This window comes from Bidens hawaiensis, unplaced genomic scaffold (genome assembly GCF_021521415.1).
Source record: "Bidens hawaiensis isolate Kalapana, Puna unplaced genomic scaffold, B.hawaiensis_p1.1 tig00002323_1, whole genome shotgun sequence".
Lineage (NCBI taxonomy): Eukaryota > Viridiplantae > Streptophyta > Magnoliopsida > Asterales > Asteraceae > Bidens > Bidens hawaiensis.
The window spans coordinates 2417792-2489880 of NW_027491125.1; the positions used below are offsets into that span (position 1 = coordinate 2417792).

Genomic DNA, 72089 nt, shown 5'->3' on the forward strand with positions numbered 1-72089 from the left:
TCTTATGAGCTGAAAAAGTTTATTGATCAATAATTGGGTGAACCCCTAAATTATCATCACACCTAAATTCAGAGGAACCCTAAAGCTATAACAAATAGAACCTAAAACCTCAAAGGAGCAAAGATTCGGAGATCACTATAGGGCGTAACAAAACAGAGCTTACATCGCCATAGCCGAGGGCTTGAGCCAAACGAAAAACAACCTAGCATCAGAATGGAATACCCCAAATTCGAAACCCTAAACTCGAAAATAGAAGAAGATGATTCGAATTCAATACCTGAATCTAGAAACCATCTTGCCGATGAGAAGCAAGGGTGGATCTGCGTTGGTGGTCGGCGTGTGGAATTAAGGTTGGCTCAAGTCTTTGGCGGTGGTGGTCTGGTCGTGAAAATAGTGGAGAAGAAAGGGAGGATACATGAAAGGGAGGGTATAGTTGTCTGCTTAACCATTCAGTTATATATTAGAGCTTAACCATTCAGAGGGATATTGAATCATTAAGATGTGGTGTTTAAACAAACCAAAAGCTTTGAATCTGACCGAATCAGATCTTTACCTCTGAATGGTTCCATTCAGCCTTCAAACAAGCATGCCCTTAGTTAAGTTTAATAATACGAGTAAAGAAAGAAAAAGAAAGTATTGGGTATGATAAGATTAATATTAATATTAACTAGGTTTTAGGCCCACGCTTCACGACGGGACCATCAAACCGGAAAAAAAACATACGTAAAAACGTTAAACGACAAACGCATTGCGAGTTAACGCGAATTGATCCTGTATCAAGTTACAACATTGAAACTAAACAAAAGAAATAAACCATTCAATGCCAAAATACAACAAATTATCATATGTAAAGCCAAAATACAACAAATTATCATATGTAAAACCAAAAAACCGGAACGTTATAGTTGTGAACCGATGCAAATTTTGTTAGTATCGGCGACACAAACATAAATTCGTAAACATGAATTTGTAATAAAAAAAACATAATTTGAAGGCACAATCGTCGAAGCGTGGATATAAAAAATGTGATGACGGGAAATTTTTAAATCATGATAAAGCTTTCTATTGTTGTAAGACCAACTATAAAAAATACGAAAGTAAAGTTAAAAAAAATAGTTTAACCAACAAATAAAACATGTAAAACCGACACTTATGCAAGTTTAAAGTTTAAAATTTTTGTTTGTTATTTTTTTAGTTAGCTTAAAAAAAGTAAGTAAAGCTAAAAACCAAGTGATAGTTTTATCGATGAGAAAATTCGGTAACGAATCTGTACCAAAGTTTTGAGTTCTGGTATCGGTACCGATACCGGGATTTCCCGAAAATTTTTTATCTTCAGTACCGGTACTGAACATAATATTTCGGTGGTACCAAAAATTTGCAATTTTCAAGACCGGTCGGTACCGGTACGATACATATCTCATCCCTAATAGTGTATAGATCTCTATGTATTTTTTAAAAGTTAGAAACTTAGAATATATATAACTATAGATAACAAATCTAACTATACTATTAAAGCAATAAGCTTTAAGTCCATATACCCCCTTCCTATTGGTTGATTCTCATAGTTTCCATTTATATCAATGTCTTCTCTAATTTTCAAGTTAATAAAATAAATCAATAATATATTAAATTAAGATTCACCAATGCTATTAAATTATTATCTTTTCTCTTTCCTTTAATCTTTAATTTTTCATTTTGAATACTTAAATAATAAATAATAATGTAATAATGTAATGTTTTAATATTACATTTAGCTAAAAGTGTAAATTTAGATTAATTCAATACGAAATATTATTTAGCTATAGTTTGAATACGAAATATTTAAGTATTCAAAAATGAAAAAAGTCAAGACAATAATACAAAATATTATTTAGCTATAGTTTGAATACCAAATATTCAAAATTTCTTTCTAAAAATTTAATTATTTTTGGTTGATTTCATTCACCACCTTTGTTATTTTTTGCTTGATTTCATTCACCACCTGTGTTAATTTTATAGATAATATATAATAAATAATTTAATTAATTATTTGTTATTTCATCAATAGAAGAGATTACAGATAATATATATATATATATATATATATAGAGAGAGAGAGAGAGAGAGAGATACCGATATAAAATATTATAATTGTGTTACAATATTATATTATTTAAATTTTAAATAAAATAAATTAAATATGTCAAATTCGTAAGGAAATTAGGAAAGGATGACTCATTTTATTAAGGTAAGGTTTAATTACGGATTTGTAAATTTTTAAATTTGATATTCCCTCTTTCCTATTTAAATTAAGTTTTACTATAATATATAATAAATAATTTAATTAATTATTTGTTATTTCATCAATAAAAGAGATTACGGATAATATATATATATATATATATAGAGAGAGAGAGAAAGAGATACCGATATAAAATATTATAATTCTGTTAAAATATTATATTATTTAAATTAAATTTGTCAAATTCGTAAGAAAATTAAGGAAATTAGGAAAGGATGACCCATTTTATTAAGGAAATTAAGGAAATTACGGATTTGTAAATTTTTAAATTTGATATTCCCTCCTTCCTATTTGAATTAATTATTGTCTAAATTTGAATGTAAATTTTATTTAATTAACAATCATTAAATTTTACAATAATTACGTTAGTTTACCCATTGACCCATTAACCCACTAATTTCATTACAGTCATTTACTTTTAAGAATTAAAATACAAATCCATTGACCCTTTCACCCATTCACTTATTATTGTCAATATATTACAACAATTAGTAACTTTTTATTTTCACACCTTATATGAATTACAATACATACTATATAATTAGTAACTTATATTTTTACATTATGTAACATTGCATTTTACTAACTACCATTACATAAAATTAAAAAATTTGTAAATATATTATTTGTATTTCGAATCTAATTATGTAGCATTGCATATTATTTAAAAATCCATTAATTACGATATCAATTCTATTCCTTCTTACTATAATTTTTTTGAAAATTTTTGAATTTTCCTAAATTTATGTTTCTAAGCAAGAACATTTATACCTTCCTTTTATAATTTTCTCTACCCTAATTCATTTGTTATAAATATGTACATTTGATAGGTTAATTCTTACACCATCAAGGTATCTTTAGCAAAAACGAGTTGCTTTGTGCCAAGGTTTTTAGTTTTTGTTGTTTATATATCTTCCATTTTCATATTTCATTTTTGAGGCTTAAAATTGTTATTGTTATTTAATTTTATTTTTTTGTTTTTTTTGTTAAATTTTACTAGCAAGATGGAGCCAACAACTCGATGTTCTTAACAGTGAGTGTATCCTAAAGGTCCGTATTTTGAAACTTTCCCGGCTGAAGGATAACTCAAAGCCCGGGCAAGATTGGTCCATCGAAATGATTGTTCAAGACGAAATAGTATTCTTAACACATTCATTAATTTACTATATTATTCATACAACTATTTAATAATCTTAATAATAATGTGACAAGGCAACAGAATGCAATCATTAAGTTTTAACCATTATACAACGGATTTTGACCCATTAACTTATTCTAAATTAGCAGTTAATTATTTAAATATACAATTTTGACCCATTTTAGTATAATTTCGCAAATTATCATTTAATCACCTTGTTTATTATGGAATTATTTATTTACGGTAATTGTATATTTTAATTAAAAGTTGTATATTTTAATTATAAGTTGTATTTTATTTGAATAATGATTTGAATATTTGATTAAGCATTTAAGTGTTTACTATAAATACAACTGTTGACCCATTTAATGTTTCTAAATTAAGTAAACATTGATATAAATATATTGTTTTGATTTATACTTTTAATATTCAAATTCTAATTCATATTATTCTAATTGATAATACAGTTCAATTCTATTTAAAATGTTTTAATGTTAATAAATCAAAACCATATTAGTTAGTTATTTTTTCACACCTTATATTAAGTTTAGATATATTTAAATGCTGATATATACCGTAATTTTATATTTTATATATAACCTATTACATTATTTTCAATAATTTTATAATTTTCAATTAGGGTATTCGGTATATAAATATATACCGTAAATTTGTATTTTAGATACAACCTATTATATTTGTTCAGTCATTATATTTGATGTCATTCAAATACATATTTTATATAATAGTAAATACATAAAGTTAATTTATATTTTTACGTTAGTAACTTTAGAGACTTTAATTCCCTATTTAAGTATAGTCTAAATTTAAATATAGTATAGAATTATTTTAGGAACATTACATTTAAGGTTTTCACCATTGTTCCCTAATTTATGAACTTTTCATTCAAAATTTAAAAACTTAAAAATTCATTAATCGTAATTACCTTATTTTCGTCCTTATTTTAAGTTAATTGACTTTTCCTAAATTATTCTTTCTAATATAATACGAAATTCGTGTATAAATTCTTAGCATTCATACGCTCATTCATACACTATCCAAACTTCCTTAGCAACAACGATTTACTTTCTTTTTAAGGTTTTTAAATTTTGTTCTTTTTATTCCTCCCATTTTGTAATGTATTTTTCGGCTTAAAATTCATATTGTTCTGAAATCAACTTTGTGTTTTTTATTTTATTTTTTAACCACTAGGAAAATGGAGTCAAAAGACATCACCATCTTGAACCAATTCCGGTAAGAAAGATTAATCATTTTCTAGTGAGGTTTCATTTGATACTTTAATGGCCGATTCTCATATTATTCATTATTTCATTAACAATTCTTTTTCTTTTCCCTTTTTTGTTTGTATTGATTTTAATTATTATATAATTATCTTATAATCTTTTTAGGATCTATATCAAAATCAAAGATTTAATGGAGATGTTGAACTATTACGGGTTTCTCGTAAGGTATTATGGAAAATACTATAATTCCCGATTCTCATATTATTCATTATTTCATTGTTCATTCATTTCTTTGCCATTTAAATTATTGGTTTTATTATTTTTATTATTTACGTTACATCCATTTGGAATTAAATTATTTTTGTTATTGTTAATTATTCAGGTTATAGTCATTGCAATATCAATTTTTCCGGCTATTGGTAATTATTCCGGCTATACATTATAACAACAATTGTACATTTGTTCACATAATTCAAATATTCCATAATTGTTAATTTTTTCTATTTTTTTACATTAATTGTTAATGTATTTAATTATGATTATTCAGGTTAATAACTAAAGTTCCGTTTAGTTAGAAAAATATATTATTTAACATTTATTTAATTTTATCATTTCATCTTATGGCTCCCAACTAGAAATGCTAATGTCATGGATGGAGTATTTGTTGTAAAAATGTCTTACTTTTTGTACAAGATTTGATGTATATATTTTTATTATTCATGTATTTTTGTATTTTTCACAATTCATGTAATTTAATTTATTTTTATAAAATTAATCTTATATTGTTGTTGGTCAAAGTGTATTTAATAAATTTCCATGATTTTGAATCATTTTCAAAATCGTATTAATATATTTCTCTGGTTATCATTATTGATCAAATTCTATTTAATATGTTTCCATATTTTTAATTTAAGTTTAATATCATAGGTAATTAAATCACCAATGTCAACGAAATTTAACAAATTTGTATACTTTCCAATATTATCAAACTTAATATTTTAAAATAATACACATTTATGTGCTTATCTAAACTCATTTCCAAATAATACTATAAAAAGAAAGCTATGTTTCCATTTGAATTAAATTATATTTGTTATTGTTAATTATTCGGGTTATAGTAATTGCAATATCAATTTTTCCGGCTATTAGTAATTATTCCGGCTATACCTTATAACAACAATTTTACATTTGTTCACATAACTCAAATATTCCATAATTGATAATTTTAACTATTATTTTACATTAATTGCTATTGTATTTAATTATGATTATTCCGGTTAATAACTAAAGTTCCGTTTAGTTAGAATAATATATTATTTAACATTTATTTAATTTTATCATTTCATCTTATGGCTCCCAACTAGAAATGCTAATGTCATGGATGGAGTATTTGTTGTAAAAATGTCTTACGTTTTGTACAAGATTAGATGTATATATTTTTATTATTTATGTATTTTTGTATTTTTCACAATTCATGTAATTTAATTTATTTTTATATAATTAATCTTATATTGTTATTGGTCAAAGTGTATTTAATAAATTTCCATGATTTTGAATCATTTTCAAAATCGTTTTAATATATTTCTCTGGTTATCATTATTGGTCAAATTCTATTTAATATGTTTCCATATTTTTAATTTAAATTTAATATCATAGGTAATTAAATCACCAATGTCAACGAAATTTAACAAATTTGTAACTTTCCAATATTATCAAACTTTATATTTTAAAATAATATACATTTATGTGATTATCTAAACTCATTTCTAAAGAATACTGTAAAAAGAAAGCTATGTTTCCATTTGAATTAAATTATATTTGTTATTGTTAATTATTGTCACACCCCATTCTAGGCCTAGGCGTGTGATCAATAGTTGGTACCACATTTGTAAATAAATCAGAGTAGCGGGTTAATGCGGAAGAGTTTATAAAATATAAGTATTAAACTTGTAAATATTTATATTACAAAAATACGAGATGAAAGTCTCGTTTTAAGTTTACTTGTTATAAGTTTTACAAAACCACCATATTTTAATATTTACACAAAATTATCCGAGCCATCGGATTCTTGAGCTTCTTCGTCTTCACAAGCTCTAATCTTGATTACCTGCAAAATGTTATAAAATACGTCAGCAACGAATGCTGGTGATGTAACATCCTAAAATTTCGTATTTAATAAAAGAAAGTCGCGTTAGTTATTGGGCTTAAATAATTAATTAGTATTAATTATAGATCATGGACTTAGACTAATTAAGATGGATCAAGGGTAATGGGCCTTAAGTCCATGGGCTTTAAGGGATATAAATACCCCTTAAACCACCCTTAAACCCTAAACCCTCATTTCTTCCATCTTATTCTCTAACACACACACCTACACACATATGCGCGGCCGTGAGATTGAGCGAAGTTAGGGATCGATTATACGCTAGTTCAAGAAGATCTTTATCACACGAGATAAATACAAGATCGATAGCCCGAGCTCGTAGAGGTATGTCGTTTACCTTTAAATTTTACGTTTTTATAAGCGTTTAGTCTCGAAACTTAGAACAAGAGTGGATCGGTATGAACGAAGCGTAAAGATGTAAACTTGATGATAAAACAAACCTAATGAACCCGTAAACATAAACGACTCGTTTAGGATGAACCGTAGTTATGTTATTAAACGTTTTAAAGCCTAAAGGTCCAAACTTATTGTCTTTCAGGGCCAAGTTTTACCTGAAAATGACCATGGGACTGTTCTCGGGGAGGGTTAACACCATATCGGAGGGTTACCGGCTGAAACGGGGGTGGTTATGGAGGTTAAGGTCAAACAGGGGCTACTGCTGGGCAATTTCGCCTGCAGCTAATCGCTGCATAAGTTCTCCTCGATGAGAACTTCGCTAAGGTGTAAGTTCGCCTAGATGTGAACTTCGCTAAGCTGTAAGTTCGCCTAGATGTGAACTTCGCTAAGTTGTAAGTTCGCCTAGATGAGAAGTTTGCTAGTTATAAGTTCGTCAAGCTATAACTTCGCCTGAGCTAAGTTCGTTGGATGTTTAATTTCACCAAGATTAAGTTCGCTTGTATACAAGTTCGCCACTTTGAACTTCGCCTAATACAAGTTTGCTAATGTTAAATTCGCTTGATATTAAGCTCGCCAAAAAGTTAAGTTCGTTGAGAAATGAATTAAAATCCTAATGGAAAATGCGTTAAGACAGTTAATGTAAATAAATTTTTTTCCAAGCTGACCTGGCAGCTCGACCCCAGCCAGGGGCTCTACCCCTTGGACCCTGCTAGGGGTTGCCGCCCCTAGACCCCGCTGCCAGGGGCGCTGCACCTGGACCCCCTTCGTTGTGGGTTATATAAAGATAGAAATACAACATGAGTAGTAGTAGTTAATTGATACATGCAAATATTATACAGTTAGCCGTGCACAGCTCAAGAAGGGAATAACGATTAACGGAGAGCGTAACAGGATTCAGGTGAGTTTCTAGCCCCATTTCCTTGTTATGTTTTCGGGGCTGTGTGCATACTCGATGTGAATGTTAATACACTTACCTTAAATGGTAAGTGTATGTCTTAATGACGATTGTGATAGTTATGTATGTATGCTTGACAGTACGTGAACTACCTTCGGGTATTGCACGTATTGTTAAGGTAAGTATAGTATAGTATGTATGATATGTGAATGTGAATAAGGAAGTATGTACGATTATGTTGTGTATGGTATTTAATTGTATGGATATGATAACGAAAGGTAAGGTAAGGTTAAAGGGTTGCATACCCTAATAATATATGCGAAGGATAAAGGGTTGCATACCCTAATAATATATGCGAAGGATAAAGGGTTGCATACACTGGTAATTTATGCGAAGGTTAAAGGGTTGCATACCCTAATAATATATGCGAAGGTTAAATGGTTGCATACCCTAATAATTATAACATCCTACTTTCGGTTATATTAATAAAATAAAGTTCGTTTATTTTATAGCGGGTCGTTATCGGTTTAGTTGAATAGAATACGAGATGGACTTGTGTTGGGTAAATGGATATGGGTTATGGACTTGGGTTATGGAGGAATGAAGGAAAGACCATGGGCTTAAGCCCATGATCAAAAATATATATACCCTTAATCCTCCATTTAATTCATTTACACATATCCCTTACACCATCCAAAACACACACTTAAGATTCTCTCTCTAGTTCTCTCTCTCTCTAAACCGATATCAAGAAGGAAACCGAGAACCGACCCGAGGTAATGATAGTATTTTATTGTTTGAGCTTAAAACCGTTAGTTATGAACACGAAACGACGAGCCGACACCATTAAACCGTTTAAGTCACGAGATCCGGGTGGATTCGGGTATAAACCGAACCTATGATGAGCTTAGGGGTCACCCTAGCTCAGATCTGGATCGAACGGGACGAAAAACGAGTTAAAACACGTTTTTCCGGCAAATCCGCGGTTTTCCGGCGGTGGTGCCGGAAAGGCGGCGCCGGAAAAGGTTGGTACGAGGTTAGCGATGTCAGGGAATGTTCTGACATTCCCTGACCTAACCCTAATTCGCTAAGGGTAACTAGCGAAGTAGGTGTGATTCGCCAGCCGATTCGCTAAGGAAAGATTAGCGAACTAGCATGTCATTCGTTAAGGAAATAAGGGCGAACTAGGCAATTCGCTTAGAGAGGGATGAATGAACCGCATTCGTTATAGGGTTCATTCGTTGACCAGATCAGTTCGTTAAGGTCCAATTCGCTATAAGGACCAGTTCGTTAAGATGCCTGATTCGTTACAAAGGCAGATTCGCTATAATGGCTAATTCTTTATGAATTCCCATTCGTTAAGAACTGAGTGACGAATTAGAACTTTGAAAGAATGACATAACAGTCCCTGGACATAGAAAAGAATGATATATTTACAAAGTGACCCTTGGACTTTGATGATTTATGAAAGATGCCTTCAAGGGTTAAAGTGTAGCGATTAACTAATCGGTAATAATCCAATGAAGTAAAACCGGCTTAGATACGTAAGATTAATTAAGTATACGATAGGAAGAGTTAGAGACGTATTTAATATATGTATGATTATACAGTTAGTCGTGCTCAGCTCAGGAAAGGATTAACTATAAACGGTGAACGCAACCGCCTTGAGGTGAGTTTCTAGCCCCACTTCCTTGTTATGTTTTCGGGGCTGTGTGCATACTTGATGTGATAGTTAATACACTTATCTTAAGTGGTAAGTGTATGCCTTGTATGATTTATGTATTATAATTGTTTGACGGTGCGTGAACGATCTTCGGATATTGCATGTACCGTCAGGTGGTAGTTAAGATAGGATTGATAAGTATGATGAAAGATATGATGTATGTATGAATATATGATGTATGCATAATGTATGTATGTTATGATGATGGTACGTGAACGCTCTTCGGAGATTGCACGTATTGTCAAGGAAAGTATGTATGAACATGTACGGTACAGTTACACGAAACAAAGGGACCAGACCCTAATAATATCTGTGATGGTAGGGACCAGACCCTAATAATATATGTGATGGTAGGGACCAGACCCTAATAATATCTGTGATGTTGGGGACCAGACCCTTTATAATATCTGTGATATTAGGGACCAGACCCTTATAATATCTGTGAGGTTATAGAGCGGAAGGCTCTTTAAATAGAACGGATAGTTATGTATGAAAAGTAAGTATGAATAATGTACACCCCTTCGGGCACGTGTGCAAGTGTGAGAACAGATTGTATGTTGTGTGATTAACTAGAACTCACTCAGCATAGCTGACTTTTAGTATGCACGCAGGTGAGTAGATTGAGGCAGCTTGCTTAAGAGGAAGCACATGGCATGGACTTGAAGAAGCTGGCATCTTAAGAAATGTTATGTTATTCTAAAGACAATGTTTTATGTTTTAAATGATTTGAATGCCCGTTAAGACAACAAAGTATGGTTTTGTAATATGATGGTTTGAATGTTTTAAGATTCCGCGAATGTTTTTATTAAGTCTGATATTATGAACTGTGTTTATAAGTAAATCCAACGTCCAAATGTGAGGCACCGGTAACGGGGCATTACAAGTTGGTATCAAAGCAAAGTTCGAGAGATTTAAGCATCTTATATGCTTAGACTCGAACAGAGAATGGGATTAAAGTAAGAAAAGAAAGAAGATGCCAGTTCAAGAATGCCATGTGTCACTCAAGCAAGCTCAGTAACGGTAAAGTGTATGATTAAATATGTATGTTAATGTTAGCTTGATTGCTAAAGAAAGGATATGTGAATGTTAGGGATAGGATTACTTGATTGATTAACTTTTTAGGATAGAACCAGCACAAATAGACTCATAAGGGAAGTGTATAGGACACGGAAAGTAACATGATCAGCTAATCACAATTGGCCACTGTTATTACCTGTTAGCCTTACTATCCTTGTACTAAATGGTTCCATAAGTAATGACGTTTGTGTTTCCTTATAGAATACGATGGCTGGAGTTAAGAAAGTTGCTGGAAAGAAATGACACACGGGACGCCGTGGCAGGCCATGCGTTGTCAGAGAGCCGTCGGTAGCACCAGTTACCAATGTTGAGGGAGAAGGGAGTGCCGCTGGAGGAAACCTGAGTAACAACGAGGGAGTTCAGCTGGATCCCGCTGTTCATGCTGCTATTGCCCAAGCGATAGCAACTGCTATGAAGAACATGAATCCCGATAAGCCTGTTGGAGGCCTAGAAGGAACCGCCGTAAGGGCGGAAGGCGAAGGTAGGAAGGATGATGAAGGGGAGAGGGTAGAATCGAGCGTTGTGAAATCGGTGAAGGTGGATGGTAGAAAAAGGGGCCGAGGTGGATGCAACTATAAGTCTTTCAAAGGTTGTGATCCACCACAGCTAACTGGCTTGGGAGACGCAATCGCTACTCTCCAATGGATAACCACCATGGATAAAATTATCTAAATTAGCGAATGCTGTCCCGACCAAGCTGTGGGATATGCCACCCAATCATTCGGTGAGGAGGCAATGTATTGGTGGGAGTCAGTTGAGCAGAGGAAGAGTCGAGAAGAGATCAAGGCCCAGAGGTGGGACGATCTGAAAGAGTTAGTGATGAAACGATTTTGTGCTGAGGTTGAGGTAGAGAAGGTTGAAATGAAGTTCTTGAGTCTGAAGGCGGGTAAGATGACACACCGCGAATACCTCACTGAATTCAACCGCCTGTCAAGGTTGGTGCCAGATATGGTGGACACCAAGGCCAAGCGGATCAAACGTTACCTTAGGGGACTGCCGCAGAATGTTCGCATATTGGTCAAGACTGGTAGACCGGATACCTTTGACTCTGCTGTGGGACTCGCAGAAACGGTTTATGAGGACTTGATAGATGAAGCTGTTATGGAAGAGAAGAAAGAGAAGAAGTGGATCGCTCCTGCCAATCGACATGGTACTCAGTTATGGAACCCCAAGAACAAGCAACCCAGAGTTTGGGAAAAGAGGTCGTGTAAGACCTGCGGAAAGATGCATGGTGGTGAGTGCAAGTGGGGTAGAAGTTCTGATGTTTGTCTCACATGTGGAAAGGCTCATGGTGGAGAATGCAGAATGGGGTCGAATGCCTGTTATAAGTGCGGGAAGGTAGGGCATTATGCCAATGAGTGCAGTGCGAAGCCAGCATGTTACAAATGTGGCAAGACAGGCCATATGGCAAGAGAGTGCACTGAAGGTGAGGCTGGAGGTAGTGGGAAGAAAGATTCTGATCAAGCAAGGCCGAGGACTAGAGCCTATATGCTGACCCAGGAACAAGCTAGACAGATTCCTGATGTTGTGACCGGTACGTTCTTAGTAAACGGCATTTCTTCTTCCGTATTATTTGATTCTGGTGCGAATAGAAGTTTTGTAGCTACGACATTTAGTAAACTAGCTAAAATGAAAGGCTGTCGGGTGTCTGAAACTTATAGTAGAAACCGCCAGTGACACTTCGGTTAAAATAACAAAAATGGTTAAGGATTGTAAGATAGAGTTAGAGGGACATAAGTTCCCTGTTACTTTGTATGTTATAACCTTAGGAGGGTTCGAAGTAGTCTTGGGAATGGATTGGTTGTCTGAGTTTGAAGCTCAGATAGTATGTAAGAGTAGAATAATAAAGCTAAGGTCTTTAGATGGTAGTGCGGTGACGGTTTACGGTGATAAAGAAAGTTCAGGGTTTAACGTCATTTCGATGATAAAAGCCGAAGGGTTATTATAACGAGGATATGGTGCCTACCTGGCGTATGTTGTCAACGCTACGGCTGAGACGAAAGAAATGAAAGATGTTCCTATCGTGTGTGACTACCCAGAAGTGTTCCCTGAGGATCTTACGGGGTTACCACCGGAGCGAGAGATAGAATTCCAGATAGATTTAATACTAGGAGCCCAGCCCGTCGCGAAAGCACCTTACCGTCTAGCTCCGTCCGAGATGAAAGAATTGATGTCCCAACTGCAAGAACTCCTCGACAAGGGTTTTATTAGACCAAGTGTTTCCCTGTGGGGCGCACCAGTGTTATTCGTAAAGAAGAAGGATGGAAGTATGAGAATGTGCATAGACTATCGTGAGTTGAATAAGCTTACGGTGAAGTATATATATCCTTTTCCAAGGATTGATGATCTATTTGACCAACTGCAAGGTTCAAGTTGGTTCTCACGGATAGATCTCAGATTAGGCTATCATCAACTTAAGGTGAAAGAGGCAGACATCCTTAAAACAGTGTTCCGAACGCGGTATGGGCACTACGAGTTCCTCGTAATGTCATTCGGTCTAACGAATGCTCCCGCAGCATTTATGGATATGATGAATAGGGTTTGTCGGCCGATGTTGGATAAGTCGGTTATCGTCTTCATTGATGATATATTGATTTATTTAAAGAGCGAGTCTGACCATGCTGAGCATCTGAGAGAGGTATTGGAGACTCTGAAGAAAGAGAAGTTGTATGCTAAGTTTTCAAAGTGCGCGTTCTGGTTAAGAGAAGTGCAATTTCTAGGTCACGTGATTAATCCGGAAGGGATTACCGTGGACCCAGCTAAGATTGAAGCGATAACGAATTGGAAGACTCCACAGAATCCGACTGATATACGAAGCTTCCTAGGGTTAGCTGGCTACTATAGGAGATTCATCGAAGGTTTCTCCAAGATAGCCGCACCGCTGACCGGTATGACTCGAAAGTCGATAGTATTCAGTTGGGGAAAGTTTCAAGAAGAAGCCTTTGAGGAATTAAAGAAGAGACTCACGCAAGCTCCAATCCTTGCTCTACTCGATGGTGACGAGGATTTGGTTGTCTGTACTGATGCTTCGCATCGTGGGTTAGGTTGCGTGTTGATGCAACGAGGAAAAGTGATAGCTTACGCGTCTAGATAGTTGAAAGTCCATGAGAGTACTTATCCGACGCATGATTTGGAGCTAGCAGCAGTAGTGCATGCCTTAAAGATATGGAGGCATTATCTGTATGGTACTAAGTGTACCATCTACACAGATCATAAGAGTTTAAAGTACTTCTTCGAGCAAAAAGAATTGAACATTAGACAGAGAAGATGGTTGGAGATGATAAAGGATTACGACTGCGATATTAAGTACTACCCTGGCAAAGCTAACGTGGTCGCTGATGCACTAAGCCGTAAGAATGAGAAAGTCCTTGCAACTGTGAAGTCATACAAATTGATTATGAATTCAAGCCTTTTCGAAGAAATCATCAAGGTGCAGCCAGAGGTGCTAGTAGACGAGAAGTTGGTAAAGAAATAAAGAGTTTACGGCTAACAAGACGAGCTAATGGAAAACACTCATGGTGTTAAGACTAGATTATGTTAGTAAGTGCTTAACTTATTTACAAGTCAAAGCCGAACATCAAAAGCCTTATGGAAAGATGCAACCGCTAGAGATACCAGAATGGAAATGGGAACACATCACCATGGATTTCATAACTAAGCTACCTCGTACAGCTAAGCACCATGATACCATCTGGGTGATTGTGGACCGTTTGACCAAGAGTGCTCACTTTCTGCCTATACGAGAGGCTATCTCATCAGAAACATTAGCAAGCTTGTTCATTAAAGAGGTTGTATCTAAGCATGGATTACCGTTATCAATTGTGTCCGATAGAGATACACGGTTTACTTCGAGATTTTGGAAGAAGTTCCATGAAGCTATGGGAACGAGGTTGAACATTAGTATGGCGTATATTCCCCAAACAGATGGACAGTCTGAAAGGATGATCCAAACCCTTGAGGATATGCTACGTGCTTGTGTTCTAGACTTTGGTGGAGGTTGGGATGATCATCTGCATCTGGCAGAGTTCTCTTATAACAACAGTTACCATTCAAGTATTGGTATGCCACCATTCGAGATGTTGTATGGGAGACGTTGTAGAACTCCCGTATGTTGGGGAGATATTGGTCAGAATGAGATGGGAAGCCTAGAAGTTGTGCAAGAAACCTCTTCGAAGTTTGATCATATCAAGGCAAGAATGAAAGCTGCTCAAGACAGACAGAAGTCGTATGCTGATAAGCGGCGACGACCGATTGAGTTTAACTTTGGTGACAATGTGATGCTCACGGTCTCGCCTTGGAAAGGAATCATTCGTTTCAGGAAGAGGGGAAAGTTGAGTCCAAGGTACATTGGACCGTTCAAGATTTTAGATCGAGTAGGTGAAGTAGCTTACAAGTTAGATTTGCCAGAAGAGTTGGAAGGAATTCATTCAACCTTCCACGTTTCTCATCTGAGAAAATGTCTAGCTGATGACACGTCTCACGTGCCATTGATGGACATCGAGATTGATGAGCAGTTGAACTACATTGAGCAACCGATAGAGATAGTTGACCGCAAGGAGAAGCAACTTCGTCGCAAGGTTATACCTTTAGTGAAAGTGATATGGAAGCATCGCAAAGGTTCAAATGCCACTTGGGAAGCGGAGGATGAGATGCGCAAGTTTTATCCGAATCTGTTTATGTAATAGTTAGGTTTGGGGGACGAAACCTCTTTAAGGAGGGAAGACTTGTAACATCCTACTTTCAGTTATATTAATAAAATAAAGTTCATTTATTTTATAGCGGGTCGTTATCGGTTTAGTTGAATAGAATACGAGATGGACTTGTGTTGGGTAAATGGATATGGGTTATGGACTTGGGTTATGGAGGAATGAAGGAAAGACCATGGGCTTAAGCCCATGATCAAAAATATATATACACTTAATCCTCCATTTAATTCATTTACACATATCCCTTACACCATCCAAAACACACACTTAAGATTCACTCTCTAGTTCTCTCTCACTCTAAACCGATATCAAGAAGGAAAATAGAGAACCGACCCGAGGTAATGATAGTATTTTATTGTTTGAGCTTAAATCCGTTAGTTATGAACACGAAACGACGAGCTGACACCATTAAACCGTTTAAGTCACGAGATCCAGGTGGATTCGGGTATAAACCGAACCTATGATGAGCTTAGGGGTCACCCTAGCTCAGATCTGGATCGAACGGGATGAAAAACGGTGAAAAACGAGTTAAAACACGTTTTTCCGGCGAATCCGCGGTTTTCCGGCTGTGGCACCGGAAAGGCGGCGCCGGAAAAGGTTGGTACGAGGTTAGCGATGTCAGGGAATGTTCTGACATTCCCTGACCTAACCCTAATTCGCAAAGGGTAACTAGCGAAGTAGGTGTGATTCGCCAGCCGATTCGCTAAGAAAAGTTTAGCGAATTAGCATGTCATTCGTTAAGGAAATAAGAGCGAACTAGGCTATTCGCTAAGAGAGGGACGAATGAACCCCCTTCGTTATAGGGTTCATTCGTTGACCATATCAGTTCGTTAAGGTCCAATTAGCTATAAGGACCAGTTCGTTAAGATGCCTGATTCGTTACAAAGGCAGATTCGCTATAATGGCTAATTCGTTATGAATTCCCATTCGTTAAGAAATGAGTGACGAATTAGAACTTTGAAAGAATGACAGAACAGTCCCTGGACTTAGAAAAGAATGATATATTTACAAAGTGACCATTGGACTTTGATGATTTATGAAAGATGCCTTCAAGGGTTAAAGTGTAGCGATTAACTAACCGGTAATAATCCAATGAAGTAAAACCGGCTTAGATACGTAAGATTAATTAAGTATACGATAGGAAGAGTTAGAGCCGTATTTAATATATGTATGATTATACAGTTACTCGTGCTCAGCTCAGGAAAGGATTAACTATAAACGGTGAACGCAACCGCCTTGAGGTGAGTTTCTAACCCCACTTCCTTGTTATGTTTTCGGGGCTGTGTGCATACTCGATGTGATAGTTAATACACTTATCTTAAGTGGTAAGTGTATGCCTTGTATGATTTATGTATGATGATTGTTTGACGGTGCGTGAACGATCTTCGGATATTGCATGTACCGTCAGGTGGTAGTTAAGATATGATTGATAAGTATGATGAAAGATATGATGTATGTTTGAATATATGATGTATGCATAATGTATGTATGTTATGATGATGGTACGTGAACGCTCTTCGGAGATTGCACGTATTGTCAAGGAAAGTATGTATGAACAGGTACGGTACAGTTACACGAAACAAAGGGACCAGACCCTAATAATATCTGTGATGGTAGGGACCAGACCCTAATAATATATGTGATGGTATGGACCAGACCCTAATAATATCTGTGATGTTGGGGACCAGACCCTTTATAATATCTGTGATGTTAGGGACCAGACCCTTATAATATCTGTGAGGTTATAGAGTGGAAGGCTCTTTAAATAGAACGGATAGTTATGTATGAAAAGTAAGTATGAATAATGTACACCCCTTCGGGAACGTGTGCAAGTATGAGAACAGATTGTATGTTGTATGATTAACTATAACTCACTCAACGTAGCTGACTTTTAGTATGCACGCAGGTGAGTAGATTAAGGCAGCTTGCATAAGAGGAAGCACATGGCATGGACTTGAAGAAGCTGGCATCTCAAGAAATGTTATGTTATTCTAAAGACAATGTTTTATGTTTTAAATGATTTGAATGCCCGTTAAGACAACAAAGTATGGTTTTGTAATATGATGGTTTGAATGTTTTAAGATTCCGCGAATGTTTTTATTAACTCTGATATTATGAACTGTGTTTATGAGTAAATCTAACGTCCAAATGTGAGGCACCGGTAACGGGGCCTTACAATAATATATGCGAAGGTTATAGGGCGTAATGCTCTTTAAAACGTAAGGTAAGTATATGAAAGAAAGAAAGTGAGAAGGTAAGTAAGTATATTATAAACTAAAAGTATGAAAGTAGGTAGTTATGAATGTATTATATGTTATGTGATTAACTAGAACTCACTCGGCGTAGCTGACTTTTAGTATTCACGCAGGTGAGTAGGATGAGGCAGCTCGCTTGAGGGGACATGTGGCACTGAATAAGAAGTTGGCATCAGAAGGCTGAAGACGTGCTATGTTTTAATTACTTAGTTTTTTGAAAGACAAGTTGTTTGTTAAAGACAAGTTTTGGATTGTTATGGAATGTTTATGAAAGTTTTTATGTTCCGCGAATGTTTTTAATTAACTCTGATTTTAATACTGCGTTCATGAGTAAATCCAACGTCTAAATGTAAGGCACCGGTAACGGGGCCTTATAGGTGAATATGCTGACGCTAAAAATATTTTCTTTACTTAATCACCCCTCGAGACCACGTAAGCCTCGGCCCATCTTGGCTTAGGAATAATCAAGTTAAACAATCATTATATATTCGAGTCTCAACACTAGATCACCTCAGCAAAACACCGCAGCGTTTCGACGTACTTAGGTACCATAAATATACACAAGGTCATTCTCACTCGAACATACTTTGGTTCGGCCCATCGTGGCTGGAGGTCGTGACCAAGCGTGGTGCGATGTGCCCACCGCATTCCACATATGTAAGGATCCAGACAAACGTATACCACAGCCTGAGGGCTAGGCTCATACTCTTATTTATAATGTTTTTAGAGACACTTAGTCTCATGTAAAGTTTTACACATAACACGTTTGTTTGTTTGAAAACAAGTTTGTAAAAGTGGGGCGTATACACCTTTCAAATGGGATCAGCTTCCAACACCGTCCGCGAGTCTTTCTCTTGCTATTTCGCATCTATAGTACGAGTATAACTTTTGTTAGTCGGATACACGATCCGGCTTAAGACCTTTAGTATTATTTTTCTCGATGAACCTTTAGTTCAATATCTCTTTTTTACTTTAAAAACTTTAGTTAAAAAGTAATCTTTATAAACCTTTAGTTTATTCATAAAACCCTACGTTTCTTCTTCTTTAATAAACATATTCCTTTCTTTATTATTTAAGTATACTCATTATACTTAAATAATATATTTCATAACAAAGAATAATCATATATATATATATATATACTCACATATACATTTCATTTTTCTTTTCTTTATTTTCTTTATTATATATTTCTTTATTTATCGAGAATAACTTCGACTTGGGTATTAAGCCTTTAATATTTTATTATTATTTCAGTCGGTCATTATGCCTACCTTGATTGGCTTAAAGAACCCTATTTACTTGAGCAGCACTTCATCGCCGCTTGATTACTCGCTCTTTCTCCTTTTGGCACGCTTATCGAGACACCAACACTTCTCGGCACGTACTTCGAGATAATCGTCGGGACATCACCTCCTCTTTGTTTGGAATATCGTCAGAAAGTGGCACGAATATCGAGATAATAGTACGGTTATCGAGGAATCGGGGCACGTTTATCGAGGTAGGTTGAGGGCACGCTTTTCGAGGTTTAGAGAGAGACTAGTGAGAGAGTAATGTGTGTGTTTTGGGATGAGATGGATCTGAATTCGTGGCTGCCTATTTATAGGCTGAAATTGGACCCCATCGCGCTACGCGATGGGTCCCTTGGCAAGTCTATCGCCTAGCGCGATACAGGCTTGCTACGTCACAGCGTAGACCTGCCACGTGTCGACACGTGGCAGGCACCGTTCCACGTGGCGACAGACGGTGCCACCGTGTGCCACGTGGCACACGTGTCACAATCTGTCAGACGCCCCATCGCGATACGCGATGGAGGTCTCTTCTGATCCATCGCGTATCGCGATGGGTAAGGAAAACAAATTTTTCACTTTTGACCCTAGAGTTTTGAAATTGTCGAAATTGGTCCCTTGGCTTTGGAAACATGACATTATTGGCCCGATATATTTCGTGATGTTACAATTATTCAGGTTATAGTAATTGCAATATCAATTTTTCCGGCTATTGTTAATTATTCCGGCTATACATTATAACAACAATTTTACATTTGTTCACATAATTCAAATATTCCATAATTGATAATTTTTACTATTATTTTACGTTAATTGTTATTGTATTTAATTATGATTATTCTGGTTAATAACTAAAGTTCCGTTTAGTTAGAATAATATATTATTTAACATTTATTTAATTTTATCATTTCATCTTATGGCTCCCAACTAGAAATGCTAATGTCATTGATGGAGTATTCGTTGTAAAAATGTCTTACTTTTTGTACAAGATTAGATGTATATATTTTTATTATTCATGTATTTTTGTATTTTTCACAATTCATGTAATTTAATTGATTTTTATATAATTAATCTTATATTGTTGTTGGTCAAAGTGTATTTAATAAATTTCCATGATTTTAAATCATTTTCAAAATCGTTTTACTATATTTCTCTGGTTATCATTTGGTCAAATTCTATTTAATATGTTTCCATATTTTTAATCTAAATTTAATATCATAAGTAATTAAATCACCAATGTCAACGAAATTTAACAAATTTGTATACTTTCCAATATTATCAAATTTTATATTTTAAAATAATATACATTTATGTGCTTATCTAAACTCATTTCCAAAGAATACTGTAAAAAGAAAGCTATGTTTCTATAATATATTAAACTATTCTCTAGCCAAGGTCATTGTGTAATTTGATTTTGTATTATCAATATGTCATATGTTGGAGACACTTGTCTTCGTGGATATAAAGATTATTAATATAGATCAATAACTAATACCAATAATTTAAGATTTATACATACTGTTGGGCTCAATGAGAACTACTATATATTTACGAACCACTAAAAATTATTTAGTTCACCTTTTGTATGTATTAAAAGATTAATACATTATTATTATTATCTTACTAATGGAAAATAAAATGCGTCACTATATCAAATGGTTGCCACATCCGGACTGTTATTAGCAGCCATATGGATATGTAGTTAGGCATGCCAAAATGTATTGCTGTGCAAGTTCTTGTCAAGATATAAAACATGTTTGAGCTATTATGGGTTATTAGTATCTTGAGTTCAAGTCATAACAAGTTCAAGTCAAGATTAGAGTGTATACAAGTTATGACTCTATAAATCGTTAACAAGTCATATAAGTCAATTGATGTTTCTAAGTGTTCAACTATTAACTATTAAAAAAACCAATTTATTCCATTTTATATTAATCTTTGGTCGACAACACCGAAATACTACAAATTAAAGTATAAACCTTGTATACAAGGAAGTATTTAGGAAGTTGTAAATACTAAATTTATGATACTTTTGTTAAATAAATAGTTAAATTGTATAGATTTTTGTTCGTGTTTATTTTAAATTACACTTCAAGTAGTTCTTTCTGCATCTTGTCAAAGTGAAACGTACTTAAACTATAAAAAAAAACACGAGGCTCACAGTTGGATGTCAATCCTTACATGTTGAAGAGATAAAATAATTTACGAATTAACTATTGGATATAGGTGAAGGGAATGTTGGGGGGTCCAAATGACGACCAATGAATGTACAAATTCCCGATTATATTTTAATTAACAATCCATTATATCCAGCATATGATTTAATAGACTTTGTATATCATTCGATTTTAGACAAGTTCAATGAACTTACTATCAAGAACGGACAATATTGTCGATTAAAATTATATATGTTTATTAGACGATTTATATATTTTCACCTGTGACGCCCACGTGTTAATAACCTAGTATATAATAAAAGTTGATTAATAAGAAAATAAAATATAACAAAATATAATTAAATTGAATAGTATTTTGTGGGAGAAAAAAATCTCCATTTTAATATATATAATAATAATATTAATGAATGAGTTGGTGAGAGGTGATTGAACGAATGACGAGTGACACCAAAAACACGCTTTCTTTCCTTCCTTTGAAATATAAATCCCCAAATTCATCCTTCGTTCCTAGAAACTTCCGCCCGCCCTTTATTATTATTATTATTATTATTATTATTATAACATCCCTAAATATTTATATAACCCTAAATCACATTCAATTTCTATTCTATCTTATCTTATCGTATGGAAGAAGAAGAAGATCAAATCGACTGGGACACTCTGTTCGATTTCGATCCAACTCCAATCGATTCTAATTCAAACAACAATGACCAATCGCCGTTATCCGTCGACGATATCGAGCAGTTTCTCCTCAACGATGACGATGAGAATGATCCTACCGGTGACTTCTGCCAAGGCTTTGTGAATGAGATTCTGCTTGATTCGCCCTTAGAGAATGTTGATAAGTCCGGTGAAGTTGTCGATGGCTCTGATTCTGCAGAGGAAGTCAAACAGATTAATAATAATAATTCTGATGTTGATGATCCGCTTGATAAGAAGAGGAAAAGGTATATATATTTTTAATTACTTACGAAGGTTAATATTAGATTTTTTTCATTGAATTAGTGTTAATTTCACCTGATATATTAGTCTTCATTTAGGGTTTTAACTCTATTTTATGTTTTCTGATTCAATCATCTGCCTATGAGTTAGATGTTGATATTTCAGTCGTTAGTTTATGCAGTTGCTTTAACTATGTAGTTTTATCAACTTTTAAAATAATTATTAAGTATGTAATATGTTAACAATTTATTTTAATCAACTCATTTAGACGTGTGTGTTTGGATTTTTTTACTTGATATCAATATTTGTGGTTAGTTACGTGTTTTTTTATATTTGGATTTAGACAATTATTCGTGCTCGTTTAAGTTTATTCAGTTATGTTCAATTTGTGTTCACTTATGTTTGTTTACATTTTGTTAATGTTCGTGTTCGGTTAAAGTGTAATGATCAAACACGGACATGCCATTGCTTATGTACGTTCGGTTCATTTACTGGCCTGGTTAGTATGGTACATGAGTTATTATATTACTTTGATGGATTTGAGTTATAAAACCAGTTTGTAATGAAATTGAATGTTGTGAAATTGATGAGTGATTTAAAAGGGTGTTTCTTTGTGCTTGTGTTTAGGCAACTGAGGAATAAAGATGCGGCTTTAAGATCTAGAGAGAGGAAAAAGATGCATGTAAAGGATCTGGAGATGAAAAGCAAGTACTATGAAGCGGAATGCAGGAGACTCGGGTCGTTACTCCAGTGGTATATGGCCGAGAATCAAGCCTTACGGTTTTCATTGCATAGTGGCAGTAGTAGTAGTAGTAATGCTTCTATGACCAGGCAGGAGTCTGCTGTGCTCTTGTTGGGTATGCATCTATCACACATTGTGATCTTTGTTTTTGATTTTAGGGTTGGTTGAACCAGTGTTGTTGAACTCGCTAGTCGGTAATCGAATTGGATATTAAAAAAACGTCATTTTTCAAAAATAAATGTAAGCATAACAAATCAATGACAAAACCAAGCTCCGACTGCCTTTTAAAAAATAAATAAATAAATATTTTTAAAAACGTTTTTTTATGTTTTTTATAAAAAAAGGTTTTTGACCGATTTGGGTGATTTTTTGAATGATTTGACCTACTATTGTTTCTGATTAGCAAATGATTAATCAGTAACCTACTGGATTAGCGAGTACACTGATCCCAGACTAATTCTGATTTTTACAACCCTAGGTTGAATAATGTGAATAATGAGTTGGAGATTTGTGTTTTGTGTAGAATCCCTGCTGTTGGGTTCCCTGCTTTGGTTAATGGCGGCAGTGGTTGTCCTTCCCGGCCTTCTACTACTAGCGCTGCACGAACAAAGTCAAAGTCAACTGGAAACCGTGGTAGAAGGAAAACATCTACCAAATCTGGCACTAAGGAAGGGAGTAAGTAGAAGCATTTCGGTTGGTAAACAGTTCAAAGCCTCTCGCTCAAGGATGAGGCGTTTTCTTCAAAACGTTCTACCAGTTTTTTGATTCGTTTAGTCTGTCTGGGTAATAAGGGAATAGAATATGTCTTTTAACTTTGTGGTTAATCTTATCTTGTTTGTGGATGGTTTTGTTAAATGTTTCGACTTTGTTTATTGACTGATTGGTCTGCGGAAGGTTGTGTGAATGGGGAATGGTGGTTTTATATGATGAACTTTTGAATTATGATGGGTTTATAAATGATATTGGTCTATGATGCCACAGATTCATAGGTATAGATATGCAAGTTAAACAATTTAACTAATCAAACATGTTGTAAATTGGGTGAGTAAAAATAGTAACATGTTTAGCTTGATGTATTAACAAATATAATATTACAATTAAAAATATTTAAGTATTAATAATAACAAAATTTTAAAGTAATGTAATTAATTTTATGTTAATAGACAATAAAGCTTTAAAACAAGTTAATTGTAACCTTAATTTAATTACAAGACCCACCTAGAGATGTTCAACGAAACCGGTTCCTGGAACCGAACCGGACCCGAGCCGGTTCTTACCCGTTTTTTGTAAGAACCGGACCCTATCTGATTCAACCCGATGATCCGTGACCGGTTCTTGCATTTCTGAGTGGGGGCGGGTAGGAACCGGAACCGAACCGGAACCGGTTCGGGAACCGAACCATCCGGTTAGATAGGTTAGGGGTAAGAACCGGCCCTACTTTTTAGAAAAACGGCCCTACTTTTTAGAAAAACGGCCCTACTTATAATGGAAAAAAGTAGGAACCGGGTTAGGAACCGGTAAGAACCGGTTAGATAGGTTAGGGGTCCGAGGGTGGGAGAACCGGTTAGGTTCCCTAACCGGTTCGAGCCTGGAACCGGTTTAAAAGGGGGTTTTGAATATAGGAACCGGTTAGGAACTCCAGTTCCGGTTCCTAGTCCCAAACCGTTTTGAACATGCCTAGACCCACCAATTCATTAACCAATTACTAGTTCATGATACTTCATGTATGTCATCAAGTTATCAAATTGAACTCCAGATGATAACAAAACGAATACACTGGTCAAGACAAAAATATGGTTTGGGTAATGAGGTTTTGCTTTAATATTATTTTACAGTAAATTTACATAAAAAGTAAGTATGGGCGTAAAAGAACGAAATTGCCTTTACACTAACATAAAAAATTAATAGGGTTAGTGGCAAATGATGAGGTTGATTCGTAAATAGTATTGACCTACAAAATATCTCTTTTAGGTAGGTATAAGATCCAAGTTGGTGTAGCGTTTTTCTTCCCTTAACATGTTTGTCTCGGTCAAAATCAAATGGCCGGCCACCTCAAAACTTTAATTCAAAGAGAATAAACGTTTGTTTCGATTTTATAATATCTATGAGATTTATGTCTCAGTCGATCACTTTTTAACTCATAAGTTAAGTCAATTATCTTTAATCTTAGATAAATAATTTGTGTTTAGAATAAAAAAACATAGTTTCGTTATTATGATTAAAATACTTGGCATGTGCGGACTAGTATTATCCTAGTTAATAAGACCCGTGGATGCTACCCATAACCCATGAATTTTTTAGATTTAAATCAATGACAAACCATTAATTTCAAATGAAGCAATCTGGTGACACGAGAGAAGAGAGGGCGTGATGTAAGGGCTTCAAATCAAATGTAGACAGTTATAAATATAAATATATAGATAGATAGTATAAATTAATAATATCCACAAAAAGTTTCACCCGCACCCCTTTGAGCACCCTTTTGACGAGTATGGCCGTTATCAAACTAACTTATCATTAAATTTCATGATCTAGTGATATAGTGTTCTGTTAGAAATGTGAGGTTATGACTTGTACGTGCGTGGGTGGGTTGAATCCTAGCCAGATAAATATGAAATTTTGCTTTATTATTTTCTTTTAAATACATAAAAAAAACCTATACCGTCCATAATTGTTACTTTTATGTAAATTTCTCTTTTAGTACTTTGTATATTTGGCTTCCAGGATAAATAAAAGGAACCTTGGAGAAAAAGATAAGAAATGTATTATTATAAGTTAGAAATAGTCAACATAAACGGTTTTATTGATGATATATATTTTTTAACATAAATGGAAAAGTGAAATAACGAAATCTTACAAATTTTTATTAGTTAATATTCTTACATAAAAGGAAAAGTGATCCTTGGAGAAAAAGATATAAGAAAGTATTATTAGTTATTTGTGGAAAGCTCCTTATAGTTATGTATACAAAATATTAAGCAACTAAATAAATATTTGAATTATTTTCCCAAAGTTGAGATACGCATGGGTCATATATTATATTATTACGTACTGTGAAGTAGTAATGCAATCTTTTATTTATTTATAATTATTCTCATGCACATCTTAAATAAAATAAAAGCCAAAAACATGGTTAGTTGGTTGGTAATGTAATGTCCGCCCCCTCAGACACAGTGTCTATATTTTGACGTTAAAACCAAATCAAATATATATATATAAACAAACACAAACCCATATATAGTGAAGAAACCAGAGCTAGCAACTGTTGTAGAGCTAATGGATTCCGATTACGGCGTGCCGAGAGAGCTTTCTGCTCTTCAAAAGGATCGGCTCATTTACCAGCCGGAGCTGCCTCCTTGTCTTCAGGTATATTTATTATTTTCACTTAATTATGATCATATATATAAATCATGTTGTTCATGTAATGTACGTGTGTATTTTCTTGTCTTTTCATAATTTATGACAAGATGAGTTTTTTTGTTGTGTTTAAAAAGTTACAAATAAGCTAGTATTCGTGGTGAAGAAAGAACGAAAGAAAGAGGTCTTAAATAAAATGTTTATAATTATACTCCTCTCAAATCCCAACAGGATCTTAAAGAAAATGTTTAAAGACTTGCACCCATTGCTTTTAGAAAAAAATTTAAAAATAAAAATAATAAAATCATGATTTTGTCTGTTTTGTGACAATTATGGGATTCAAATGCAACACACTTAGGGGTTTGCACAGTTCGGTTTGGGTCGGTTTTGGGACCAAACATGAATTTTTGAAAGCCGAACAGGTTTCGGTACTTTGGGTTGGTCTAGGGCTAAAAACCAAACGTGAAGTTTTATAACAAGATTCATCGATTAAAAGTTTTGGGCCGAAACAAGATTCATTAATTATTTTGCATTTGGGCTAAAATATTCAATTTGAATATTCGGTTAGGCCTTTTCGGATTTATTACATGCAAAACCAAAAACTTCAAAAATACAAAACTAAACCGTCGGTTTTTATTTCGGTTCTGTTTTTGGTTTCATGCACACCCGTAGTAGTAACAGTTTATGTGTTAGCTGTCGTTGTAGGAAAACATGAACTTTTAGTACCGATTCAGATTGCTTAGTGTTATTATCCCTGACACAAAAGAACATTACACTTGGTAGATATATATGCTAGTCAAATAATTTCTAATAACTAGACATGCTTGATGTTCTTGTCTTTTTAAACATTATATTTAGAACAAAATTTGGAGTATAAACCATTTTTATGAGATTCTGTTCAGGGAACTACTGTTAGAGTGGAATTTGGAGACGCAACTACCTTAGCAGAATCTGCTGGCGCCCATGCTATCAGTCAATCGTTTCCTCACACACACGGTCAGCGTTTAGTTCATTTTCTTAGGGCAACAACCAAAGTCCCAGGCGCTCAGATCATTACCGAGCATACTGCATTGAGGTATGATCACTTTCTCCCTTTACAATACAAATTATTTGTTTCATTTATCATATTATATTATTCATTACAGGGTTGGAGTGGTATTTTGTGGTAGACAGTCTCCTGGAGGTCACAATGTTGTTTGGGGGCTTCATGAAGCTCTCAAAATCCACAATCCTAAAAGTACTTTGCTTGGTTTTCTAGGTATGTTATTGTCCTTAATTTTGACACTTGAGATTTTATTGCATATATATGCTTTGAAAATATGTGTTATGCATATGACCAGGTGGTTCTGAAGGTTTATTTGCTCAGAGAACTCTCGAAATCACAGATGACATTCTTTCAACCTACAAAAATCAAGGTACTTCTAGTTGAAGTAATGTTGTGTTTGGGGGTTTCTTTACTAATAAACTATGAATGTACGTCTTAATTATTTGAAGGCGGTTATGATCTGTTGGGGCGGACAAAGGATCAGATAAGAACAAAAGAACAAGTCAACGCTGCCATGACTGCATGTAACGCTTTGAAGTTGGATGGTCTTGTTATCATTGGAGGTATGTATGAACTATTGCTTGAAAACAATAAATAACATCAACTTTCTAGCTATTTCTTTTTTATTATTGATCCTGTTCCTGATTTATTTTGTTGAAAGGTGTAACATCAAACACTGATGCTGCTCAACTTGCTGAGATTTTCGCTGAAGCAAAATGCGTTACAAAGGTAGTTATTGCTGACATACATCTCTATGTCATTGTATATGTTCTTTTTGATACCGCCTTTTAACTATTAGGTTGTTGGAGTACCTGTTACTTTGAATGGAGATCTCAAGAACCAGTTCGTTGAAGCAAATGTTGGTTTTGATACAATTTGCAAGGTGAATAACATACTCTCACACAACTGAAATAGAGAATGTTCACCAAAACATCATTTTCAGACCGCCTTTAGTCTAACCGAACTTGTATTGTATTTTGTGTAGGTTAACTCTCAGCTCATCAGCAATGTCTGCACAGATGCTCTTTCAGCAGAGAAGGTAATGCATTTGATTATTAGAATAGTGCATATATATCGTTGTATGCATTTTCATGTAATTAGATATCTGTGTAGTATAATGTTCCATCATCTTGTATAATACAATAAGTAAAAATGATTTTGCTTACTTTACTTCCAGTATTACTATTTTATTCGACTCATGGGTCGGAAGGCGTCTCATGTGGCGTTGGAATGCACTCTGCAGTCACACCCAAACATGGTACCACTTACTTTCATAATCTAAAAATATTTTTTAAATAACTCTAGCTTTAAGTTAACCTTCTTTGTAGGTTATTCTAGGTGAAGAAGTTGCGGCTTCAAATCTTACCATCTTCGACTTGACAAAACAGATTTGTGATGCCGTCCAAGAAAGGGCAGAACAAGGTGTGTTTATGTGTACATGTACATGTGCATCCGTATGTAGCGGTCAATATGGTAGCAGTGTTAATTACTAACATCAGGTTATGTTTGTGAATTTTGATTGTTGTGCTAGATAAGTACCATGGTGTTATCTTACTTCCAGAAGGGCTAATAGAAAACATCCCTGAAGTCTATGCACTGTTGCAGGTAACTAAACACCAATGATATTCATATTTCAAGTTTAAAGTTTAGACCTTTTTATTTTTGTACTCTTTAATTCATGTCTAATACGGTTTTAACATCTGGTTACAGGAAATTCATAGTCTTCTACGACACGGTGTTTCTGTTGATAAAATATCATCACAGTTGTCACCATGGGCGTCTGCTTTATTTGAATTTTTACCACCGTTTATTAGAAAACAGGTGTGTAACATTATATATCTACACATGGAATGGGATATATCTTCCAAGTAATAAATTTGTGCATATCGATGACGCTCATGTTATATTATATCTCTGCAGCTTCTCCTGCATCCTGAATCTGATGACTCAGCTCAATTGTCACAGGTACTTGGTTTTCTCTCATAGCATTATATGAATATGTAACAGGCATTGTGTGATTCTAGAATTATGTTTTATGGTCTCAGATTGAAACCGAGAAGCTTCTTGCTGAACTTGTGGAGGAAGAAATGAATAAGCGACAGGTATTATTATATGAGCCATGAACATACTTTCCTTCATGACGTTGTAGTATATGTGATGTACTTTTTTTATACAGAAAGAAGGATCATACAAGGGGAAGAAGTTTAACGCCATCTGCCACTTTTTTGGTTACCAAGCAAGAGGTTCTTTGCCATCCAAATTCGATTGCGACTACGCCTATGTAAGTTTATTACATAACAATTACAGTTAAAGCTCAGCGACCCTTTGAAGGACTGTAACGAAAAGGATTATAATAATGTAGGTACTTGGACAGATTTGTTACCATATTCTGGCAGCTGGCCTGAACGGTTATATGGCCACTGTAACCAACCTCAAAAATCCATCTAACAAGTGGCGTTGTGGTGCTGCACCAATTACGGTAGGAATCTAGTCATGTAGATGCTTCTGTTATGATCTAAATAACATGTGGACTAAATTCGGTTGCAATGAATATAGGCTATGTTGAGCATCAAGCATGACGGTCGTGCAATGACAATTGGAAAACCACTTGTCCATCCTGCTACTGTGGATTTAAGAGGCAAAGTATATGAGTATGTCTTTCACTTCATGCATCTTTATAACTAAAAAAGGTTTATTTCCTATTATATTTTATTATTTGGAATTGCATGGTGTAGGCTGGTGAGACAAAACGCGAGAAAATTGTTGTTGGATGATATTTACAGAAACCCCGGACCCCTCCAGTTTGATGGTCCAAGTGTTGATTCTCGGGTTATCAGCTTGTGTGTGGAAGACCTGGATTATATGGGCCGTATTAAAGAAGTAAACGAATATCTTGACAAGGTTCTTAATTTACTTTACACATAAATCTCGTTCTTAACATATATTATGTTGTTTAAAACTATATGGTAGTTACTTGATTATGTTAATGCATGAGATGCAGGTTCGGAGTATTGTGAAACCGGGATGTTCTCAAGATGTTGTGAAAGCAGCTCTGAGTGCCATGTCTTCTGTCACAAATATTCTCAGTCATGTCTTCTAATGGCACTGCTTAATGTATAAAAGTGGCCGCCTGCTCATCTTTAACTCAATTATGACTCTATTTATCCCCATATTAAACATCTTTCATTCTCCAAAGTTTCTTTACTTGTCTAATGTTTTTGTTTTTAAAGTCGCTTAGGATTTCGTTTGGGAAATAACTGTAGCAGATTTCGGTTCGGCTTTATGAAGTATTATTGTGATTTTTATGCCATCTTGTGACATGATTCAACTGATTGCATTATATATAGAACACGTTTTTATCAATTATCAACACCGGGACCGTACGCGCTAGATGTCACTGAGTTCAGTCATTATTAGACTTCTTTGTCATTGATGTGTATGAAAACCTACACCAACCGTCTAATACATAACTAAACTAAATAGGCACCAAACAAACCACATACGTGACATACCTACGATTAAGATCTGTTTAAATGCTTAAACATAATTATGATTCAACTAAGTGGAATTATAAATTGTTAACTTGATGATTGATACATTGATGATTGATTAATTCAAAACAAGTAAATTCCTACAAATTGTCTTTTTACTAAATACGCTACTTAATGGTGGAATTAACGATTGCGTAATAGATTATAAGCCATCCATGATTTAACACAATCAAATAATAATAGAAAGACATGATTATCATATATGAACCAAATTGTTACAATCCAATACTATTTAAATTAATAACTTGCGGCTATTCTTTGGGCCGATTGCAGCCCACCAAATGAAGATCCAAAATATCAATTTGGGCCCATGATCATATATTTGTTTTCACTAATCACTTTCATATTTAAAAAATAAAAAATATTGTAGGATTGAGTTGGTTTCAGATTTAGAGACTCTTCTGAAATTGATCACATTCTTCTATAATACATTGGATCATTTTGTATTTTATTTTTTGATTAATAGTTTTACTTATTTACAACTTTAACTTTGTAAGAGCATTCACAATTTCAACAAAGAATGCATACGAAAACGATGGAGGTACTTTGAGTAGTGTTTATAATAAATGTATCATCCATGATCTTAAAGTTTACAAACATCTTCCTATTGATAAGGACGGACTAATCCGAATCTCATCTATAATCTTAACTCCACAGTTAAAAGTGGATCGTCGACATTCTGTCACATATAACATTGGCCACACTAGAGCTATAATTAAGCCCACAGAGCCAAACCCAGGCGAGCCCTGGCTCGAGCTCAGCTTGTTAACTTTATCAAGCTGAAAAATCAAGCTCGAACTCGGCTTGTTTATAGCCCAAGCCGAGCTAGGGCTCGTTGAGCTGAGCTTGTTAATTTTTAGTTTTCTAATTGATATTTATTTTTTTCCAGACATTGATATATAAATGACAAAAAATATAACTTTTAACAACAATTTATATAAATTATAACCAGAGAATTTATAACATTTCATATTTTACTTTTGTTTTTTTTCTTATAATGTTTTAAAGCTCGAGTGAAAATAATATGTGTATTATTTATATTTTCCTTATTTAGATAGGCTATTATTATTATTATATATTAAAATTTAAGTAACCTAACGATCCCAACCAACCTGGCTCCAGCTTGATTCGTTTAGATCCGAGTTTTTTCACTTACGAACTACATTAAAAATAAGGTTGGTGGCCTCCTTCATCTCTAAAAAGTAAAAAGTATGTCCCTAAAATGTGTGTCCGCTTCTGATTTTAAACCATCCAATAGGATTATAGGTAATTGTTTAGAGAAATAATATTTATTCCACGACCATAATTCTATCTTATTAATAATGCAAAAAACAACAATTCAAGTATCCAACAAACACATTTTGAAAACAATCGATACCTACAAACTTTTCACCCGCCCTATGCTTAAATATTATTCCTAGGAGACATGCTTGGATCTAAAGATTTTCAAAAAGAAGCCAACTTTAATTAAGACTTATATATACGGACACAACTTAACTTGAAAGCAACACACTCCAAAACCACCCTATATAAACCCTCATTCACCCTTTTATTCTTCATTCAACACATCCATCTACCACGTAAATGGCACTTGCCTCTTCCACCCTAAAATCATTCCTTTTCGCGTTTTACCTTACGCTTTTCGCATGTTCGGCTTTTGCCCGTGACTTGTCAGTCGTAGGGTACGCCCCTGAGGATCTTACGTGCACCGATAAGCTCATTCACCTTTTCGAAGCATGGAAAGTTTTATGAGACTATTGAAGAAAAGCTACATAGGTTTGAGATCTTCAAGGACAACTTGAAGCACATTGATGAGACAAATAAGAAAGTTAGCAACTATTGGCTTGGGCTTAATGAGTTTTCTGACTTGAGTCATGAAGAGTTCAAGAACATGTATTTGGGTCTCAAGGGGGAGTTGCCAGAAAGGAGAGAACAAGAATTCACCTATAGAGATTTCGTCGACGTGCCCAAGTCCGTAGATTGGAGAAAGAAAGGAGCCGTTGTACCCGTCAAGAACCAGGGTTCATGCGGTGAGTGTAATGATATTGTACAAATATTAATGCTTATTTATTAATGCTTTACAAGTGGTAGTAGTAAACTAGTAGTAGTGAAGTATATTGTTACAAAATGTATGTAATGTATGTATCCATGCAGGAATTTAACAGAATTTTCGGAGCAGGAGTTGATCGATTGTGATACAAGCTTTAACAACGGGTGCAATGGAGGTTTAATGGACTATGCGTTCTCTTTCATAGTGAGAAATGGTGGGCTTCATAAGGAAGAAGAGTATCCTTATATCATGAGTGAAGGCACTTGTGATGAAATGAAGGTAACTAAAAGGCCAACTTAATATGGAAGATAAAAATTAACAGTCACATATTAATCAAATCTTTTGCTTTAACCTCTTAATTCAGGATGTATCAGAAAAGGTGACTATAAGCGGCTATCATGACGTGCCTCAAAACGATGAAGCGAGCTTCTTAAAAGCGCTTGCAAACCAACCCATTAGCGTTGCCATCGATGCTTCTGGTCGTGACTTCCAATTCTATAGCGGGGTAAGTCTCGTAGCGAAATCGTGTTACAAAAATTGATGTAATATCTAATACTTAAAACATTATATAAATCTAGGGAAAACTAAACACTGAAATTGATTGTCTAATTATGGAATTGACTTTCGAAATAAACGCGTGAATTTAGTCAGATAAAAGACTCATGCATTGTGGGACTGATTTAGATCACGGAGTTGCAGCAGTTGGATATGGAACAAGCAAAGGAGTTGACTATGTTACAATAGTAAGGAACTCTTGGGGACCCAAATGGGGAGACATCAGGATGAAGAGGAAGACCGGTAAAAGTGGAGGGATGTGTGGTCTTTATAAGATGGCTTCTTATCCTACCAAAGAAAAGTGATATTTAGGTTAAGATGAAGAGGGTTGTTTGTAACTTTCCCTATTTGATCCTTTCTTGTTTCTTGACTTTAATAAAGTCAAACCCACCAATTTAATAAAACATACTCTTTTTACAGAGTATTGGTCAAGGTATCACTTAGATACACACGAATTTTAATACCCTTGTTTATAAAGTTAATACAATATATTGCTTATCCTACCAAAGAAAAGTGAGACTTTGCCTAAGATTAGAGGGTTGTTTGTAAGTTTTCTTTCTTTCTTCTTCTTTTTTCTTTCTTTTGTTTTTAATTAAACATTTCTTTTTTTCTTATTAAATTTTATAAATATATAGTTTATTTTAGGAAAACTTCTAAGAGACCCATGTGGAGAGATATTCCATTATGACATATCATTTTATATATTTCTGGAAATGGCCCGTCCAAACTAGAAGCCCCCCCACCCCAACCCCCCCCCCCCCCCCCCAATTCACGTGTAAACTAGGCATCCCGTTGAAGATTAAATTAATTTATATATTACTAGCTATTAGCCTCCGTACTACGAAGGGTTGTTTTTTATATTTGTCGTTTCTATTATTGTGTATGTTTTTTTGAATTTTAATTTAGTTTGTTGTATTGAAGTTTGTTTGGATAATATACATACATATTAGTTCATTTGTCATTTTTGCCACGTTCTTTTTTGTATGAAAATATTTATCCGTTCCTTATTTAGATCGATAGCTGATCACCGGTTGGTCCATGTGGCATATTACCGGTTGGTCGAAGTAGTGGCGAAGTAGTGGTCTGTTCCTTATTTAGATTGATCGCATATTACCGGTAGGTCCAAGTGACTTCCCATCTCAGAAAAGCTTATCTGGGCATTACGAATGGTTTCAAATGTTGTTACAAAAAAGTTACAAAAGATGACACTTTCTGTAGCAGCCATAAGTATTAGTTACAAAATTTTTGGTTGTACAAATATTAGTTACAGAAAAAGTAGTGTTTGTTATCCAAGTTGTCCTAGTAGTGCTTGCTCATGACATCCCAAATTCCATAGCATTTTCCCAAATGTTTTCGTTTTTTTCCCACAGCCCTCAGCATTTGCATAGAAAACGTGATTGACTGTTAATATGCACAATCTGTTAGTTTACCTACATCGCATAAGTCTTTTTTTTTTTCCCTTGCATGCACCCAAAAAAAAGCATAAACCTTCACTGGTGAGATAAATTTGTGGATGAACGAACTAACTGTTTCATAAGATCTTTAATTATATATATTTCTTTTAAAATTAGCCTATTAATGGACTATTTTACCCTTTATCTAAAAAACAATAAAACTATTAACATTAATTAAATATAAACCTGGCTGTAAAAGTAATATGTGAAATATAATCACAACACTCATAAAAGGAATCATATAATCTTCTAAACAATATATTTAGAACTTTCAAGATGAAGATCTCCAATTCACTATTTACATATATATTCAAAAGTAACATTATACGTTTTCAACATATATTGAATGCATACATGAAAAAGTAAGAATACAAAACCAAGAAAATATTCTTTCTTCTTCCTCACATGGTAGCCTCACGCTCACCCTTGTCGTCTTCTCCGGCGAGCCATATTTCCGATCTATCACTCTCTTTCACATTCTTAATTAATTTTATTGTATTTATTAGTTGTAAGCGTCAAGGTTAAATTGGTAATTTGATATGAAAAGGGGAAATATGTAATTATTTGTTTTGGGTTGAAGTAATATGTAATTATTAGATGTTAGTAAAGGGAAATATGTAAATATCTCATAAAAAAATAAAAAAAATGGTTATGTTTTAATAAGGGTAATACTGTCATAAAATAAAATATTATTTATAAAAAAAATTACTTGCTGCTTTTGAAAATAATATATTATTTTTATATTTTTATATTTATAATACTGTGAATATAGATTTTTTGAATTTTAATTTAATTTATTGTAAGAAAGTTTATTATATTATTTATATACTTGGACCTATTTTGATCACTTTATGTTCTTTTATATTTGTTCATTATGTTCGTTCTGAGTTTTCGAAAAATAATAAAAATTCTGTTCATAAGTAAGGAACATATTTATGACGCATAGTCTATATCACAAAAGAAGATATCATATGAACCCCAGATCTTAGTTTAATAATCATTCTAGTACTAATCATTTAATCTCTAACCTTAGTTACATAACGAGTGGTAAATTTCAAATCCAACACTTTGCTATCTTTACAATGTACAAAGAAACTGTTTAGTCAATGAACAAAATCGTATAACTGCATTTGTGTGCTAATAAGTCTCTAGCATTATTATGCAATTTTATAGCAGATTGTAGGCATTTGAATGCACCTTGGATGATCTTCATTTTCCAACTGCGGGTTACGTAATCATCAATCGTTGTTCGTCTCCACAAACAAAGAAATCAACATAATCATTGAGTTTGAATAAGACCAACAAACAAAGCTATGAACAAATTAGACAAACACAGACAAAAAAAACTCACTGAAAGTTAGAACAAATACCACCATCGCCTTTGACATCGTTAAACGGATCAGTTAATTGTTGAAGCTGCGCCCAAAACTTATACTACAACTTTCAATATATCGATTAGGGTTTTCGAGTGACAAAAGCACTTCAGAGATAGAGAAGACGGAGGTAGTGAGAAAAACACCTCGGAGGTGGGTTGATTTGAATTGAAGAAGGCACAAGTTAGATAGATCTTCCGTCACAAATCTCTCTCAACTAACCCGTAGATCCAAATTCATAACACAATCGATCACCTAAGCAATTCAATTTTGTAACAGTTGACGATGTATATGAAGTTCTAACCCTAACACAACTAATCAATCAAATAAAATACCTAATAAGTGGGGTAGGGTACCAAAAAGATCCAAATACCCTTAACACTGTGTTCCCGAGTTTCATTTAATGAGGGGAGAGGAAAGAAAAGAGAGGAAAATATAAAAAATTTATGTTCCAGAGATTTTTTAAGAAAGGGAGGGAAGGGGAAAGGAGAGAAAATGCTAGAAAATATAAACATATTATCATCCTCCCAAATTGGAGAGATTATGAGAGAAAATGTATAGGTCTAATTATAACTTTTATCAATTCTTAAATTACCCTTATATCTAACTCCATGTAATAGTTTACTTAAAGGGTATAATAGGAAAATGCATCTTTATTTTCTTTTCCTCTTAACTCGGGAATACCTAAAATGGTTAATTTCTCTTCCCTTCCTTTCATTTTCATTTAACTCGGGAACACGAAATAAAATCACATGTTTTCCTTCCCTTACCTTTCTTTCCTTTAATAATTCCCCTTCCTTCCCCTCCCCTCGTTAAATGAGACTCGGGAACAGAGCGTAAGTACCGCCCGCGGTTCCGAGGGAAGCTTCTCACAAGATACCCGCGGGACATATGGATCACCCGCATAACTCTAATAAGGAAAGAGCATCAAAATACCATATGCCGAAGCATCCAGGCACCCTCAGACGTCATCCGCAAGGATACACATTCATCCGCCAAAAAAACCAGGAGACAATGCTAACATGACAACTGTAATTAACCAATTACCTTCTAGAAGAATTTCCAAGGTTATTACTTGAAGAATATGTGACCCATCAACCAATGAATGAAGGACACCTGGTCAAGTTGTTATAATCGTGCACATGGCCAGGGTTACATAGCGTCCTATCATATCAAGACACGTGTCCAGGTTGTTATGCCCATGCACATGCAACGTATAACTCAACCTATCATATGAGGACACGTGTCCAGGTGGTTACGAGAGCATCTTCTAGAATGGGACAGTTGGCCCAATCATATTCCCTCACTCTTCGGCTATAAATACCCTCTCAATCTTCATGAGGTATTCATTCACTCTCAACGATCTACTCTAAATACTTAAGTACTTTCTCTCTCTAAGAACTGTATTTATTCTCACGCCGGAGGGTGGTTACAGGAAGACCCTCCCTCTTGTCCTTCCCGTAACAAGCTCACGGTGTCTGTTTTGCTGGTTCCGGTCACTGGACTTTGGGAGGTTGTGCTCATATCGTAGTTGGTTGTTATCTGTATCCTACCCTACAGACTCATTGGATCTAGGACCCATCAAGGGGTTTAGATCCGCGTTTCTTCATTGGCGCCATCCGTACTTTTGTTAGAACAACGATAATTCTTTGGTTTTTGGTTCGTACGATATGAGCCAGTTTCCTAAAGGGCCGACGGGAAATCCTACGACTGTTTCACGAACTACTGATGTAACTCCTGGAGGTTTCACCATTGAGCGTGTTACAACACCAGTAGGTCCTACTCCTACTGTTTTGGGACACGTCACGGCACTAGAAGGTTCTAATATGGGGGACCTGGGACGAATCATGAGAGAAACTCGCCGGACTCACTCAGAATTGGGTCTAGAAGACGATTCTGGTGATTCTGAACCGGCGAGAACTCATCGCCATAGTTCTAGATCTAGGGGACTCTTATCTCCGGATGAGTGGCTCCGTATTCAACAAGAAAATGTTGTAGCTGAGTACGAGAGTAGGGTGCGTGAAGAGCGACTCTATGCTCGTACTCTGACTTATGATGAATATCCCAGTAGGTCTCTTTCTCCTTCTCCAACAGCGAGGATGAGCCAGATCAGTCAAAGTGTTCAGACGTAAAGAGATCCGACGGAGGGTTGGGGAATGCGTGAACGACCTCGTAGGGTTATGCGTGTACCTGCTTATGTGGAGGAATACGAAAGTCATGATTCAACGTACCATCCAGGGGACGTCAGTTATTATAGTGGTGATAGCAGACTTCATCTACGAGACGGAACGAGTTATCTGCGAGCGGTAGTCCGTCATGCGGAATATCACAGCAATGCTGAGGATGACTTCTCTAAGCCTTATTGCCCAGCTGCATTTGCTGAAAAATCAAAATTCATTGCAGGAATTGCAATAGCTCCGTTTCTGGTCAATGCAAAGATCCCAACATCTGTTGGAAAATACGATGGGATGATTGATCCCAGTGATCATCTAATGAACTTTGTGGCCGTGGGAGGAGTCAGCGGTTGGACTCTTCCATACTGGTGTCATATGTTTGCTTTAACATTCACTAGTTGTAACACCCCGTAACCGCAGCGGAAACGTACACGGGATGCAACAGACACATCTGATATCAACAGCATTGCTTATAAAGGAAATACCACTACATTAATTTATAACATATTACATTGTTGCGAGTTTCGTTACTGTCTAGGTGTTACACACATATTTTACCGATAAGACATTAATAAATTCATTACAAAACATAGAGCAACGAGCTTCCAACAGGTAGCACAGATAGTTAAGCACACTTTAATCAATCCAACTTGGGCATACCTAGAAAACATGTAAAGAAGACGGGTCAACTACGAATAGTTGGTGAGTTTCACTAATTTAAATAAACACTGACAAATCATTTTAATAACCATTTATTAGCAATATAATCATGCTGGGAACTATGTTACCCCAGAACATTTCCATTAACTTTCTGGGAACTATGTTACCCCAGAACAATAATAACCCCTGGGAACTATGTTACCCCAGAACAATAAATACCCCTGGGAACTATGTTACCCCAGAACAATAATAACCCCTGGGAACTATGTTACCCCAGATCAATAATAACCCCTGGGAACTATGTTACCCCAGAACAATAATAACCCCTGGGAACTATGTTACCCCAGATCAATAATAACCCCTGGGAACTATGTTACCCCAGAACAATAATAACCCCTGGGAACTATGTTACCCCAGATCAATAATACATGATAAACATTTTATATATTCTGTGCATCAGTCCATATATATATAAATGTACAAGTATTTCCATACGATCGGTATGTACTTAAATACTTTAAATAAGACATGTTTTCCGCCCCGGGAAAATATAATTAAAACAATTCATTAAAAGGGGCTCGTGAAAACTCACCTTTCTGTGAGTCGGTGAGTAATATAAGGAACAGCTACGTGCCTGGATCTGTAATATAATATCTAGTCGTTACTATATAATTCCCATAACTTAAATACGTATCAATCGGTACATCTGGGAACATTGTTAACCCAGTACTGTACTCGATTCGGGGACTATGTTAACCCCGTGACACTTCTAAGGACTAAGATTGTGACATTGCTTAGAGTTTGACAGTCAATTTAGTTAAGGTGATGAAATTATAGCTCGGTTTGACACCCCGTTTGGCCGTGGGGCCCGTTCCCGATATTTCGGTGCCGGAAACGGTAAAATCGGGTAAAATTACCCAAATCATCCGAATTATTTTCGGATGATTTATTTTTACTTAATTTACTTAGATTTATGAAATAGTCCATTTTTAGAGTTTTCATGTACCAGTCAGCTCGCTTATGCGAACTTTGCCGGTTTACACGTTTTAAGCTTTAAAAACTTGTTTTTATGTTCTTTTTAGCACAAATAATTACCCGATTAGTCTCGGGTCTTGAAATTTTGCACAAAACTTAATTTGACAGTAAGGAATTTTGTAAAAATTTTCCAGATTTATTTTCTTATATTTACATTTATTTATCTATTTTTAAATCTTATTAAAATACTAAATATATAAAAAATACCAAAACACTTTAGAAAATTCCCAAATTTTTCTGGGATGATCTTTATCATCCTCATAACTTTCTGGAATTTTCCCAGATTTATTTTCCTATATTTACATTTATTTATCTATTTTTAAATCTTATTAAAATACTAAATATATCAAAAATACCAAAACACTTTAGAAAATTCCCAAATTTTTCTGGGATGATCTTTATCATCCTCATAACTTTCTGGAATTTTCCCAGATTTGTTTTCCTATATTTACATTTATTTATCTATTTTTAAATCTTATTAAAATACTAAATATATCAAAAATACCAAAACACTTTAGAAAATTCCCAAATTTTTCTGGGATGATCTTTATCATCCTCATAACTTTCTGGAATTTTCCCAGATTTTAAAACTTATTTTTCAAGCCATTTTCACCCAAAACCGAGCTAGAAAGCCCTAGAACTCGTTTCACCGAAAAGCCTACTTAGACTTTTCCAACTGAGCTCAAATTTTGTGGGTGACTTTTATATGTTATAAAAAGCTTATCTTAAATTTTCCGGAATTTTTCATCATGTTTTGCTATTTTTCACTATTTTTGGCCAAAACCGAGCATTAAATTCACCAAATATTCATCTTTTATCCAAAAATTACCAAAAATTCACAGATCTCATATTTTCATGTGTAGATCATCTCTGTGAAATTTCGTGACCCGACTCTAAGCACACGTAAATCTGTCCATTTTTCATAAACACACGAAAACCGAACTATTTTGTGTTTTCTAGCTTTAGATCGCAAGGATCTCGGTTTCTAGCCTTTGCTAGCCGCTAGATACAACACTTACAAGCACATCAACACCACACCAAGCAAGTTATACCCACAATCAAGCCATTTCTTTCCTAGTGTCGGTTAAAACTTCAAAACAACGATTTTGACCGTAAAAATCCGTTCTCGACTCTTTTTACTCATTTCTTGGACCAAGATCCTTCGTATAACATGTATACATCTCTTGATCATGCAAGAGTCGGTTTCATCTCGGGTTTTCACCCGTCTTTCACATGGAAAACTCATTTGACAAGATTTCAATCGTAAAAATTCATTCTAAACACTTTTAACTACTTACTTGGATCAAGATCCTTTGTATAACTTGTATACATCCCTTGATCACACGAGAATCGGTTTCATCTCGGGTTTTCACCCATTTTTCACATGAAAACCTCCTTTTCTCAAGAATTATGAAATTAGAAACAAGAATCAAGCTTCAAAACATAAGTTATACCTTGTGTTCTTGGTTAAAACTCAAGACTTTGGTTGAACACTTGAAGATTTGAGAGTGTTTGGAGAGTTTTTGATGAAAGAAAAAGAAAATATGGATTGTGTAAAGGAGGTGGGAGGGTGGCCGGTTCTATTGAGGTGTGTGGGGGGCCCCACATCTCAAATATTGTCCACACATTTGGATTGTGTAATCCGGATAATGTTGTGGATAATCTGGTTCAGTTCGTTTCTCGTTTAAACTCGTAATTCGGCTTAAAACGAGCCTAAAATGGTTGTTTTTCGGGTTAACATAAAATTTATATAAAACTGATTTAAAAACTTTAAAAACTTAACCCATGACATTAAAACATCATATTATTAATAATTACGCATCTTTTTCGGCTTGATTGATCGTCTCTTGCTTGGTTTGGTGTTAAAGGTTTCGTTTAGCGTACCGACGTACCATTAAATCGAAATCCTTTTTCTGTGCTATAATTCACCTATCCCGAAGCATTAATACTTCGTAAATATCACTAAACATTATATACATCGTCTATAATGTAATTCCCGATTCGTTCGGGTTTCAATAATCGTTCATTGGTTAATTGTAATTCCAATACGATTCACTATATAATTGAGTATGATTCATACTGTGAACCATATATATTCGTATCAATGTGCTATAACTCATATAATCAATATTAAATAACACGTAAATAGTATATTCCGGCTAGGGTATACCTGGAGTTGCCGGAATCGTTACATTCTCCCCCCGTTATAAAAATTTCGTCCTCGAAATTTTCACGCGTCAACTACTTCCTTTTGAGGAAATAGGTGGGGGTATTTCTTCCGGAATTCATCCTTTCGTTCCCAAGTAAATTCTGGGCCTCGTTGCGAATTCCATCTAACTTTGACCAACGAGATCTTATTGTGTCTAAGTTGCTTGATCTTACCGTCCACTATTTCGATGGGCTCCTCTACAAAGTTGAGCCTATCACTTATTTGAACACCCTCTAAGGGTAACACCGATGTCTCATCCGCCAGACATCTTTTCAAATTCGACACATGAAACACGTTATGAACTGCACTTAGTTCCTCAGGCAGTTCTAGTCGGTAAGCTACCGGACCGATCTTTGCAGTAATGATGAATGGTCCAATATATCTCGGGGCTAACTTCCCCGCCTTGCCAAATCTAACCACACCCTTCCACGGTGATACTTTCAAATATACCTTTTTACCCTTCTCAAATGACAACGGTTTTCGACGGGTATCAGCATAACTCTTCTGCCGATCCCGCGCGGCTTTTAGGTTGTTCTTAATTTCAAGAATCTTGCTGGTCGTCTCTTGGACCAGATCCGATCTAATGATCTGCGGGTCACCCACTTCAGACCAGCAAAGTGGTGATCGGCACTTCCGCCCATACAATGCTTCATAAGGTGCTGCCTTTATACTGCTGTGATAACTGTTATTATAGGAAAATTCAACGAGTGGGAGATGTTGATCCCAATTTCCCTTAAAGTCCAGTACGCAAGCACGAAGCAAATCCTCCAAAGTTTGAATGGTCCTCTCAGACTGACCATCGGTCTGAGGGTGGTAAGCTGTGCTTAGGTCAATACGTGTTCCCAACGCTTCTTGGACAGCTTGCCAAAGTTTGGAGGTGAAATGGCTATCCCTATCGGAGATGATCGAGATGGGGATGCCATGACGAGACACTATTTCATTTATATAAATTTGCGCAAGTCTCTCAGTGTTAAAAGTATTCCTAATTGGAATAAAATGTGCCGATTTGGTTAATCGATCCACGATTACCCAAATCGCATCATGACCTCGGGGTGTCTTGGGGAGGTGTGTCACAAAATCCATTGTGATCTGCTCCCACTTCCATTCGGGAATTTCTGGCTGTTGCAACATTCCCGAAGGTTTCTGGTGCTCCGCCTTAACCCTCGCACACGTCGTACACTTGCCGACGTATGTGGCTATATCCTTTTTCAAACCTGGCCACCAGTAAAATTCTTTCACATCCTTGTACATTTTATCTGATCCCGGATGTATGGAATATTTCGATTTATGTGCTTCATCCATGATCAAATCACGAAGGTCATGGAGGGTCGGGATCCAAATCCGATTTTTGAAATAAAGAATTTCGTCCACACGCTGTTCGAAATTCTTCTCATTCCCGTAAAGTCCTTCTTTACCTAATTGGCCCTCTTTCAACGCCTCGCGTTGAGCGACTCGAATCAAATCTGAAAGGTTCGACTGGACTATCATCCCCAACGCTCGCACACGTAGTGGCTTGACTCGATCCTTTCTACTCAAGGCATCGGCTACAACGTTAGCCTTGCCAGGGTGATATCGTATGTCACAGTCATAGTCACTCAGCAACTCGACCCATCTTCGTTGCCTCATATTCAGTTCTTTCTGATCGAATATGTGTTGCAAACTTTTATGATCAGTGAATATGGTGCACTTTGTACAGTAGAGATAGTGTCTCCAGATTTTAAGTGCAAAGATGACTGCTCCCAGTTCCAAGTCATGAGTAGTGTAGTTTTTCTCATGAACTTTTAACTGTCGAGACGCATAGGCTATGACCTTTTTATTTTGCATTAACACGCATCCTAACCCTTTACGGGATGCGTCACAATATACAACAAATCCATCGTCTCCGTCGGGAAGACTTAAGATTGGCGCTTGGCACAATCTTTGTTTTAGCGTTTGAAACGCCGTTTCCTGCTCTTCACCCCATTCATATTTCCGATCCTTTTGAGTCAGGAGGGTTAAAGGTTGGGCGATGCTGGAAAAGTTCTCTATAAATCGACGATAGTATCCAGCTAAGCCTAAGAATTGGCGGATTTCCTTCGGAGATTTAGGCGCTTGCCAATTCTTAATAGCTTCAACCTTACTCGGATCAACGTGTATTCCTTGGTGGTTTATAACATGACCGAGAAATTGCACCTCTTGTAACCAGAAGTTACACTTGGAGAATTTTGCATATAACTTCTCCTGATCCAGGAGCTCTAAAACTAACTTTAAGTGTTGCTCGTGCTCCTCTTTACTCTTCGAGTATATCAAAATATCGTCAATAAATACAATGACGAACTTGTCGAGATAGGGTTTACAGACTCGGTTCATGAGATCCATGAACACCGCTGGCGCATTTGTTAGCCCAAAAGGCATAACTAAAAATTCGTAGTGGCCGTAGCGAGTCCGAAACGCGGTTTTTGGGATATCCTCCTCTTGAATTCTAACTTGGTGGTATCCCGATCTAAGATCAATTTTTGAGAAATAGCTCGCACCTTGTAGTTGGTCGAACAGATCATCGATTCGGGGAAGAGGATATCTATTTTTGATGGTTAATTTGTTCAATTCCCTGTAGTCAATGCACATTCGAAGGCTTCCGTCCTTCTTTTTCACAAAAAGTACAGGTGCACCCCACGGGGAATAACTGGGATGTATAAATCCCTTATCCAACAATTCCTGCAACTGGTTGGATAGTTCTTGCATCTCGGACGGTGCAAGTCTGTAAGGGGCCTTAGCAACAGGGCCGGCTTGAGGTAACAGATCGATTCTGAATTCGACCTGTCGGGTTGGCGGTAATCCAGGAAGTTCCTCTGGAAAAACTTGTGGAAATTCGCGTACCACGGGAATATCGTCCACCCGTTTTTCCTCAGAATCAGCGGCCGTCAGGCTCGCTAGATACGCCACACATCCCTGACGTATACATTTCAACACCTTGAGGTGGGATATAAATGGTATCATGGTGCCGGATTTTTCTCCCTGCACTAATACCTCCTCGTCATCCGACACCCGGATCTTGACGGTTTTCTTTTCACAGTTTATTTCTACCCTATTACGAGCCAACCAATCTATCCCCACTATCACGTCAAAACTACCCAATTCTACCGGTAACAAGTCAATCAGGAAGGATTGTTTGCTCAGAATAAAAGGGCAATTCCGAACAATCCGATTAACTATCATGGTTTTACCGTTAGCGACCTCTACGGTGTAGGGTTCTATGGTTTCACCAATAGGAAGGTTTGCTATCGAAAGGAACCTAACGGAGACAAAACTTCTATCGGCGCCTGTATCAAATAATACAGAAGCGTAATGATCAGAGACGAGGAAGGTACCTGTCACTACGCTGGGGTCCTGGCGCGCCTCGTTCGCTCCCATCACAAATGCCCGGCCTCGCGCCGGATTGGACGCCGATGGCTGACCCGCGAGTTGTCTCCCGTTTCCTCCCTGATTCAGTTTCGGGCAGTTCCTCTTGAAGTGATCCGTGCTGCCGCATTCGTAGCAAGCACGGCTAGTGGTCACCATCTGGTTTCCTTGCGGGTTCTGCTGTCGGGCTGGTTGAGTTCTAAATGGTTGCGCCCGAATAGGTTGCGGTTGACGGTTCAGGTTGTTCAGATTTGTCTTACAATTTGGTGCGTAGTGTCCAACCCTGCCACACCGGTGGCACACCACCTCCTTGCACACGCCACTATGGTGGTAACCACATTTCCCACATTTAGGAAACGTTCCCCTCTGCGGTTCTTGCCTTCCGCCCGAACTAGTCATGGCATAGCTCTGGGCAGCGGGCCTAGCTCGTTTACCCTGCTGTTTCTCTCGGATCCTATTGTCATACGTACCTCGCTTTCCCCCGGCCGACTCTCCCGTCGCCTTTATCGATCCGCTCCTTAAGAAATCATACGTGACAATACCAGCCTGTGTCACTGCACCCTCATACGTCTGGTGCCCTCCCGCGTTAACTATACTCCTCACTACTGGAGTAAGTCCCCAAATATAACGTTCCACCCTCTTTGACTCTGGGGTGACCAACCACGGCACTAACCGTGACAGTTCATTAAACCGGTTGGTATATCCCAAGTGGTCCGCCCCATGCATCTCTAGGTTCCACAACTCATGTTCCAGTTTCTGCAATTCATTCTTTGGGCAGAAATGTTTCAAAACAAGATCCTTAGGCTCTGTCCAGGTCATGCGGTTTGTCGCCGCCTGACCTCGAGTCTGTACTATGGTGTTCCACCATGTCAAGGCATGGTCTGTGAACGTACAGGTGGCGTACTTAACGACACAATCCTCGGGACAGTTGCTGATATTTACCACTGATTCTATTTTCTCTAACCATTTCACTAACCCATTCGGTCCTTCCGACCCGTTAAATTCTAAAGGCTTGCATAACATAAAATCCTTGATTGAACAACCCCTGGATGGTCCAGTGCGGTTGGTCTCTACAGTAGGGATAGGGCCATTACTGTCGGTAGCGACCACCGTAGGCGGTGCGTCATTACTCGGCATAGTGTTGTCATTCCTTGGAGGATTAGCGTTTTGTTCCCCGTCATTATTTATGGGCGTTTGATTGCTCGGAGGGGTTGGATTGGTCGAGTTATTAATACTGGCGGCGATGCGCGATACTATATCCGGTATCGCCGCCTCCAACTGTTGAGCAATCAAACGGCTCACATCTACTTCCGATATTTTCGTTGATCGTTTCGGTGCCATTCTACACAACATCAAGGAAACACATATAATTAATACCATTCCAAATTATGAAACACAAAACACATTCCATACATTAATAAACATTAGTACATATTACACAAACATCCATTTACATACTTCCCAGTCATCATTACATAACTAAGTTTTAATACAAAGGGCCTATGTTGGTATCATCCTCGACATAACCCGCATGGGTCAGTGCTTGAATGATACCCAAAAGTATCGATAATGATATGCCCTACAAGAGACCCCCTATGGGCCAGTGGTTGTACTATAACTAAACAAGATTCACTCCGTGTTAGTACCACCACTAACTACTTACACGGAGTATCAAAAAGCGGTTCAAGATTCTACCATCCAACACATCTACACATGGTGGTAAACCAACCCCACCAACACCGCCACCAGCACCACCAACACCGCCATCATAACCCGCATTCGGGTTTCCATCTGGTCGATCAACCAGTGGGAGTATGAGCACTCCCTTTTTAACTGGTTAATAGCATACTGGTGGTCCAGTATGCTGTCCCCGAGGTACGCTCGCCTCTGTACCCCCACGACCAGGGCGGCAGAGTGCTCGTTCACCTGCTCGGTGAGAACACGTAGCCAAGCCGCCAAGTCCCGCTCCTGCCTTGGCAGACCCCACACAGGTAGGGTTGCAGGCTCGGGTTGGGGGCGGGAAGACTCGCCCCGGTGGTATGTGGATCTGGGTGGGGTAACAGTGGGCGGAACATACGGGGCACTGATCCGCGCCGTGAGGCGGGGACCGTGTCTGGGGGGAATCGGGGCGGTCTGTGGTGCGGGCGGGGTAGGAGACCTGGTAACCCTAGCAGGGGAGGGTAAACTAGCACTCCTAGCTGGGGTGGTCTGTCTAGAAGTACTATGACTAGCCTCCGAAGGCTCGGAGCTGGGTGCTACACTTGGGCTTCCAGAGGCCCCGGAACTGACCTCTTCCGGGTCCTCTTCCGTCGACACACTAGGTGTTCTTGCCATTTTTACCTGCACACAAGTTAACAAACATATAGTCCCTTTTTATAGTGTAATTCAAAATCAAATTAACATGCACTTACTTATACAATTTTACCACATAATAATATTATCATATACTTACACATATGTTGCCAATTTTACCTATTTAAATTCCCCGTGACTTCCCCTGAATTCCCTCGTGCAGACAAGTCGGTTATTATGTTCCGGACCATAATAACCCACTTGTCCATCCAAGTTCATCCCGATCTCATCACAATATATTATTAGTTGATATTCAGATCCTATAATACTTGAGCTACTGGTTATATTTTAGGTATCTTTTTCAGACATCCTAATTCTTTATAACCAATGGCTCTGATACCAAGTTCTGTAACACCCCGTAACCGCAGCGGAAACGTACACGGGATGCAACAGACACATCTGATATCAACAGCATTGCTTATAAAGGAAATACCACTATATTAATTTATAACATATTACATTGTTGCGAGTTTCGTTACTGTCTAGGTGTTACACACATATTTTACCGATAAGACATTAATAAATTCATTACAAAACATAGAGCAGCGAGCTTCCAACAGGTAGCACAGATAGTTAAGCACACTTTAATCAATCCAACTTGGGCATACCTAGAAAACATGTAAAGAAGACGGGTCAACTACGAATAGTTGGTGAGTTTCACTAATTTAAATAAACACTGACAAATCATTTTAATAACCATTTATTAGCAATATAATCATGCTGGGAACTATGTTACCCCAGAACATTTCCATTAACTTTCTGGGAACTATGTTACCCCAGAACAATAATAACCCCTGGGAACTATGTTACCCCAGAACAATAAATACCCCTGGGAACTATGTTACCCCAGAACAATAATAACCCCTGGGAACTATGTTACCCCAGATCAATAATAACCCCTGGGAACTATGTTACCCCAGAACAATAATAACCCCTGGGAACTATGTTACCCCAGATCAATAATACATGATAAACATTTTATATATTCTGTGCATCAGTCCATATATATATAAATGTACAAGTATTTCCATACGATCGGTATGTACTTAAATACTTTAAATAAGACATGTTTTCCGCCCCGGGAAAATATAATTAAAACAATTCATTAAAAGGGGCTCGTGAAAACTCACCTTTCTGTGAGTCGGTGAGTAATATAAGGAACAGCTACGTGCCTGGATCTGTAATATAATATCTAGTCGTTACTATATAATTCCCATAACTTAAATACGTATCAATCGGTACATCTGGGAACATTGTTAACCCAGTACTGTACTCGATTCGGGGACTATGTTAACCCCGTGACACTTCTAAGGACTAAGATTGTGACATTGCTTAGAGTTTGACAGTCAATTTAGTTAAGGTGATGAAATTATAGCTCGGTTTGACACCCCGTTTGGCCGTGGGGCCCGTTCCCGATATTTCGGTGCCGGAAACGGTAAAATCGGGTAAAATTACCCAAATCATCCGAATTATTTTCGGATGATTTATTTTTACTTAATTTACTTAGATTTATGAAATAGTCCATTTTTAGAGTTTTCATGTACCAGTCAGCTCGCTTATGCGAACTTTGCCGGTTTACACGTTTTAAGCTTTAAAAACTTGTTTTTATGTTCTTTTTAGCACAAATAATTACCCGATTAGTCTCGGGTCTTGAAATTTTGCACAAAACTTAATTTGACAGTAAGGAATTTTGTAAAAATTTTCCAGATTTATTTTCTTATATTTACATTTATTTATCTATTTTTAAATCTTATTAAAATACTAAATATATAAAAAATACCAAAACACTTTAGAAAATTCCCAAATTTTTCTGGGATGATCTTTATCATCCTCATAACTTTCTGGAATTTTCCCAGATTTATTTTCCTATATTTACATTTATTTATCTATTTTTAAATCTTATTAAAATACTAAATATATCAAAAATACCAAAACACTTTAGAAAATTCCCAAATTTTTTCTGGGATGATCTTTATCATCCTCATAACTTTCTGGAATTTTCCCAGATTTGTTTTCCTATATTTACATTTATTTATCTATTTTTAAATCTTATTAAAATACTAAATATATCAAAAATACCAAAACACTTTAGAAAATTCCCAAATTTTTCTGGGATGATCTTTATCATCCTCATAACTTTCTGGAATTTTCCCAGATTTTAAAACTTATTTTTCAAGCCATTTTCACCCAAAACCGAGCTAGAAAGCCCTAGAACTCGTTTCACCGAAAAGCCTACTTAGACTTTTCCAACTGAGCTCAAATTTTGTGGGTGACTTTTATATGTTATAAAAAGCTTATCTTAAATTTTCCGGAATTTTTCATCATGTTTTGCTATTTTTCACTATTTTTGGCCAAAACCGAGCATTAAATTCACCAAATATTCATCTTTTATCCAAAAATTACCAAAAATTCACAGATCTCATATTTTCATGTGTAGATCATCTCTGTGAAATTTCGTGACCCGACTCTAAGCACACGTAAATCTGTCCATTTTTCATAAACACACGAAAACCGAACTATTTTGTGTTTTCTAGCTTTAGATCGCAAGGATCTCGGTTTCTAGCCTTTGCTAGCCGCTAGATACAACACTTACAAGCACATCAACACCACACCAAGCAAGTTATACCCACAATCAAGCCATTTCTTTCCCAGTGTCGGTTAAAACTTCAAAACAACGATTTTGACCGTAAAAATCCGTTCTCGACTCTTTTTACTCATTTCTTGGACCAAGATCCTTCGTATAACATGTATACATCTCTTGATCATGCAAGAGTCGGTTTCATCTCGGGTTTTCACCCGTCTTTCACATGGAAAACTCATTTGACAAGATTTCAATCGTAAAAATTCATTCTAAACACTTTTAACTACTTACTTGGATCAAGATCCTTTGTATAACTTGTATACATCCCTTGATCACACGAGAATCGGTTTCATCTCGGGTTTTCACCCATTTTTCACATGAAAACCTCCTTTTCTCAAGAATTATGAAATTAGAAACAAGAATCAAGCTTCAAAACATAAGTTATACCTTGTGTTCTTGGTTAAAACTCAAGACTTTGGTTGAACACTTGAAGATTTGAGAGTGTTTGGAGAGTTTTTGATGAAAGAAAAAGAAAAAATGGATTGTGTAAAGGAGGTGGGAGGGTGGCCGGTTCTATTGAGGTGTGTGGGGGGCCCCACATCTCAAATATTGTCCACACATTTGGATTGTGTAATCCGGATAATGTTGTGGATAATCTGGTTCAGTTCGTTTCTCGTTTAAACTCGTAATTCGGCTTAAAACGAGCCTAAAATGGTTGTTTTTCGGGTTAACATAAAATTTATATAAAACTGATTTAAAAACTTTAAAAACTTAACCCATGACATTAAAACATCATATTATTAATAATTACGCATCTTTTTCGGCTTGATTGATCGTCTCTTGCTTGGTTTGGTGTTAAAGGTTTCGTTTAGCGTACCGACGTACCATTAAATCGAAATCCTTTTTCTGTGCTATAATTCACCTATCCCGAAGCATTAATACTTCGTAAATATCACTAAACATTATATACATCGTCTATAATGTAATTCCCGATTCGTTCGGGTTTCAATAATCGTTCATTGGTTAATTGTAATTCCAATACGATTCACTATATAATTGAGTATGATTCATACTGTGAACCATATATATTCGTATCAATGTGCTATAACTCATATAATCAATATTAAATAACACGTAAATAGTATATTCCGGCTAGGGTATACCTGGAGTTGCCGGAATCGTTACACTAGTGCAGCACGTGAATGGTTTGAGAAGTTACCGGACGGGCAAATTAAGAGTTGGGACGACTTTGTTGCCAAATTCTCCCAACATTTTAGGCAACAGCGGAAACACACTCGTGATCCGTCTGAGATATTATATGTGGTTAGGCGGAACAATGAATCCATTGAGGACTTCATTACCCGCTTTAACAATGAGAGTCTCAATATCGGTGGTGTAAGAGAAGACTTGTTGCGGGGATCTTTCCGCAAAAATGTGAAAATTGATGAATTAATCTGGACCCTAACTGGCAGGGACAGAATGCCGACGTCTTGGAATGATATCATGACTGTGGCAAAGTTGTTAGCAAGAACTCAAAAGACCGTGGCGAATAATGGTCAGAAGCAGAACTTTAAGGTTGAATTCCAGACCCTGCGGCTTAATAAACAAGCGAAAGAAACAATTTGGTTAAGACTCCAACCGTCGGCGGAACCATCAAAACAGTTTGATGCCAGATCTTTGATTGGCAACAAAAATAAGCAAAACGCTTCAGCAAGGTCCTCTAACAATTGGACCCAATTGTCAAAAACTCCTTCAGAAATTCTCACTACTGAAAATGTGAATTTCAAGAAGCCCCAACCATTAACGAGGAGATCGTTCGTGGATGCCAAAAAGCACTGATCATTCCACACCGACATAGGGCATAACACGAACGAGTGTGTGGCCTTGAAAACGAAATTGAAGCAATTGTGAAGTCTGGCAAACTTGAACATTTGGTCAAGGGTGCAAAGCCAGGGACTGGTAAGGCTCCCACGCGAGACAACAAGGGCCCGTCCAAAAAACAGGTTAAGGATTTGAACGTCCATATGATTCAAGGCGAACATAGAGTTGGAGGAAAAAGGAGAGAGTTTCTGGATGATGAATGGAAAAATGAACCAGTGATTTTTTCACGGGACAAGGGCGGACCGTGCAATAATAATCCTTTGATAATCACTGCCCTCTTTGGTCACTACCGATCGCAGTATGTTTTCTTTGACACTGATAGTACATCTAACATTATGTACGAGTAGTGCTTCGAACAACTAGATGAGGAGAAAAAGAATGGATAAAACCAATCCATGCACATGTCACAGGATTCGGAGGGGAGGTGATGCACCCGCGAGGGTTGATATCTTTTCCGGCCACTCTCGGTGATGGGGTACATTCAAGAACGGAAGATGTTGAGTTTTTTGGTCTTACCAGCAACATCGAAGCATGACATCATTTTGGGGCGGGAAGCAATCGGTGACTTTAATGCTCACCCGTCCACAGCTCACGGTGCGGTAGGGGTTCCAACCCGCACCGGCGTAGCAATCATTCATGTCAATCGACACTGCTTCACAGCGGAAAGTTCAAAGCCCAGCAAAGTCCCAAAGCAAACTCAGAGTTGGAAAAATGGGTATTGAACAAGAAGTTCCCAGATCAGACAATTGTGATTGGACCTGCTATCTCAGAGAAAGTGAGAACCTTTTTGAAGCAGTTGTTAACCAAGAATATGGACATCTTCGCTTGGCAACCCGCGGACATGACTGCTGTCTCGAGGAGTATTGCGGAACACAAATTAAGGGTAAACCCGATATTTACACCGATTGTTCAGAAGAAGCAAAAGATGGGCCCAGAACAAACCAAAGCTATGAACGAACAAGTACAAGATCTTCTTCATGCTAGAATTATTCGTGAAATCAAATACCAAACATGGGTAGGTAATCCGGTCATCGTTCCGAAAAGCAATGGAACATGGCGGATGTGTATAGACTTTAAGGATCTGAAAAAGGCATGCCCGAAAGATTGTTATTCACTGCCGGAAATTGATCTCAAAGTAGACGCTGTGGCCCCGTTCAAATTTAAGTGCTTCCTCGATGCCTACAAAGGCTATCACCAAATCTGCATGGCGGCGGGTGACGAGGATGAGACAGCGTTCCGCACGGACCAAGGTACATTTTGCTACAAAATGATGCCCTTTAGATTGAAAAACGCGGGTGCCACGTATCAGCGACTTATGGATCAAGCTTTCAAGAATCAGATTAGTCGAAATCTTGAGGTCTACATGGATGATTTGGTTATAAAGAGCATTGAAGAAGATCAGATGTTGATAGATATCAAAGAAACATTTGAAACCTTAAGAAGCATCAACATGAAGCAGAATCTAGCTACATGTTCTTTTGGGATGGAAGAAGGAAAATTCGTCAGCATAATCATTACAGGCGCGGGTTTCAAGACTAACCCGAATAAAGTTCAAGCAATAGCCCGCATGCCTTCCCCTTCTTCCCTCAAAGAAGTTCAAACACTCAACAGACGATTGGTTTCACTAAATCGATTTCTAGCAAATCGCGCTGCCAAGTCGTACTTGTTGGTCTCAACTATGAGAAACTGCCTCAAGAAGGCACAATTCAGGTGGACCGCGGAAGCTGAACAAGCATTCCTGGAGGTCAAAAAGTGCCTAATGGAGTTACCTACTCTGACAGCACCGTATGCGGGAGAACCTTTGACGTTATACCTATCGGCGTCTGATATTGCCATCAGGGCAATCCTGCTAACGGACCAGAATGAATGTGCAAACACCAATCTATTATGTCAGTAGAACGTTGTCAGATCCGGAGACCAGGTACCCAATGCTTAAAAAACTAGTGTTGGCACTGGTTTATGCTGCTCGACGTCTCCGCATGCATTTTCAAGGTCATCCCATCAACGTGTTAACTGGGTACAAACTCAAGAACGTATTGAGTAAGCCGGACTTGCCTGGACGATTGGCAAAGTGGGCCATTGAACTGGGTGAACATGCGATTGAATATAAACCCAGACCAACAATAAAAGGGCAGGTGTTGGCGGACTTCATCACTGAAGTCCTGCAACACAAAGAAAAGGAATTTTTGATCGAGCAACAACCCCAAGCACCTCCTGAAAAAGGACAAATCTGGTCATTGTTTACAGACGGAGCTTCAAGCAACGAGGGATCTGGCGCAGGCCTAAGGCTAGTCAATCCCGAAGGTCATGAGTTTACTTACGCCATCAAGTTAGACTTCAAGAGTACTAACAATGAGGCGGAGTATGAAGCCTTCTTGGCTGGTCTGTGCATCGCCAAGAAACTTGGGGTTAAACATTTAGAGGCACGGGTGGACTTTATGTTAATTGCAGGACAGATTAATGGGACATACAAAGCAAAAAACGATGTAATGGCTTCATATTTGTCACAGGCAAAAAAATTCTTGATTCTCCAATTTTCTTCTTTCAAAGTTATTCACATCAAGGGAAGCGATAACAAGTCAGTGGATGCCCTTAGCAAGTTGGCCTCAACAAATTTTGAACACCTTGCTAAAGACACTCGTGTTGAAGTCCTAGACTGCCCGTCAATTCCACAAAATCAAGTTTTGGTAATTCAGACTGGGGTAGAATCCTGGATGTCGCCAATCATGGCTTATCTGTCATCAGGAGATTTTGCTAGAAGAAAAGGCCGCGGCTCGGAAAATTAAACATAAGGCCTTGAATTGCCAAGTTCAAGATGGCGTCTTGTATAGACGATCCTTCCTCGGCCCACTACTCAAATGTGTGGATGCTGAGGACTAAAATTACTTAATCAGGAAAGTTCATGAAGGCATTTGTGGCCTTCACGCGGACCCGAGAATGGTCGTGGCGAAGTTAATGAGCGCAGGATATTATTAGCCAGGGATGCATATGGATGCTGTGCAAGAAATCAGGAAATGTGATTCATGTCAGCGTCATGCTCCCCGCAAGAACTTGTGAGTGACAATGGAACTCAATTTGCGGATAGCGGACTACAAGAGTGGCTGAAAGAACTTCATATCACCCAGATTTTCACATCTGTAGCTCATCCGCAAGCTAATGGTTAGGTCCAACGGACCAATCGAACGATCAAGGAAGGGATTAAGGCGAGGTTAGGCACTAAAAGAGCAGGCTGGGTCGATGAAGTGCCCCATGTACTTTGGGCCTTTCGCACGCAAAAGAATTCTTATAATTCTGAAATGCCATTCAGTTTAACTTATGGCACTGAAGCCATGATCCCAGCCGAAATCGGGATTCCATCCGCACGAATTCTGATGATCAATGATAAGACATGGAATTGCAGATAAATCTGGACCTCCTTGAAGAGAGGAAGGAATTGGCATCAATACGCGAGCATAACTATAAATGCCAGCTACAAAAGTACTATGACTCGTGGGTCCGAAAATGCACATTTGATGCGGGAGACTTCGTCTTCCGCAGTAACGAGGCTTCCGGACGGGAGCCTCTGGGCAAGCTAGCCCCAACTTGGGAAGGCCCTTACATGATAAAAGCAGTATTATTGAAGGGCGCGTACAAGTTTGAACAATTGGACGGGACTGAGATCTCTAGAACTTGGAATGTATCTCAGTTGAAGAAATGCTACATTTAACGAATATGTTTACTGTTTATTTTAGCCTATGTGCCTAATAGACTAGTAGAAGACATTTAATGTCATTTGTTTGTAATTATAGATGACTTACGCATTTTCTATGAAAAATCTTATTACTTCTACATTCTAGTTTCATGTAATATGTATTTTCACTGGTATGTAATCCTTTATTGACAACAAAGAAGATCATATAAACACTTATATTATGAAAAATAAGACAAAGTGTACCGGATAAGACAAACTTCTTATTATTGATCAAATGGGATTACAAAGGATTTTACATGACGATTACAAAAGAGACGGGCCTATATACAATTATGAAGCCGCGTCTTCATTCTCTGCGTCTTCGTCTTCCGCATCGTCTTGATTTTCTTCAATAGTTGCAAGAAGGACTTTTAATTGATCGATTCCATATTCTTTGTCCGCGAGCTCTGATATTTGATCCTCAAATAGAGAATTTTAAATTATCAAAAGTCTTCGTTTTATCAGCAAGAGCTTTAGCAGTATCTAGCCCGTGCCAGAAGAATTACACAGGAAGTTTACCTTCTTCAGCAAATTTAAAACCTTCTCGGAAACCTGTCTGACGGTCGGCTTGGGAAGACGCGATCAAGAGTGCGGCAAGGCAATTCCCAAGTTCATCGCCTTCTCGGATGTGGGCAATAACCTGTTACAGCAAGCAATATGAGCAACTGTTTTGGACACGATCATTTATCTTAACAAAAATTCACAAGTAAGAATCACCTGGGGAACTCCTTCTGCCAGCAACCATTTTTTATCCGCCTTGGCTCGGATGAGATCCATTTTGTGCCCAGCACATTCCAAGGCTTGCTCCTGGTTATTGGCAGCAAAAGTGTTTAGGCGTTCATCCTTGGCGGATGATTCAGCTTTGAAAGCCTCCATAGAGGCTTTATATTCATTAAGTTGCTGCTGGAGAGCAGCGCTGGCCGGCATCCTCATAAAAGGAGCGACGGGCCTTTTCTGCCTCCAATGCCGCGCGAGCATCCGCAGTTGACGTTCAGCAATATCAGCAGCCAGGCGGTTGTCCTTGGCTTCTTTCATTGCCTCAGTAGCTTTTTTTTCCGCCTGGGCTGCTTTAGCTTCCAACTCATCACACGTCTCGTTCATGCCCAACCATTCCTGACAAATTTCTTGGCTGGTGGAGACAGCATTCGCCAAACAATAAGAATAAGAGTTCAATAACTCTTGGTGTATACGGTTGCATTGACGCTCCCTCTCCGCTGGAGGAAGGCTCTCTTGCAAATACTCTAAACACACGTCCGCGTCACCAAATGTCGAATCCTGGAGTAAGGTCCAACGCTGATGATGCACTGAAGCTTCCTCCTCACGACGGTATGTGGATGCCCGCGGCCCATACGCAAAGGCGCTATCCCCCTGATCTTTAAAACGATGAAGGGCGTGGAGGGGTGCTGAGACGATGGGGTCTTCGGAGTTACTGTCATTTCCTCTCCTTGAGGGGAGAAGTATCCGCAATAACAATCTGATGTTGGACGGTATTGAGCGGAGATGGCGGTGGAGAAGGAGGCAGAGTTGATCCCCTTTGACCAGAAAGGTCCTTAGCAGACTTCTCCAGAAACTCTGCAAAACAATACCTTTTTCATCACAAACGTGCCCTACATGTTAAACACCGATTAAAAAAGTAATGAAATTACATGAAGAAGTTTCTTTAGGAGCAACCTGTTGAAGATGAACTTCCAAAGTTGTCCTTTTCCGTTTCATGGAAAGGGCGGCCTTGGTTGATTGCACTTTGCGTTTTCCAACCACTTTGGAACCACCCGCTTCAACCGCTAGATGTTCATCTTCGATGATGACATCATCCATGGGTTGATGTTCGCCTTCAATGGTGGCATCAACGCCTTCTTCACCCGCCACTTTGTTGGTAGTTGACTTCTGATTCCGCTTGCGGGTCAGACCTACTGTGACATTCGTCAATTTCGGGTCTTGTTCGTATTTGATTTGTATTGTTTTATCTTGTAAACCGACTCGTTTTGTAAACCGAAACTAATGATATATAAAATATTGGATTTATATGTTAACAAATCATTCCCATTTGTGTAATTTGAAAAATCCCTTTTACGGATTCGAAAACGCATTTAAAATGAGCAAAATACATATTGTCCGCTCTGCCCACGAAGAGCTCACGGATTTGTTTTTGGTTGCCTAGGTAGAGACTTCCCAGGTGGTCACCCATCCTAGTACTACTTCCACCTAAGTGCGCTTAACCGTGGAGTTTTCATGTACTCCACAGCCAACTAAGCCCAAAACGCTTTGGTGATGTTAAGAGGCAGGAAATTACTTACGAACCAAGGATCTCTCTTGTCCACGGCCGATGTGGGATAGCCTAAGAGTGGGACGATGTTGTGTTTGCCAAGGGTGTTACAAACAACCCCCCTATGGACTCATCGTCCTCGATGAGGCATGTCCCATCATCCCGAACGACACAATGGTGGATCTGATACCACCTGTAACATCTGGCCCCTCGGATGTAACACCCCGGCTAAAGCGGAAATGCCTGAGTGTGTTGTACATATTGTCCAAAACACATTTGACACTATTAAGTGACAATATTATCATTAATTCATTCCAAAGCGTCAAGTACACAAGTTATTTCAAATGAACAAACACAAGGGAAAAGGAACAAAACAAAATCTTCTTGTTAATTATCTAGATAACCTAACTTCTAGTATCCTCTTCATTTCATCCTCTAATGAAAGTACCTGTAGCATATATATAAAATTGTAAGGCCCCGTTACCGGTAGCCCTACATTGGACGTTGTATTTACTCATAAACGCAGTTCTAAATATCAGAGTTAATTAGAACAATCGCGGAATATAAAAACTTTCATAAAACATTTCATAACAATCCAAAACTAGTCTTAAACGAACAACTTGTTTTTCAAAAACTAAATAATTAAAACATGACACGTCTTGAGTCTTCCGATGCCAGCCTCTTATTCAATGCCACGTGTTCCCCTCAAGCGAGCTGTCTCATCCTACTCACCTGCGTGCATACTAAAAGTCAGCTACGCTGAGTGAGTTCTAGTTAATCATACAACATACAATACGTTCATAACTACATTCTTTCATACTTTCGTTTATAATATACTTACTTACCTTCGCACTTTCTTTCTTTCATATACTCACCTTACGTTTTAAAGAGCATTACGCCCTATAACCTTCGCATATATTATTAGGGTATGCAACCCTTTAACCTTCGCATATATTATTAGGGTATGCAACCATTTAACCTTCGCAAATATTATTAGGGTATGCAACCCTTTAACCTTCGCATATATTATTAGGGTATGCAACCCTCTAACCTTACCTTACCTTTCATTATCATATCCATACGTTTAATACTATACACAACATATTTATACATACATCCGTATTCACATACACATATCATACATACTACACTATACTTGCCTTAACAGTACATGCAATACCCGAAGGTCGTTCATGTACTGTCAAGCATACATACATAAATATCAAGATATACACTTATCATTTAAGGTAAGTGTATTAACATCCACATCGAGTATGCACACAGCCCCGAAAACATAACAAGGAAATGGGGCTAGAAACTCACTTGAAGTCAGTTACGTTCTCCGTTTATGGTAATCCCTTTCTTCAGTTTTGCACGACTAACTGTATAATAATTATGCATATCAATTAACTATCACTACTCATGTCATCTCTCTAGTCTTAGTTATTACTCACAACGAACGGGGGTCCGGGGGCAACACCCCTGGCAGCGGGGTTCTAGGGGCGGAAGCCCCTAGCATGGTCCAATGGGCAGAGCCCCTGGCTGGGGTCGAGCTGCCAGGTCAGCTTGGAAAAATTTTATTTACATTAACTGTCTTAACACATTTTTCATTAGGATTTTAATTTATTTTCTAATTCGTTAACTCATTCTTCGTAACGATTTAAGTCTGATCCGCTGTCCGATTCGTTACTGAATCTTAACTTAAGCGAACTTAGCTAGTAGCGATGTTTCATATTAGCGAACTTAACTTAGGCGAAGTTAAGCTTGGCGAAGTTAAACATCAGCGAACTTGGGGGCTGCGAACTTAGCTTTGGCGAACATATAGATAGGAGAAGTTGGCACTAGGCGAAGTTATAACCAGCCATTTTATCTAGCGAACTTGGCTAGTAGTGAAGTTTCCCCATACGGACTTGCTTTCAGCGAAGTTATCCAGTGACGGCCACTGGTTTGGTTTTAACTCCGCTAAACGGCTATATTTTAACGTATAAACCTTTTTACCATTCTCGTAAACATTCCTAGAGCCAACTTCGGATAAGACTTGACTCGGATAAGCTTATGAACATTCAAACGAGTCGCCGTTCAAAGCCATAGGTTATTAAGTTCGTTTCCTACTTCAAGTTTGCTACCATACGTTTCGTTTAGACCCGATTTACTGTGCGTTTAAGTTTCGAAGCTAATCGATCCTAAAAACATAAACTTTAAGGTAAAAGGCATACCTTTATGCGTTCGGTGTGGTCGCGGTTTGCTTGGTTATCTCGTATATTGAAGATCTAATAATGGTCGGCTTGATTTTTGGACTCGAATCCGCTCTCTCTCTCTCTCTCGGCCGTATGAGGTGTAGTGTATGTGTGTGTTTTTGAGTGTGTAGGGATTAGGATGATAAGAATGAGGATTTAGGGTTTTATGATGGTTTAGGGGATATTTATATCCCTTAAAGCCCATGGACCTAAGACCCATTCCCTTTAATCCATCTTAATTAGTTCAAGTCCATGTTCTTTATTAATACTAATTAATTATTTAGGCACGATAACTAAACACAACTTTCTTTTATTAAATACGAGAATTTAGGATGTTACAAGTCTTCCCTCCTTAAAGTGGTTTCGTCCCCGAAACCTAACTATCTACTTAAACAGATTAGGATAGAACTTGCGCATCTCATCTTCAGCTTCCCAAGTAGCATCTGATCCTTTGCAATGTTTCCATATCACTTTTACCAAAGGTATAATCTTGTGACGAAGTTGCTTCTCCTTGCGATCAACAATCTCTATGGGTTGCTCGATATAGTTCAATTGTTCATCAACCTCAATGTCCATCAATGGCACGTGCGACGTGTCATCAGCTAGACATTTCCTCAAGTGAGAAACATGGAAGGTTGAATGAATTCCTTCTAACTCTTCAGGCAATTCCAGCTTATAAGCCACTTCACCTACACGATCTATAATCTTAAACGGCCCAATGTACCTTGGACTCAACTTCCCCCTCTTTCTAAAACGGATAATTCCCTTCCAAGGCGAGACCTTGAGCATCACATTGTCACCAACGTTAAACTCGATCGGTCATTGCCGCTTGTCAGCATGCGACTTCTGTCTGTCTTGAGCGGCTTTCATTCTTGCTTTGATCTGATCGAACTTTGAAGACGTTTCTTGAACCACTTCTAGGATTCCCATTTCCTTCTGACCAATCTCCCCCCAACACAGCGGGGTTCTACATCATCTACCATAAAGCATTTCAAATGGTGGCATACCAATACTTGAATGGTAACTGTTGTTATAGGAGAACTCTGCTAGATGCAGGTGATCGTCCCAACTTCCACCAAAATCTAGAACGCAAGCATGTAGCATATCCTCAAGGGTTCGGATCGTCCTTTCAGACTGTCCATCGGTTTGAGGATGATACGCCGTACTAATGTTCAATCTCGTTTCCATCTCCTCATGGAACTTCTTCCAAAACCTCAAAGTAAACCGTGTATCTCTATTAGACACAATCGATAACGGTACTCCGTGCTTGGTTACAACCTCTTTAATGAACAAGCTCGCTAACGTTTCTGATGAGATAGCCTCTAGTATCAGCAGAAAGTGAGCACTCTTGGTCAAACGGTCCACTATCACCCAGATGGTATCATGATGCTTAGCTGTATGAGGTAGCTTAGTTATGAAATCCATGGTGATGTGTTCCCATTTCCATTCTGGTATCTCTAGCGGTTGCATCTTTCCATAAGGCTTTTGATGTTCGGCTTTGACTTGTAAATAAGTTAAGCACTTACTAACATAATCTACTACATCATTCTTCATTCCTGGCCACCAGTAATCTCTTTTCAAGTCTTGGTACATCTTTGTAGCTCTGTAAGGCCCCGTTACCGGTAGCCCTACTTTGGATGTTGGATTTACTCATAAACATAGTTCAAATATCAGAGTTAATTAAAACTTTACGCGGAACATAAAAGCTTTCATAACAATCCAAAACTTGCCTTAACAAACAACTTGTCTTTCAAAATCAAAGTAATTAAAATTAAAACATCATAAGTCTTCAGATGCCAGACTCTTATTCTTCTGCCACGTGTCCCATCAAGCGAGCTGCCTCATCCTACTTACCTGCGTGCATACTAAAAGTCAGCTACGCTGAGTGAGTTCTAGTTAATCAAGCATAATACATTACATACACTTACCTTCAATCATGCATACGAAGATACATAATAATTACTTTACTAACTTACTTTAATTACGTTATTTCATACGTACATTCATACTTTATTACTTTCATACTATATAGTTACTGTCCATTCTATCTCAGATATTATTAGGGTCTGGTCCCTCTTTCCTTCGTCTATCTCAGATATTTTAGGGTCTGGTCCCTTTCTTGTCTATCTCAGATATTATTAGGGTCTAGTCCCTTTTTACTTCTCTATCTCAGATATTATTAAGGGTCCGGTCCCTCATTCTCTATCTCAGATATTATTAGGGTCTGGTCCCTCTTTCTTCATTTTCGTACATATTGTCTTTACATACCCATAACATGCATACTTTCTTTAATCATTCATACATATTCATATACTGTACATATATCTATCATACACATTCCTTTATCATAAACATACCTCCCTTGTTAGCACGTGCAATATCCGAAGATCGTTCACATGCCAACAAGCTTTCATTCACATTTAAGATATACATACATAACATATAAACCATATAAGGCATACACTTACCAGTTAAGGTAAGTGTATTAACTATCACATCGAGTATGCACACAGCCTCGAAAACATAACAAAGAAATGGGGCTAGAAACTCACCTGAATCTTGTTACGCTCTCCGTTAATCGTTATTCCCTTCTTGAGCTGTGCACGGCTAACTGTATAATATTTACATGTATCATTTAACTACTACTACTACTCATATTGTATTTCTATCTTTATAAAATACCACAATGAACGGGGGTCCGGGGGCAGCGGGGTCTAGGGGCGGCAGCCCCTAGCAGGGTCCAAGGGGCAGAGCCCCTGGCTGGGGTCGAGCTACCATTTCAGCTTGGAAAAATTTTATTTTCATTAACTGTCTTAACGCATTTCCTAGTAGGATTTAAGTTACTATTTTATTCACCTACTCATTCGTTAGCCCGATTCGTTACCTTAAAATGCATGTTAAGCGAACTTAACTTAAGCGAACTTAAGGTTCGGCGAACTTAAGACTCGGCGAACTTAGAGTCCGGCGAACATATGGTTCAGCGAAGTTGATAAGGTAGGCGAACTTGCTTGTAGCGAACTTAACATCAAGCGAAGTTAGCCAGCGAACTTGACTTTTGAACGAACTTATTTTCAAGCAAACTTATCTTGGCGTAGTTGGCTTGTAGCGAAGTTTAGCTACAGCGAACTTATGCAGCGAAGTTATACAGTAAGCGAAGTTCGTGGTCTGTAGCTCACTGGTTCGCTTTGTCGCACATTTCACAACTTAAATACTCATTTTATGATTTGGCGTTAGCCCTAAACGTTCCCTTGACCATTTGCGGTCCAATCTTGACCCGTTTATAACATAAAGCACGAACCTTTATAGTGAACGTTTAAATGGATCTAGGATTTCGTTTTAAACGAGCCGTTTAGGTTCGCGGGTTCGTTAGGTTCATTTTATCATCAAGTTTACAACTTTACATTTCGTCTATACTTGATCTACTCCCGTTCTAAGTTTCAAGGCTAAACGGTTATAAAAACGTAAACTTTAAGATCAAGAACATACCTTTAGTGCTCGTTTGGATCTCGTTTAACTTGGTTATGAACTCTAGATCTTGTATATAGCTCGTGTGATAAAGATCTAATACATGCTAGCGTTCGTTTGGTCTCAAATCCCTCTCGTCTCTCTCTCGGCCGAATATGGTGTAGGATGTGTGTGTTTTTTTGAGTGTGTAGAGATTAGGATGATAAGAATGAGGATTTAGGGTTTTAGGATGCTTTAGGGGATATTTATATCCCTTAAAGCCCATGGACCTAAGGCCCATTCCCTTTAATCCATCTTAATTAGTCCAAGTCCATGATCTTTATTAATACTAATTAATTATTCAGGCCCGATGACTAAACGCGACTTTCTTTTATTAAATACGAAATTTTAGGATGTTACAAGCTCCAGGATGGATCGAGTACCTTGACTTATTAGCTTCATCTAAGATTCGGCTTCTAAGATCACCATGGCGTGGGATCCACATACGGTCGAACCTAGTCTTAATTCCATGAGTGTTTTCCATCAACTCATCTTGCTGGCCGTAAATTCTTTCTTTATTCACTAACTTATCATCTACTAACACCTCTGTTTGCACTTTGATGATTTCTTCAAAAAGACTTGAATTGATAATCAGCTGGTATGACTTCACTGTTGCAAGGACTTCCTCATTCTTACGGCTTAGCGCGTTTGGCGTCTACGTTAGCTTTACCAGGGTAGTACTTAATCTCACAGACATAATCCTTCATCAATTCTAACCATCTTCTCTGCCTCATGTTCAATTCCTTATGCTCGAAGAAATACTTTAAACTCTTATGATCTGTGTAAATAGTACACTTAGTACCATACAAATAATGTCTCCATATCTTGAGAGCGTGCACCACTGCCGCAAGCTCTACATCATGCGTTGGATAGGTGCTCTCATGGACTTTCAACTGTCTAGACGCGTAAGCTATCACCTTCCCTCGTTGCATCAACACGCAACCTAGCCCTTGATACGAGGCATCAACACAAACAACTAAATCCTCGTCACCGTCGGGTAGAGAAAGGATTAGAGCTTGCGTGAGTCTCTTCTTTAATTCCTCAAAAGCTTCTTCTTGAGACTTACCCCAACTGAATACTATCGACTTTCGGGTCATACCGGTCAATGGTGTGGCTATCTTGGAGAAACCTTCTATGAATCTCCTATAGTAGCCCGCTAACCCTAGGAAGCTTCGTATATCAGTCGGGTTCTGCGGAGTCTTCCAGTTTGTTATCGCTTCAATCTTAGCTGGGTCCACGGTAATCCCTTCAGGATTAATCACGTGACCTAGAAATTGCACTTCTCGCAACCAGAACGCGCATTTTGAAAACATAGCATACAACTTTTCTTTCTTCAGAGTTTCCAATACTTCTCTCAGATGCTCAGCATGGTCAAAATCGCTCTTTGAATAAATCAGTATATCATCGATGAAGACGATAACTGACTTAACCAACATCGGCCGACACACCCTATTCGTCATGTCCATAAATGCTGCGGGAGCATTCGTTAGACCGAATGACATTACGAGAAACTCGTAGTATCCACAACGCGTCCTAAACGCTGTTTTAGGGATGTCTGCCTCTTTCACCTTCAGCTGATGATAGCCTAATCTGAGATCTATTCGTGAGAACCAACTTGAACCTTGCAATTGGTCAAACAGATCATCAATCCTTGGCAAAGGATATCTATTCTTTACCGTAAGCTTATTCAACTCGCGATAGTCTATGCACATTCTCATAATTCCATCCTTCTTCTTCACGAATAACACTGGTGCGCCCCACGGGGAAACACTTGGTCTTATAAAACCTTTGTCGAGGAGTTCTTGCAGTTGGGACATCAATTCTTTCATCTCGGATGGTGCTAGACGGTAAGGCGCTTTCGCGACGGGCTGGGCTCCTGGTACTAAATCTATCTGGAATTCTATCTCTCGCTCCGGTGGCAACCCCGGAAGATCCTCAGGGAATACTTCTGGGTAGTCGCGCACAATGGGAACATCTTTCATTTCTTTCGTCTCGGCCATAGAGTTGACAACGTACGCCAGGTAGGCACCACACCCTCGCCTTAACAAACCCTCAGCTTTTATCATCGAAATAACATTAAGCCCAGAACTTTCCTTATCACCATAAACCGTCACCTCACTACCATCCAAGGACTTTAACCTTATTATCCTACTCTTACACACTATCTGAGCTTCATAATCAGACAGCCAATCCATCCCTAAAACCACATCGAACCCTCCCAAGGTCAAAACATACAACGTAACAGGGAACTTATGTCCCTCTAACTCTATCTTACAGTCCTTAACCATTTTCATTATTTTAACCGAGGCGTCACTAGCGGTTTCTACTATAAAGGTTTCAAACACTCGGCAACATTTCATTTTAGCTAATTTACTAAATGGTGTAGTTACGAAACTCCTATTTGCACCTGAATCAAACAATACTGAAGCGGAAATACCGTTTCATAAAAACGTACCAGTGACGACATCTGGAATCTGCTTGGCTTGTTCTTGAGTCAACATGAAGGCCCTGGTCCTTGGCCTCGATGGTTCAGCATCTTTCTTCCCGCTTCCCCCAGCTTCAGTACACTCTCTGGCCATGTGGCCTGTCTTACCACACCAGAAACATGCCGGTTTCTCACTGCACTCATGAGCATAGTGCCCCACCTTCCCGCACTTATAGCAAGCGTTTGACCCTACTCGAAACTCTCCCTCATGCGCCTTCTCACATTTTTAACAAACATCAGATCCCTTACCCCACTTGCACTCACCACCGTGCATCTTACCACACGTCTTACACGGTCTCTTCTCCCACACTTTCTGCTTCTTATCTTTGGAGTTCCATAACTGAGTACCGGGTCGTTTAACATTAACCCACTTCTTATCTTTCTTCTCTTCTTCTACCACAATATCATCCGCAGCCAGGTCTGCATAAACCATCTCTGCGAGTTCGACAACAGAGTCAAAATTAGCAGGTTTATTTGCCCTTACTAGCATGCGGACTTTCTGTGGCAATCCCCTCACATAACACCTTATTCTCTTAGCCTCAGTGTCGACCATATCGGGCACCAACCTAGACATTCGGTTGAACTCGGTGGTGTACTCACGATGTTTCATCGTCCCAGCTTTCAAGTTCAGGAATTTCATCTCCGCCCTCTCAACCTCGGCGTCAGCACAAAATTTCTTCATAACCAGTTCTTTCAGATCTTCCCACCTCATAGCCTTGATCTTAACCCGGGTCTTCCTCTGCTCCACACTTTCCCACCAATACATCGCCTCCTCTTCAAATGATTGGGTGGCATACCCGACAGCTTGATCTGGACGACACTCGCTAATGCGGATAATTTTATCCTTAGCGGTTATCCATTGAAGGGTAGCGATTACGTCTCCCAAACCAGTCAGCTTCGGCGGGTCACAACCCTTTAAGGACTTATAATTGCAACCACCTCGGCCTCTCTTCCTATCGTCAACTTTCACAGACTTAACCACACTCGAGGCCTCCCTCTCTTCTTCATCATCTTTCCTACCCTCTCCTTCCGCCCTTTCAGCAGTTCTTTCACAATCTCCAGCAGACCTCTCCGGGTTCATGTTCTTCACTGCAGTAGCAACAGCTTGTACAATAGCTGCTTGGATTAAGGGATCTAGCTGAACCCCTCGTTTTTGTTAAGGTTTCCTCCAGTTGCGCTTCCTTCTTCGGTGTTGGAAGCTGTTTCTACCGAAGGTTGTTGGGCATGACGAGGTCTGCCACGACGTCCAGTGCGGCCTCCTGCTCCAACAACTGCCCTAGATCCAGCAAACATATTCTGGAAAGGAAAACACAAACGTCATCACTCAAGGAACTATTTAGTACAAGGATAGTAAGGCTAACTGGTAATAACAGTGGCCAGCTGTGATTAGCTGATCACGTTACTTTCCGTGTCCTAAACAGTTCCCTTTATGAGTCTATTTGTGCTGGTTCTACTTTAAACAGTTAGTCAATCAAAACAATCAACAAATCCTATCCCTATCGTTCACATATCCTTTCTTAATCATTTAACATACATCATTTAATCATACATCTTACCTTTACTGAGCTTGCTTGAGCGACACATGGCTATCTTGAACTGGCATCTTAGTTCATTTCTTACTTTAATCCCACTCGCTGTTCGAGTCTAAGCACGTAGGATGCTTAAATATCTCGAACTTTGCTCTGATACCAACTTGTAAGGCCACGTTACCGGTAGCCCTAAATTGGACGTTGGATTTACTCATAAACGCAGTTCTAAATATCAGAGTTAATTAGAACAATCGCAGAATATAAAAACTTTCATAAAACATTTCATAACAATCCAAAACTAGTCTTAAACGAACAACTTGTTATTCAAAAACTAAATAATTAAAACATGACACGTCTTGAGTCTTCCGATGCCAGCCTCTTATTCAATGCCACGTGTTCCCCTCAAGCGAGCTGTCTCATCCTACTCACCTGCGTGCATACTAAAAGTCAGCTACGCTGAGTGAGTTCTAGTTAATCATACAACATACAATACGTTCATAACTACATACTTTCATACTTTTGTTTATAATATACTTACTTACCTGTAGGTTCCCTGCACGGATCTCACGAGATATCCCGATATACACAGGTGCGGAATCCCTGTGTAGATCGTTATGGACGTAGAATATAAGCTTACAAACACACGAACACAATACGAACAAAACCACGTTATATTAATAACACGAACCGAGATGCTTACAGACTCACGTCAATAAACTCACTGAATTACACGTAAATCACCAAAACTCTAACAACTGATTAACCCGTAAACAGTAAACAGTAAACAATATAAATACACGACAACTTCGCCTCAGGCGAAGTTGTCCTTAACTTCGCTCGTTCAACAAGTTCGCCTAGGCGTACTTGTCAACAACTTCGCTCGTTTAACAAGTTCGCCTAACAACTTCGCTTTTACAAACAAATACACAAACACTATTACAGACTCGATTACAGACATTTGACATATGAACTACTGACATCTATGCACCAACAGACTCCCCCTTGGCAACAGCTTCATATCTTGATCTTTCAGCTCTTGTCTCGTAATCCTGTATCTTCATGCGTGCACTCCTTCTCTAACACACACCGTGACTACTCGCTGATATTTCCTTGCTTCATCCTTCCAAGCAGGAATATAGAATATCTTCTTTTCATTCAACACTTGCAAATCAGCTTTCGATAAGTTAACAAGATGCATCGGGTCATACACCCTCAGCACTTCTTGTTCATCTTCGTCTTCCATCACGGCTTCAGCAGTCTGGCAGTCAACGTACCACCATTTTAGATTCTTCAACACATCTTGAGGCATAATCTTCATTGGAACCTCCTTGATGCATCGGATCGGTTTGTACTTCATCACCATCCATGGCTTGCTATCTGCTCTCAATCCCCTCTCTGTATCCTCCACGAGCTTTCCCTTCTGTGGCTTTAATAGTTCAAACTTCTTTTCTTTTATGCCTTCTTTCCACACAATCTTCTCAATCACTCTTGCCATGTTATTGTCACTTCTGTTTATCAGGCCCAACCTGGCCAAATCTTTCACCTCACATTCCGGCAACGTATTGAGAGATCTCAACATTCGTTTGAAGTATTGAATACCATCATAACGCTTCACCACAAACAACTTGATCTGTTCATCATAAATCTAACAGATAATTCCCTTCTTCGACTCAGCATAGCCTGTGATGTTATAACTCTTCTTGAACATGGCTGGAACAGCAGGCTTCTTGGTCTTAATAAACCAATGAGCACAGCCTTCCTTCTACCTAGGCTCCTCCTCCCACTCAGTCTCATCCATCTCAGCACTCACGTCGGCTTTCTCAACATCAGGGATCTCGTGTTCAACGTTTTCTTCTACTATCTCCCCCTCTTTTATTCCATCTTCAATCAAAATCTGCTCACCGATCTTCTCAATCATATCACTCGGCAGCACATCTTCATCAAAAAACACCTCATCACTGAACATGTCATCGTCAAGCTCTTTCAGCGCATCAATCACTTCATCCTCAACTAACACCACATCATCACCAGAACCACCAGCCACGTCAGTAGACTCCCCCTCAGCTGTGGAAGTACCAAGAGCTTCAGAAGTTCTTGGCAGCTCACCACCTGCATCTTTCGATGCATTGGGATCATCGTCTCGGTCATTCCTCTTCTTCGTTCTGAGCTCGTCGCCTTTACAGCTCATCTCCCCCTGAGATGCCAAGAACTCCTTCAAGGCATCTATGATTTTCCCATGCTCAAGCAGGAGGGATGCCTGTAGTTGATTTGCTTCCACTAGGCTTTGAATAGTCTTTGATTGTTCTGCCACGATCCGCTCTAGTGAAGCTATTCTCTCTGAGTCTGACATTGGCGAAGGCGAGACTCCAGAAGCAGGCGTAACCGCAGGTGGTACCATACCTGATAACCCTGCAGCAGTAACGACCGTTGACTCCACAAAACGAGCAGCTACCACCGATTGAGTAAGCGTTGGAGGTGGTAGTGACACGATCTCCGGAGTCGACGTCTGGATGGTAGTGGTGGATGGAATGCCAGCCGTTGATGTAGCCACCACGGGAACATCCGCAGCGCTTGTACTTGTCACCTGTACAGAAGAAGGAACAATGGACATACCAGACAGTGCGGCCGGAGCAAATCGTACAGTCCTTGAAGTCTCTCCAGCTCCCATGCCAGCACCGGTCCTTTCCCTTCTTGATCTTCTTATCAGCTTATGAATGTCCTCTTCCTCTTCCGACTCATCATCATCCTCCGTTCTCTTCCTCTTCCCAAACGTTCTTTCTCGAGACACCATCAACCGTCTCCCCTCATTCATAATCTCATCCAAATCGGAGTCAGCCATCGACGTAGCTGCTCTAGTCATACTCACACCCGAACCCTGTGCAGCTGAGACCTGCACCTCTTCAACTTGATCCATGTCAAAGTTGCCTTGACCTCCAAAAACAGCGTCAAGGTCTATATCCTCAGCAGTTGATACAACAGGCACAGCAGGAGCAGGAACAGCTTGAGTTGCTCTTGCCTGTTGCGGTTGAGGATCTCTGAACTTGTCCCCACCAGCAGGAACATACTCTGGGTTAATTAAAAACCCAAATAGAGGAGTATGCCTGGGACGACGTTCAGGGTTGCTCCTCGCACTTGACGTGCGGCATTGAGCAAAGATACGTTTTCTCACTGATTCGACGTATCTGATCGGGCGTCTCTGAGGTAGACTCGGAGCCTTATGGTTCAATATCATCTGTAAAAAGCGTGGGTACATAATGAACCGTTCCCGAGACATCGCCCTTCTTTGTCTGTCTATCTCGTAGAAGACCATTTGACTGAAGCTATAACGCTTGTTATAGGTCAGTCCAGTCATGGCAGACTGCATGGTCGCACCCATACCGTCTGTGCTCGCCTTACTCCCCGACATGCACACAATCATGACGTGCATAAGGAAGCGCCACTGATCAAGAAGGAAACCCTTCCTCCTTTGGGTATCTCCTAATGGACCAGAGTAGCCCATTCGAAGAAACGCTCCATCACGAAACGGAGCTACGAACTCAGTTGGATCGTCTCGAGTCTCCTTACCAAACCGTAGCGCCACCCGGATCTGTTCAGAGTTGAACTGAACCTGTTGATTGTTCACCATCGCTCTCATGACCGGGGGCTCAACACGGCAGT

General features: G+C 38.0%; 4 protein-coding genes and 1 pseudogene across 5 annotated transcripts; 4 read left to right on the forward strand and 1 right to left on the reverse strand.

The window, feature by feature from the left end:
* Positions 1-21964: 21964 nt before the first annotated feature.
* LOC143617794 (uncharacterized) lies at positions 21965-23909 on the forward strand. Its single transcript, XM_077090243.1, has 3 exons — positions 21965-22292; positions 22915-23144; positions 23553-23909. Exons 1-3 carry the CDS (start codon positions 21970-21972, stop codon positions 23792-23794), a joined length of 795 nt encoding a protein of 264 aa, XP_076946358.1. The 5' UTR covers positions 21965-21969; the 3' UTR covers positions 23795-23909.
* Positions 23910-25998: 2089 nt separating this feature from the next.
* LOC143617804 (pyrophosphate--fructose 6-phosphate 1-phosphotransferase subunit alpha-like) lies at positions 25999-30739 on the forward strand. Its single transcript, XM_077090251.1, has 19 exons — positions 25999-26395; positions 27289-27461; positions 27532-27644; positions 27727-27801; positions 27881-27994; positions 28093-28160; positions 28231-28314; positions 28417-28470; positions 28609-28689; positions 28760-28853; positions 28963-29036; positions 29142-29252; positions 29352-29396; positions 29477-29533; positions 29608-29712; positions 29794-29910; positions 29988-30082; positions 30167-30332; positions 30433-30739. Exons 1-19 carry the CDS (start codon positions 26306-26308, stop codon positions 30529-30531), a joined length of 1815 nt encoding a protein of 604 aa, XP_076946366.1. The 5' UTR covers positions 25999-26305; the 3' UTR covers positions 30532-30739.
* Positions 30740-32243: 1504 nt separating this feature from the next.
* On the forward strand, positions 32244-33941 carry LOC143617487 (cysteine protease XCP2-like; annotated as a pseudogene). The gene is made up of 3 exons (XR_013150844.1): positions 32244-33311; positions 33397-33546; positions 33680-33941. The product of XR_013150844.1 is annotated as a cysteine protease XCP2-like (transcript).
* Positions 33942-54612: 20671 nt separating this feature from the next.
* Positions 54613-55470, forward strand: LOC143617702 (uncharacterized). The gene has a single exon (XM_077090183.1). It carries the CDS (start codon positions 54613-54615, stop codon positions 55468-55470), a length of 858 nt encoding a protein of 285 aa, XP_076946298.1.
* An 11389-nt stretch (positions 55471-66859) lies between these two features.
* Positions 66860-68045, reverse strand: LOC143617496 (uncharacterized). Its single transcript, XM_077090036.1, has 2 exons — positions 67135-68045; positions 66860-67095 (listed from the first exon to the last, which is right to left on the reverse strand). The coding sequence occupies exons 1-2, from the start codon at positions 67982-67984 to the stop codon at positions 66860-66862; spliced, it is 1086 nt and encodes a 361-aa protein (XP_076946151.1). The 5' UTR covers positions 67985-68045.
* Between the last annotated feature and the right edge of the window lie 4044 nt (positions 68046-72089).

Coding starts and splice junctions, on each gene's coding strand:
- LOC143617794 (XM_077090243.1), top strand. CDS start 21,970: ATGGAAGAAGAAGAAGATCAAATCGACTGGGACACTCTGTTCGATTTC. Junction 22,293..22,914: donor CTTGATAAGAAGAGGAAAAG/GTATATATATTT, acceptor GCTTGTGTTTAG/GCAACTGAGGAATAAAGATG. Junction 23,145..23,552: donor GTCTGCTGTGCTCTTGTTGG/GTATGCATCTAT, acceptor TGTTTTGTGTAG/AATCCCTGCTGTTGGGTTCC.
- LOC143617496 (XM_077090036.1), bottom strand. CDS start 67,984: ATGAACCCGGAGAGGTCTGCTGGAGATTGTGAAAGAACTGCTGAAAGG. Junction 67,096..67,134: donor GGGTAAGGGATCTGATGTTT/GTTAAAAATGTG, acceptor GAGAGTTTCGAG/TAGGGTCAAACGCTTGCTAT.
- LOC143617804 (XM_077090251.1), top strand. CDS start 26,306: ATGGATTCCGATTACGGCGTGCCGAGAGAGCTTTCTGCTCTTCAAAAG. Junction 27,995..28,092: donor TGGTCTTGTTATCATTGGAG/GTATGTATGAAC, acceptor TTTTGTTGAAAG/GTGTAACATCAAACACTGAT. Junction 29,911..29,987: donor GTGGTGCTGCACCAATTACG/GTAGGAATCTAG, acceptor CAATGAATATAG/GCTATGTTGAGCATCAAGCA.
- LOC143617702 (XM_077090183.1), top strand. CDS start 54,613: ATGCTTAAAAAACTAGTGTTGGCACTGGTTTATGCTGCTCGACGTCTC.